At 43.9% G+C, this 60,204-nt stretch overlaps 1 protein-coding gene across 2 annotated transcripts; it reads right to left on the minus strand.

Annotated features, from left to right (window-relative positions):
• Positions 1-6,821: 6,821 nt before the first annotated feature.
• PDYN (prodynorphin) lies at positions 6,822-31,684 on the minus strand. Of its 2 annotated transcripts, none has more exons than XM_089518452.1 (3): positions 31,495-31,684; positions 10,389-10,533; positions 6,822-8,430 (listed from the first exon to the last, which is right to left on the minus strand). In XM_089518452.1, exons 2-3 carry the CDS (start codon positions 10,515-10,517, stop codon positions 7,756-7,758), a joined length of 804 nt encoding a protein of 267 aa, XP_089374578.1. In that variant the 5' UTR covers positions 10,518-10,533; positions 31,495-31,684; the 3' UTR covers positions 6,822-7,755. The 2 variants fall into 2 exon arrangements, with proteins under 2 accessions (XP_089374578.1, XP_089374577.1); XM_089518451.1 differs by lacking the exon at positions 31,495-31,684 and adding an exon at positions 13,364-13,432.
• Positions 31,685-60,204: the final 28,520 nt, after the last annotated feature.

The raw sequence follows: 60,204 nt of genomic DNA on the forward strand, positions 1-60,204 counted from the left end.
CCCAGTTGCTACACCCCTGGCCTCTCCTTGTGTATGAGGAGTTCACATTTTCTATTCAGGTGTCTCTATTGTGATGCTCAATAGGGTATAATTGTTCCCTGTGCAGACTTTTTGCAATCCTATTCTCCTAACAATAATAATCACTAATAACCAGAGTAGCATAGTAGAATCACAGAGTCAAACAGTTGGAAAGAACCAAAGGTGCCACCTAGTCCAACCCTTGCCATGCAGGAATCCACTTCTAAAGTACCTCAAAGAGGTGGCCTTTAATTCCTGTTTTAAAACCTCCACCACTTTCCAAACTGCAGATTTCTTGAATCAGTTGAAACCAGATGAAATTTGGATTAACAAATTCCCACTGATTCAGCATACTTACTCCACTGTGGACTAGCAATTAGATTCTGGTTTTATTTGTTTTGAAAGAGGAGGGCAATTGGTATATCCACACTGCACAATTATAGCAGTTTGATAGCTCTTTAACTGCCAATGTTCCTAGGGTTTGTAATTTGGTAGAATTTTCTACTCCGCTCCCATGAACTACAGCATCAATGCCTTCTGGCAGAGAAATTGAAATATTTCATTGTTGTGTGCCATAAGTTATTTCTGACGTATGGTGACCCTAAAGCAACCCTATCTTGGGGTTTTCTTGGCAAGGTTTGTTCAGAGGAGGGTTTCCTTTCCCTTCCTCTGAGGCTGAGAGAGTGTGGCCTGCCCAAGGTCACCCAGTGGGCTTCCATGGCCAAATGGGGGTTTGAACCCTGTTCTCTAGAGTCCTAGTCCAACACTCAAACCTCTACACCATGCTGTCTCTGCTTCACACTACAAGTCCCAGAATTCCATAGGATGTATCTATGGCAATTAAAGTAGACTCAAAATGCTATAAATGCGTAGTGTAGACAAACGCTAGACTCTGTTTTAAAGGGGACCACTGCCCTGTGCACCTTCTTCTGATGAGTTTCTTATTCATTTACCTAATGTGAGCGTTAAGGAAGGAATGCTTGCAAATGTGCACTATCTTCCCCCTTCTGTTTGTTTTAATTGCCATGTCCAGTAGCCATGGCTTCATGTGGGACAACAAAGTACAAATGCAAAAGAGGTTCAACAAACATTTGATAAAGAAAGCATTGTACAAAACCTGGGCTAAATAAACACAAATATACCAAAACACCTCTTTGGCTATCACCTTTCGAGACACTTTCTCTTAAAGCTTTAAGGAAGCAAGGAGAATCGCTATAGAGACCTTTAAATTCAAAAGAAGAACCATACCAGAGCAAACAAGAACTAGTAACAGAAGGGTTCAATATTCAATGCTTTCCTTCTTTGCAAATTTTAGTAAAATTTAAGACTGATAAAATTAAGGGAGGATATGATTTTAAAAAGAATAAATTTGAATATCTACTAAATGGAGAAAAACACGATTGGTAATCTGCATAAGATGCTGAATTATCATTTAGAAGATGAATTAATTAAAGACTACATGATAAAATGGGCTAAAGATATAGTATAGTATATAGACCGCAACAGATGGGAGAATTTATGGGGAAACAATAGTGTTTATACAAGGTGTTGTGACTTAAAAGAAAATGTTAGGGAAATGGATATACACATGGTATCTCTCACCAGATAAACTTGATAAGATTTAATAACTCATGCTGGAAATGTGGCAAAGAGGTTGGAAGTTGCAACCATATGTGGTGGAGATGTAGTAGAGTAGAAAAGTTTTGGCTTATAAGAAAAGCAAGAATTATCTTATACAAGAAAATTACTTTGATCCCAGAACTTCTTCTAATTGGCCTGTTTAATTTTGAAAGGAATATTGAGAAGGAACAAGAACTATCATTCTCTTCCGCTCATAAAAGTGTGGGAGAGGGTGGTAAAAATGTCCCTTTTGTTGAATGGATTTTTTCAGCTTGACAAAAGGGGCACTTTTATGACACTTGTATGACATTTTCCCACGCTTTTACAACTGGAAGAGAAGAAAATGCTTCAAGGTCATGCAAAGACAGAAAGAGAAATGTGCTTCTCTCATTTTGCCTGCCGAGTTTGTTTTTAAAGCAATATAGCTCTTAGTCTTCTCTCTCAGAGAGATCTGGTGCCACAACTGACTACAAATCCAAGGACTCCATAGGAAGGAGCAATAGCACTTAAAGCGGTGTCACATGGCATTATTTCTGCACTGCAGATGCAGTCTGAGAAAAGCAACTCACTTGCCCTAAGTCCTTATTGTACCATTGCTTGCTTGCTGGAAGGGGAAATGGACCTCCTTTGCTCAGCCTGGCTGCTGGTTCTTTAGGTGACCTAAGAGTCCTGGGCCCATGAGATGTCACTAGTTATGCATATGTACTTGAAGCTGCATCTGCACTACAGAATTAATGTACTTTGACACCATTTTAATGGCTCAGTGCTATGGAATTTTTGGACTGATAGTTTGGTGAGATGTTTAGCCTCTCTGTCAGAAATCTTTGGAACTGCAACAAACTAACAATCCCAGGATTCCATAGGATGGAGCCATCGCAGCTAAAGTAACATCAAACTGCATCAGTTCTGCAGTGTGGCAGCAGCCTAAGTAACTGATGCAGGACACTGGGATTTGTGTTTTGATATGGTAGTTTGTGTTTTTTAAACAAATCTTTTTATCATTACATTTTAATTTGTGTACATTGTTTAATTCATGCTGTCAGCCACCTTGGGTCCCATTCAGGAGAAAGGCAGGATATCAATTAAATGAATAAATAAACTGAGTGGCTCAGCTTTCTGGGGATCCCTGTGGCTTTTTTTTCTAAGTATGCTCCCTGAGAGTAAGCAACACTGAACTACAGTGGGACTCACTTCCACAGACACATGTGTATATGCTCATTTTGGTATAGTTTCTGCTTTTTTATCCACTGCACAGCAGGAGGAAAAGCGCCCTGGTAAAGCTATCTCCAACCCATTTTATTATGACATATGTTTTTGTGGACTGGTTGATTTGTTCAGATCCATCTTCTATTGCCCTGTGTTACCAAGCACAACTACATATGATCATTGTGGGGATCAGGGGATTGTAAACAAAGAAGGGAAAGGGAAATGAAATGCAAAAATGTGATACTTCTGTTAAGTGCAGGTTAAATGCTCGCAATGACCATTCAGAGCGGTAGCGCAACCATCTTGGAATTGATAAGCTGATATAACACCTATCATCATTAAAACTGCAATACTAGGAATGCTCGGTGTCATGAGTGGTTTTCACTCATTTTTAGATCATAGAAGCTTTGACAGAGGAGTGAGAATTGTACAGCTTTCCATATATTGTTGGACTACAATATCCAGCATTCCTCACCCTTGGTTATACTGGCTAGGGATGCTGGTAGCTGCAGTCAAACAACATAGAATCCTAGAGTTGGAAGAGACCCCAAGGGCCATCTAGCCCAACCCTATTCTTCCATGCAGGAAATCTCAATCAAAGCATCCCCGACAGATTGGCATCCAGCCTCTGCTTAAGGACCTCCAAGGAGGGAGACTCCACTACACTCCGAGGAAGGAGTGTGTTCCACTGTCGAACAGCCCTTACTGTCAGGAAGTTCCTCCTAATGTTGAGGTGGAATCTCTTTTCCTATAGTTTGCATCCATTGCTCCGGGTCCTAGTCTCTGGAGCAGCAGAAAACAAGCTTGCTCCCTCCTCAATATGACATCCCTTCAAATATTTAAACAGGGCTATCATATCACCTCTTAACCTTCTCTTCTCCAGGCTAAACATCCCCAGCTCCCTAAGTCGTTCCTCATAGGACATGATTTCCAAACCCTTCACCATTTTTGTCGCCCTCCTTTGGACACACTCCAGTTTCTCAACATCCTTTTTGAATTGTGGTGCCCAGAACTGGACACAATATTCCAGGTGGGGCCTGACCAGAGCAGAATAGAGTGGCACTATTACTTCCCTTGATCTAGACACTATACTTTTATTGATTCAGCCTAGAATCGCATTGGCCTTTTTAGCTGCTGCATCATGCTGATGACTCATGTTCAATTTGTGGTCTACTTGAACTCCAAGATCCCTTTCACATGTAGTCTCATTCAGCATCTTAGTGTCATTCTCACTCCTTCTTTAATATAATTGTCTGTTGCAGTTTGTACTTTCTGCATTTTATTTCTATCCAGCCTCATTGCTTACTCTGCCATCCTATTTCTCTCTCTTCTCCACCTATCTCTCTATCTGTTGCACACAGAAGTGTGTGTGTGTGTGTGTGTGTAGCAGCAGCAGTGGTAGTGGTAGTAGCATTGACATGTGTCAATTATTATTAAGGATGCCCTTATCTGAGAGTCAGAAAGTTTAACCTTCTACAAATTGCAAGTGCCCCTTATTATAATGGATGTTCCCTATCAGAGGCTCAGGAAATTTTTCCTGTTGTTGTGTGCCTTCAAGTCATTTTTGACGTATGGCTACCCTAATGTGAACCTATCTTGTGGTTTACTTTGCAAGAGTTCTTTGGAGAAGCCTTGCCATTGTCTTCCCTTGAGGCTGAGAGTGTGTGACTTGTCCAAGGTCACCCAGGAGGTTTCATGGCTGAGCTGGGAATCGAACCCTGGTCTCCAGAGTCATAGTCCAACTATGTAAAATAGTCCAACTATATAAATGTTTCCTTTATATAAGCTGCAAATTCCTTATTTTGGGGTGTGGACACGTCATAAAAACAAAAATGTGCGCATCCTGTAATTTATGACTGTAGATGATTACTTAACTTTACGGAGAACAACATGGCTAGAAAATCAGGACTCACTGAATACAGTCAATAAAACCAATAAAGTTGGCCCTCCATATCCACATATTTTTTTATCCACGGATTCAAGCATCCATGGATTGAAAATATTCAAAAAATATATAAATTCCAAAAAGCAAAGCTTGATTTTGCCATTTTATATAAGGGACACAATTTTACTCTGCCATTGTATTTGGGACTTGAGCAGCAACAGATTTTGATATCCACAAGGGGGCCTGGAACTAAAGCCCAGCGGATACCAATTTCAACTGACATTTAGGCAGAAGACAAACTTCCTGCATGCAATGAATTCTGATCGTTCCTTATTGCTATTTTGAAAGTCGGCCAACACTAGTGTGTAGCAATGTTGGATAACATCTCAAGCATCTGATAAACTGGGCTGTAATCTATAAATGCTTGTGCCATAATAAAAGTGTTAGTCTTTAAGGTATTACAAAATTTTGGCTGCCCTCTGGTTAAGGGTAGACAAGGCAGCCTAAATGACTTTTTAAGAGTGCTGAATATTGCTTTGCACCGGCTTTGGGCCCAAACTAGGGGTTTGCTAGGGCTGAGCATTTACACGCTCAGTGATCCTACTATAGGGTTGCCATAACTCCGGACCTCCAAAACGGGAAAAATGTAGGACAAAATTTTCAAATGTAGGACACAGAAAACTGTGTCCTACATTTGAAAATTTTCTCCTACATTTTCCCACGGAGGGGAGCGGAGGCCAAGCGGCGAGGGAAAGCCTCCACTTAAGGAGGCTGTCCCTCCCCGCCTGGGCCCCGGGCCTCGCCGAGATCGGAGGCCGTGGAGGAAGGGCCAGGCCTCGGGCGATCGCCGAGGCCTCCCTCCCTTCCCCAGCCTCCGCAGAGGCCGCGGAGGAAGGGCCAGGCCCCGGGCGATCGCCGAGGCCTCGCTCCCTGCCCCGGCCTCCGCAGAGGCCGCGGAGGAAGGGCCAGGCCCCGGGCGATCGCCGAGGCCTCGCTCCCTTCCCCGGACTCCGCAGAGGCCGCGGAGGAAGGCACGAGGCTGCCGGTGATCGCCGGGGCCTCCCTTCCTTCCTGGCCTCCGCAGAGGCCAGGAAGGAGGGAGGAGGCTGCAGGGAGGCGGGGAGGTTGGCGCGGCTGCATGCAGGAGGCGCCACCTCCCTGCAGCCTCCTCCATCCCAGGCCTCGCTGCCCTTTTCTTCCTCCGCGCGGCCATGCGCGGTGGAGGAGGAGGAGGGCAGCGAGGCCCCCCGGGTTGCTCCGCAACCCCGCTGCAACCGGGCTTTACCCGGTTTTTGGATGGCACCCGTGCCGGGAGCGGGCAGGTGCCGCCAAAACCAGGAAAAACCCGGTTGCAGCCGGGTTATGGCAACCCTATCCTACTGTGCACCCTGGCCATCATCATGGTGTGTCCTGTCCATGAAGGGCACACCATGATGAAATCCATGTGGTGCAGCATCCAAAGAGCACTGTGACACGCAGATGTCATCATGGTGCACAAGTGTGCCAATGGTGCCCTGCGCATGGCCTAAAAAGAACCCACTGGGGAGTGGGTTCTTTTTAGGCCTCCCAGAGGCCACGGCATTTTGTTGCTGCGGTCTCCACCTGGGGCAGAAAGGGGCAGCATCCCAATCTGTCCAGCCCCTTACTTTCATGTTATGTGCACCCATATCTCTTTTTGTTCCATTCTCATCCCTGGCCACTAAGTCTTTCTCTCATGCATGAAGCCTTCTGTGATCCAACATGTCTTTCACATCTGCACTGCAGAAATAATGTAGTTTGACATCACTTTAACTGCCATGTCTCAATACTATGGAATCCTGGGATCTGTAGTTTGTTGTGGCCTCAGGGGTCGCTCACAAAACTTCAAATTGCAGAATTCCATAGCGGTAAAAATTGTGTCAAACCAATTTATTTCTGTAGTATAGACCATCTCTCAGTGGAGTACAACAGCCCCCCTGATTCTGGTGTTCATCTTTATAAAAACACAAGACTTGAAACATCAGTTTGTCAAACAGAACCTTTCTAACTGTGCACTTTAAAAGACATCTTCATATGTACTACTTTAAAAAAACAGAACAGAATGTGTCAAGAAGTGAATGTAGAGTGAATATACACTCCAAAGGAAATTAATTCATCTGTTTTTTCCCCTTCAAGACCCTTCCTCAAAAAACGTCAACTCATTATTGTTTTATTCCATGGTGGACTTGGAATGTGAAGAGCAATTTTTCTATTGCTCTTTGGTCAGATTTGATTCCTGCAGCTTAAAAAGTAGTTTAACCAGCTGCCCTTCTCTATAGCAGTTACTAAAAGGAAGGACATTCCTACTGAATTCAGTGGGATTTACTCCTGAGTAAATGTGCTTACAACTGTGCACTGCTACTATATGCTCTGTTTTTATTTTACTTTAATTTTATTGGCTAATTAAATATCTCAGCTCATCCTTTACTATAGACTAAGGAAGAAGGCTAAAAGCAACACTGAAATTCTTTCTGAGACAGGAGACAGACATTGTCTCTGTTTAGTTATAGGTCTGTATCTATAGGGCAAATCCAGAAAGGTCAGACCCAGTTCTTAAATCCAGAGCATGAATAATGTATTTATTATTGGACACACACACTCCTCCCTATTCCTGGGAGCTCTTGTCCAACGAAAGTACTGTAATATTTCCAAGATGTGCCTAAACCAAGAATGTGAGATGTTGCTGGACTGCAATACCCATGAGCCCTACCTAGCATAGCCAGTGGTGAGGAATGCTGGGAGTTGCAGTTCAACAAAATCGGGAGGAATGCAAGATTCTCATTGAAGCCCCAAGCCTTCAAGTTCCATCTTTCCATCTCAAAACCCATAAAAAGCCTCCCCATCAAGCTGGTCCCTTCACCATCCAATTGACAGACAGTCCCTGCACTGCTTAGCTGAGCACTGGGGGTGAGGGGATGAGTGGTTGGGGGTGGGATGGATGATCCACACAGTCCCTACTTGGAAGTATTGTGGCTGGAGAAGAACGTAGTTTCTGCAGTGAATACCATCTATAGATCAGAGACCTCCCCTGAATAGGCATTGGGTTCCTCCTCTGACCGTGTGGTCACCTTGAACTGGCGTCTCAGGAATCCACCATAGCGCTTCTGATTGTCCCATTTGAGCTTTGGGCGGATCCTGCGCATGAAGCCCCCGTAACGTTTGTGCAGGTCCTCCAGCTCTTGCCCATCATCATCGGCTGCAATGGTGGTGGACACCATTTCAGAGCTTCTCTTGGGGTATTTACGGAGAAATCCCCCGTAACGTTTCATCTCATCCTTGAGAGACCCTGTATGCGACTCTTCTCCATTGTAGCTCAAGTCTCCAGTCTCTAGCACCGTGGAGTAATCTTCGACCCCTGGTTCAGAGGCTGCCCTCTCCCCTATCTTCCGGAAGAACCCGCCGTACTTCTTAGTGACACCCCCTTTGGTGATGCCGTTCTCGCGGAGCAAGGAAAAGATCCTGTTCTTATCCAGCTTCTTCATAAAGCCACCATAACGTTTGACCAGCCCAATATAGGGCTCCCAAGAATAAGGATGGCCTTCTTCCTCTTCCTCCACCTGGGATGGTCCCTTGGCCTCCTCCTCCTCCTCCATCAGGAAAGGGGTGATGGTGGATATGCTTTCTTTGCACTTCTCCCATTCTGCCCTGGATGGCAAAGAGCCTTGGCACTCCAGGGAACAGATCTGTAAGACACCAACAAAAGGTTATTCCTAATTCTCCAAGAAGACCAGAAAGGGCTTTCTATCAAGTGCGCTTGACATTTCCATTATAAAATAAGGGGTTGTTCTGAATACTATCAATAGTCCCCAGTACATCCACTGAATCAAGGAAATTTACGTAAGGCTTGACTCATGACTCAACAATTAATTCAGTGGGTCTACTGAAGTTTGGACAGCCATTAGGATTTAGGCCATTACTGTTACTTTCTCCTGTGCCTTAGGGCTGTAGATAGCAGCAGGGATATTTCTGCTTACTCCTCAGTGAAGCCTGGTGTTCCCAAATTATTTGAAGTCTGCTCACAAAGGAAAAAAACATCCCAGCTTTTCAATTACCATCCTCTGTGATATGGGATTGAATGAAATGTTGACTGGCAAGTGGCTCCATAACTACAATGCCTGGTATTGCAGTATAGCAGTTACAGATTTATAACCTAGGAGCTTATCGCACACACATTTAACCCGACTGCACCCTAACAGGATGCAGCCAGAAGGTGGGATGCAGGTGGGAATTTTCATGTGTAATTCACCGCCAATTCCACCAGCTGAGTATAGCTCGGCTGCATCCTGGCTCCCAGATGCACTTCGGCAGCTGCTTTTCCAAGTTGGAAAACTCCTGGCTTTGAAAAGCAGCCTTCGAAGCGTGCCTAGGAGCTGGGCTGTACTTGGCTGGTGGAATCAGCAGCGAATTAGGTGCAATAATTCCTGCCTGCATCTCCCATCCTGACTGCATCACATTAGGTTTCAGTCAGGTTAAAAGTGCATGTGATAAGCTTCTTAGTTACATATCTGTAACTGGTCTATTTTCAGTAAGTCTATGTAATCTTATTGGAAACCTATGTAAATGTTGTCCCAATCCATTTTAAGAGTTAGCAGCTGGATGGGATGGTCCATTCAGATTCCAAATAACATGCAAGAAGGACAATACTTCCAGCTTTGCTCCTGGCAGCAAATGAGTATATGACAATCAGAAACAAGACCACTGTCACAAGTCCTTGTCAAAGCCTCACTTGCTGGTTGGAGGGGTTGAAAATGTCGTTCTCTTTGCACTTCAGTCATAAGTTGAACTAATAATAATAATAATAATAATAATAATAATAATAATTTGTATCCCATTTTTCTCTAATCTGCTTTGCTCAAGATTACCATGGATTCTTAAAATGGGGTCGAGTGGGGTTAAGACAGGAGATTTTAGTTAGTTCATCTCCAGTAAGCAGCTGATCTAGGGTATCAATACATGTTGTAAGACCAATTTGTTGCTGTGCGCTTTCAAGTCATTTTGGATTTATATTTTTTCAGATTTTTCACTCTAAGATGAACCTATCACTGGGTTTTCTTGGCAAGATTTTTTCAGAGGAGGTTTGCCATTGCCTTCCTCTGAAGCTGAGAGTGAGTGACTACCCAAGGTCACCCACTAGGTTTGCACAGCTGAACCCAATATATAACATGCAACTACCGTAATTCACTTTTATAATCATGGCACGATCACAATGACCAAAAGTGCCCCAGGTCCTCTAGCTCTTTGCATCTCATATAAAACCTTTCCTACTAGGCAGCAGCTGCTGTTGCTGTTTACCAGCAAGTAACTCAAATAAAGAAGAAATCATTGATCTGAGCTGCTAGGCAGTAGAAAACAGGAACAGCAACGAACCCTTGTTTCTCTTCCCTCACAGCTAAGACCGGTTGCTTCTTTATCCTTTGAGTCCCTTCTGCCTTCCCTCGCCAGCCCAACTAAACATTAAGAGGAAGGCACAGAACTATGCAGGCAACCCATTATTTTCTCCATATGTTCACATCCATATGTACAAGAAAGATAGGTTTGATGAGGGTTCTAATAAATTTGGCTTAGTGAACAGGGCCATAAACGAACTTTATCCGCTCAACTGGGAAGGGATAATTCACCCGTAACCAGTGCTGTAACTTACCAAGGGGCTGATGGGCTTCTCTGCATCCTGTCCATGCAGAGCGCATGCGGAGCACTGGGTTGCACAGTCTGCAGAAGCAGAAGGAGCCAGATTGAGGCAAACAGCCAGTCCCAAAAGCTGCCACACCATCCTTCCAAGCAGGTACCTAAAAGGACAGGAAGAGAGGTGAGCAAGAGACAGGTGATTGCTCATCAGTTATGGCAGGGAAACAGCTGTAACCATAACCATCACCTTCCCAAAATATTCAAAGTAGCTCTGAGCCAATGCCCAAATCTTCCTTGGATAGTGAAAATTCTAGTGAAAATAGAAGGAATATTTGAAACCAGGAAAACCCAATCATCCATTCCTATATTTATATCCAGTCTTTCTCACAGGCTAGGACTCAAGGCAGTTTACAAACACACATACGCACACGCAGTTAAAAATAGAGTTGGCCCTTCTTATCCGCAGATTTTTTATCCACACATAAAACATCCATGGCTTGAAAATATTTTAAAAAGTATAAATTCCAAATAGCAAACCTTGATTTTGCCATTTTATATAAGGGACACTACTTTGTTATGCCATTTTATTTAGTGGGACTTGAGCATCCACGGATTTTATTATCCATGGGGGGTCCTGAAATCAAACCCCAACAGATAACAAAGGCCCATTGTATACGAAACCTTTCAGCATAGAACCACCTTCCTCAACCTAGTGCCATCCACTGTATTATAACTGCCACCCTCCCTGTCCAGCATGATCATTTGTCATGCTGAATGGAGATGTTGGAAGCCTAAGGAGATTATCACACAAGGCTTTAAATCTACTATTAAAACTAGAGAATAGTACCCTTGCACAACATCATGATTGCTTAGTCACTGCGTTGTTGTTAGATTTTCCCTTTTCACTGACACGGGACACCCATCAATAAGCTCCCAAATCCATTACTTCAGTATTTGTTCTCAGGAGCAATTATAAGTTCCTTTCATGGCAGTTCTGGAACTGAGCAGCCATGTGGTTTCCATGTTACCTCCTCTCCCCCTTCCCTCCCCCCTCACTATTCCATTATTCTACTATTCCAGAGCAGGTTCGGGGTTTTTTAATTATTATTTTCTTCCTGGCCCCCGGCAACCAAAGAAGAAAGAAGCGTCTTTACTCGTGAGGAGAACACATACACATAATTTCTTTGTTGGGCAGAGGGGTGCAGCTGGCTTGCAACTGCCGGCCCTCCACATTTGTGGCTTTGATTTTCACACATTTGATTATTCATAGATTTGAGTAATATGTTCTTTCTAGGAATCTCTAGGTCCTCCAGTGCAACTTTGCCAGTTGACCATAGATGTGCTCTAGAGGACTTAGAGGTTATTAGAGAAAACACTTCTCTAAGCATTTGTAGGTCCTCCAGCATGATTCTATGATCAACTTCAGGCAGATGTTGACCACAGACTTGCCCTGGAGGACCTGGAGATTAATAGAGAGGGGTTCTCTCAGATAAAAACATACTGTATATACATATGTAAAAACTAGAAATTTAGGTAAAAAAATTGACCCCAAAAAACCTGAGATGACTTATCCACAGGTCAATGTAAGTACTTTATTAACTCTTATTTAAAAGAAGGTAACAGTCCCTGGTGAAAAACAGGAGTATAATCTGTCCTGGAAGCACTGACCCCTCTACTCTCTCATTCATCCAGCCTTAAGAGTAAGCACAAAGAGTTATGTCTGCTGGAAATTTGTCTTTGACATTGAGGTTTATCACACTGAGATTTTTAGAGCTTTTGCAGCTCAGTTCCGACGTGAGTGCGGGTCCAGCGATGCAAATTCACGTCATAATGTGAATGTGTTTTCAGAGGTGATTCCTTTCTATGGGAGCCCCTTCCATGGAACTTCCGCAGTGAATCCAAAGTGACTCCTCATTTTGATGAATTCCAGAAAAAAGGGAATTCATAGAATTCGCATTCAAGCTCACTTCGATTTCACTTTGAATTGGTCTGGTGTGGAAGATCACTCCGATGTCACCCCCCTTGGCCCCCTGCATCCTGCTCCTTCATCCCCCTCCTCCTCCTTCATGCCATCTCCTCCTCTCTGCCACCCTGCCACCCATCCCATCATACCCTGCCTCCTCCTAGACCGCGATCTGCTCCCCTCCTTCAACCTGCCACCCATCCCATCATCCCCTGTATTCTAGACCCCGATCTGCTCCCCTCCTTCAGCCTGCCACCCATCCCATCATCCCCTGTATTCTAGACCGCGATCTGCTCCCCTCCTTCAACCTGCCACCCATCCTATCATCCCCTGTATTCTAGACCACGATCTTCTCCCCTCCTTTAGCCTGCCACCCATCCCATCATCCCCTGCCTCCTCCTAGACCCCAATCTTCTCCCCTCCTTCACCTTGCCGCCTATCCCATCATCCCCTGCCTCCTCCTAGACCCCGATCTGCTCACCTCCTTCAGCCTGCCACCCATCCCATCATCTCCTGTATTCTAGACCATGATCTGCTCCCCTCCTTCAACCTGCCACCCATCCCATCATCCCCTGTATTCTAGACCCCGATCTGCTCCCCTCCTTCAGCCTGCCACCCATCCCATCATCCCCTGTATTCTAGACCGCGATCTGCTCCCCTCCTTCAACCTGCCACCCATCCCATCATCCCCTGTATTCTAGACCATGATCTGCTCCCCTCGTTTAGCCTGCCACCCATCCCATCATCCCCTGCCTCCTCCTAGACCCCAATCTTCTCCCCTCCTTCACCTTGCTGCCTATCCCATCATCCCCTGCCTCCTCCTAGATCCCGATCTGCTCCCCTCCTTCAACCTGCCACCATCCCATCATCCCCTGCCTCCTCCTTCACCTCGATGAAAGATGACAGCTAAGGAGGGGGCAGGGAAGGAGGACAGTATCCAGAGCCCCACTGAGCATGCGCAAGGGTGCCGATTAAAATCGTTGACCCCTCAAATTATGTTCCGGTGCGGTAATACATTGTGCACTCACTCCACTTTGCTTGAATCCGCATCACGTGACTTGCTTGGAATCAAACTGACTCCTCTTCCCCCTCGATTCGGAAGGGCAGCGGAAAGGCAACCAGGTGTGGTATAACATCACGTTTTAATGTGAATTTGCATTGTTAGACAGGAGTGACTCCGGATCTGGTGTGAAAAAACATGGCATTTCACATTGCTAGAACAGGAGTGACTGTGGATCTGAGCTGCAAACCACCCATGTGTGATAAGGGCCATTGTTTTGCTTTGCTTCATCCTTTAGATCCTTTGCTATATGCCCCTACATTTTACCCTCGACTTATCCAAGGGTCATAGCAAAATCCATAGTTTTGGCCCCAAAGCTTGCCCTTGACTTATACAGTACATGAAGTCAACTTATAGTCAAGTATATACAGTAGTGGTTTTTTATTTGCAGTTTTTCCACTTTCACAGGGGTCTTGTGCCCCTAACCCCAGTGAATGTGGAGGGCCAGATGTATTTTAACAGTATAGATGCACCCTCTGTTTGGGCATTCTGGCTTCTAGGGAGAATTCAGGCTTGCTTTGCTTAAGCAAAGCAAGTTATCTGCCATTTTTGCGATCAGTGCTATCCATACAACTCTCCTCCAGCACCACATTATTAAATGAATTAATTCTTTTCTTGTCAGCTTTGTTCACTGTACAGCTTTCAGAACTGTACATAGAAACTGGAAATATGATGACATGGACATAGCAAGCAGCTAGTTTCAGTGACAAAATGGGCAAGGCAAAGCTGCTTCACCCTTTCCTTCTCTCACACAAAAAAACTTTCTCCACATTTCTTTTCTCATCCCAAGGATGATGATGATAATAATAATAATAATAATAATAATAATAATTTTTATTTTTTTACCCCGCCTTTCCATAAAAATGATCAAGGCGGCTTACAAGGAATTAAAACATTACAGTACAGGATAAAAACAATTACAATATGAAAATTAAAAACATTGCTACAAGGAATGGGAACAGGAATCAATATAAAACACATATGTCAAGGGCAGGAGATGGAAGAAATCGATTTACAATGGTCCGGGGTCAAAAGGAAAAACAAGGGGCAGAGAAAAGAAAAATTAAACTAAGGTGGGAATGCCAACCGGAATAAATGTGTTTTTAAGTTTTTCTTAAAAGAATCTAACGATGCGGCGGAGCGGAGCTCTACAGGAAGCTTATTCCAAAGAGAGAGGGCGACGATGGCAAAAGCCCTCTGTGAGGTCCTCACAAAATGTGACCTAGGGACCTCCAACAGATTTGTCCCAGATGTTCTGAGTGTGCGGGGCGGATTATATGGGGAGAGGCGGTCCTCCAAGTTCCCTGGGCCCAAGCCATTTAGGGCTTTATAGGTCAAAACCAACACCTTGTATTGAGCTCGGAAGCGAATAGGCAGCCAGTGAAGGTATTTTAAGATGGGTGTTATATGGTCCGACCTGGAGCTACCAGCGACCAGTCTAGCTGCCATGTTCTGCACCATTTGCAGCTTCCGGGTTTGGTACAAGGGTTGCCCCATGTAGAGCGCATTGCAGAAGTCCAGTCGAGAGGTTACCAAAGCATGTACAACAGTTTCAAGGTCCCTACGGTCCAGGTAGGGACGCAACTAGCGTATCAGCCGAAGCTGATGACAAGCACTCCTGACCGTCGCATCCACCTGAGATGTCAGCTGGAGCGACGAATCAAGGAGCACTCCCAAGCTGCGTACAACAAAACCCCGAAACAAAGGGAGACGGGAGGAGGCGTCATTTCCTTAAAAAACACAAACTAACCCAACTACCCCAACTACAAAACCCCTGCTCAAGCCATAAAACAATTTGGCGAGCTAATAATTCCTGTTTCTCCTATAAGAAGTCCGCCAATACTTCGCCCAAAAAAAAAAAGGATAAAAGATTTGGATAGTTCATAGCACTCCTCCTACAGGTGGAGACACCTCTTCTAAACTAATCTCACCCAGAAACTACTGTGATAGGGTTGCCATGAGTAGAAAATGAGTTGAAGGCACACAACAACAACAACAACAACAACAACAACAGATGGAGAACAGCTTTAGGGAGGAATATTTCTGAGCACAAAAAATGTATGGAAGGAAAGGAGTTAAGCAGCCTACAGACACATATTTTCTTCCTGCTGATCCTTCTCACTAAAAAAAAAGGCCCTGAGATTGTGCATTTCTTATGTGGAGCCTGCTTTAACCCTGCCTGATTTAAAACACATTCCGATATTGCTTGAGGCAAGGCTGGCCTAATGGTCCATTAAACATAGATCTCTCCTTTGCCATCAACTGCCGCACTATAGTGAAGTGAGAGCCAACGATGACTGACAGACGGTCCACATTTCCATACCCTTTTAGTTTAGCGTAAATAGGCACTAGCATAGGCTGTGTTGAATCCCACTACTGCAAACCCTGTGCCACAGCTTTACACCAGTGGCATGCCTGGGGTTGGCATCATCCTGTGCAGCGGGGCAGTGAGATGGACAGATGGCCGCAGCCTCCAGAGGACTGTTTGGGGTTTGGCGTGGTTGCAGCTGCAGCTGCACTGGACCCCAAACGGAAGGCACTGCTCCTCCATCAGGCTCAATGGGCACAATGAGTGAGCATAAAGCAGTGGCATCATGACGGAAGTGAGGGGTGTGTGGACCACACTGAGTGACACCCCAGAGGGGGTGGTACATCCAGGGGGTGGTACACCTGGTGGGACTGGTGTGGCTGCAGGGCGAGTGAGAAAGATGGTTGTGTCCCTTTTGGTCGCTTCCCAGCAGCCATGCTCAACAGCATCAGGAGGGCCATTTGGGATCCAGCATGGGCACAACCACCTTTCTCACTCACCCTGTAGCCACACCAATCCCAACGGGTGTGCCACCCCACCAGATGTACACCCCTCTCTGAGGTGTTATCCACTGTAGTCCACCCAGCCCACACTCCCATAATGATGCCACTGCTTTATGTTTACCCATTGTGCCACAGTTTTTTCTCCCCACTGGCCAAGTCAAAAGAAAGAAAAGGTGTGTGCGTCTTTGCAGAACTAGGCACTGCTCTTCTGTGATCTCTGAGAAACCATGGTGGTTGTTGCTAGATTCTGGAACTCCCTTCCTAAGGAGGCTAGGATGGGTCCCTCATGGCTGTTCTTCTCTTAGTAGGTGGACGTTTATTAAACCAATAGGTTTTTGAGAACTGAAGGCTTTGGAGGAAAGAGCTTTTAAAAGAGTCTTGTATCATTTACATTTTTATTTATTTATTTATTTATTTATTTATTTATTTATTTATTTATTTATTTTGTGGTCCCAGAAGAGACCATAGGCAGCTCATAATGAAAAACGTTTCAACAAGTAATTGCAATATTTTTTTAAAAGCAAATAAAATAATCTAAAAACAATATACAACTACATTAAAATATAGAAAAATTAAACACATATGTAACTAACATACACCTGCTGAGCTTTTGGCCATCAGCACAGTAAGCGCCCATCATTCATTAAGCTTCACATGAACAAGTCCTTTTTCTTTTCTCTCTCCTGATTCTAGTGCCAATCTATTTCTTTAGGTAACCTTGAATATTCCCATTATGAGAGACAAAAGGGGAAGGGGAGGGAAAGATATTCTCTCCACATCATGCATAATTTTACAAAGCTCTCTCATGTTCTGGTGTTAAGCTATCTTTTCTTTAAAAAACCCTAAAAAGCCCCAGATGTTTCTTGCAGTGAAGTGTACTATTTTCAGACTTCCAATTAAAAACAATATCTGGGAGCTCTATGGTTAGACCTCCCTCCAACCCCCCCCCCCACATATTCCCCCCCTTCCCCCAACTGTAAGGCCAAACATTGTGTTGCACATCTGCAAACTATGTGGTTCTCCCATGTCCACTGGAACCCATCCCTTTGTGCTTCAGTGATATATTTTTCGTTCTATAAAGGCTGCAACTAAGGCCGGGAGCAGACAGATGGGAAAAGCTGGCTTACCCTTGGAGTATCCTGATATGCTGGGAGAATGCATTGACTACAACCCCTGCCACCCCACACCATTACTTTTTTCTGTCAAGCCACAAACACATGCTTACAAGCACATGGACTCTCTACCACACTGAGTTCCTTCTGGGAGAAAGGTGGCATACAAATAAAATAAATTAATAAATATCAGCAGCCACCAGTCACTTCCCTCATTTTGCCAGACCATTGGATACCCTGCACAACCAGCTGCGCAATCAGCTGCTAGATTGCATGGTCAATCAACTGCCAGTACAGTGCATCAGTGTGCCTGGTGACACATTGACGCAGCACAACTATAGTGGCCCCCACACATATCCCCTTTCTCCCTCTTTCCTCTATTTATTGGTGGGATTTATATCCTGCCTTTTCCCCCAAAATGAGATTTAAGGCAGCTTAGAATCCCATATTGGATCCCATTATGGTCAGCAATGGTGCCAGCAGCTTACCCGGTCCAGTATACCTGCTCCTAACTACTCCCACTGCCTGCCTGGCACCTCTCCCCATCTCCACAGGTCACAGTCTGCACACCGATGCGATAGTTTGTTCTTTCCAGCTTGACCTTTTGCACCAGAGTTAAACCCTGGAGCATTACTTCATTCTGCTTTCCTCCCATTGTGGCTATACATGATGTCTAAACAGGTTAATTTTGAAGCAAGACAAGCAGACAAACCTGTAGAGAACTGATCTTGCTTTTAGCATATTGATCAGCAGCAATTATAAGGAAACACAGTAACCTGACTTGATTGAAAGCCAAGTGAAAACTGAAGTCAAAGGCTTTCATGGCCGGCATCCATGGTTTTTTGTGGGTTTTTTTGGGCTATGTGGCCATGTTCTAGAAAATTTTCTTCCTGACGTTTCGCCAGCATCTGTGGCTGGCATCTTCAGAGAATGCTTTGCCTGGAAAGTATATATAGACTCAATTTTCCCAGGCAAAGCATTCTCTGAAGATGCCAGCCACAGATGCTGGCGAAACGTCAGAAGAAAATTTTCTAGAACATGGCCACATATCTCGAAAAACCCAGAAAAAACCAAGTGAAAACTGTTTGATGAAGCAGTTAAAAAACCCAATGCGATTCTAGGCTGCATCAATAGGAATGTAGTGCCTAGACTGAGGGACATAATAGTATCACTCTATTCTGCTTTGGTCAGGCTTCACCTGACAGCATCCAGTTTGGGGCACCACAGTTCAAAAAAAAATGTTGACAAGCTGGAGCGTGTCTAGTGGAGGACGACCAAAATGGTGAAAGGTCTGGAAACCATGAAGCTCTATGAGGAGCAGGTTAGGGAGCTGAGTGTGTTTAGCCTGGAGAAGAGAAGGTTAAGAGGTGATATGATAGTCAGGTTTAAATATTTTAAGGGATGTTGTATTAAGGATGGAGTAAGCTTGTTTTCTGCTGCTCCAGAGACTTTGGGGATTATCACACTGCTGAAAAACGCATCTTACCACTGCCGAATTGAAGCTTGATTCGGACTCTGTCCTGGTGTTATCACATGGCTTTTCTCCCCAGAACCGCCATCTAGGTATGGACCAGCTCCATTGTGGGTCCTTGAACTTGTTTCAGCAGCCGTTTTTCAAAGTTGGGAGCTTTCCGAATTTGAAAAATAGCCGCCGAAGTGAGTTCAGGCACCCGCATTGGAGCTGGGCTGTACCCAGATGACAGTTTTGGGGAGAAAAGCCATCTGATAACACCGGTGTACAGCCCGTATGAAGCTTCAATTCATCAGTAGTAAGATGAGTTTTTCAGCAGTGTGATAATCTCCTGAGACGATGGATTCAAACTACAGGAAAAGAGATTCCGCCTCAATATTAGGAAGGCTTCCTGAAGGCAAGGTGTTCAACCGTGGAATAGGCTGCCTTGGAGAGTGGTGGGATCTCCTCTTTGGAGGTTTTTAAACAGAGGCTGGATGGCCATCTGTGGGAGGTGCTCTGATTGTGTCTTCCTGCATGGCAGAATAGGGTTGGACTGAATAACAACCCTTGGGGTTTCTTCCAACTCTAGGATTTTATGATTCTAAAGAGGTTGTGTGCCGAGAACTTCCACAGAGCTTAGCAAGATGCCTTTTGGACAAAGTCTTCATGCCATCTGCCTCTCTGGCTGGTGCCTGCAGCTTTCTTTGCTTTGTTCTCTTCCCTGGATTTGAGTGAAAGGGCTGGAGCAGCCCAGTAGCAGAATACCTGCAACAGACTGGCAGCCAGTGGAGCTGTTGCAACAAGGAAGTTGTATGCTCCCTGTAGCCACTTCCAGTTAACAACCTGGCTGTAGCTCTTTGGGCCAACTGAAGTTTCTGAGCATTTTTCAAAGGCAGCTCCATGTAGAGCACATTACAGTAATCCAACCAGGATGTAACCAAGGCATGTACAACCATGGGCAGATCTGACTCCTCCAAGAAAGGGCACAGTTGGTTTACTAACTTTACAGTGTAAAAGCATCACCAACATGAGGTTCTCTCCTTAGGGTACTTGGTCTACAGCTGTGGATCTCACTCTTGCCTTCAAAACACAGCAGGCAAGCCCAAGAGGAGTCTGTTTTATGAATCCCTGGGGATCACTTGTGGTTCGCTTTCCCCCTCTCCTGCTAGAGCTGACTCTCTTCATCATGTCCTCTAATTGGAGCTGATGGAGAAATATGCTAATGTTCCCATATTCATTTGTGCTAAATTAAGCTGTAATTTGAATGATATGCATTATCATATGTCGAATTATCAACGTTAGCAGAACATAAATTCTGCTGAGCGGCTGGCTGCAGCTCCACAGGCGTGATTCACTATCTGATAACAATACGTTGCAATCATTCGGCACCTTTCATCAGCTGATCGCAAATTGCCTTAAGAGCATTAATTAATGAAGCCTCCCTAACATAACTGAAAGATCTGAGCACATCTTTAGGGGAAAGGGAACTGGAGGAGATATTTACTGAGGTTAAAAAAAACAGAAAAAGAAGAAGGAGAAAGGCTTAGGAAGACAAAGGAAAAGAAAAGGGATAGGTCCTGAAATGTGGGATTTTACGGGACTGCCCAGGAGACAATCTGCTGGTCAGCTCAGCCACACAACACAGCACTCTATGTGATATAAAAGGCCGACATTGCAATAAACTGCACAAGCCAAGCAATTCCTGAAATCCTGTTGGTGCCTTACACATGCTTCAATTCTCCTATGGAAGTGGCAGGATATTTTGGTCTGATGCAGAACCACCGTATTCAGTTTAAGGCTGCAGAATGTTAGCACACCCTAAATACTCCCTGTTGCATTTGGGATCTTCATTTTCATATTTTTACATTTGGAGCCAGCATGTTCGTAAGAGATCATGATGACCTTTGGATGTTAGTTAGCTGCCCTTGAGACGGCCTCGACCCATGGTGACCCTATGGATGAGACATGCCCAAAACACCCTGCCCTCAACCTCTCTGCTCTCTGTGCCCTCTATAATAGGGTTTATCCACCTAGCATGTCATCTTCCTCTTTCCCTGCTGCCCCCCACCTTTCCTAGAATCATTATCTTTTCTAATTCTTCATTTTTCCTCATGATGTTGCCAAAATATGAACACCTCAATCTGGTTATCTTGACTTCCAGAGAGAGTTCAGGCTTGATCTGTTCTAGAACCCATTCATTTGTTTTCTTGGTATTCTTAGTACTTTTCTCTAGCACCAAATTGTAATTTCCCTTCTCTGGACATATTCCATCTTGTCAATGTCTTTCTTGAAGTATTTGAGGCCCACATCTGTGGAGGTTCAGTTACATTTTTATTTCTTTTGCATTGACGTATACGTTTGCATGTGTCTTTGGTTGTGCATTCAGGAACAGGCAAAACCACCTCTGAGGATTCTTTGCCTCCTTGATTCCACACACACAATATTTAGTTGTTTATTTGTTAATTAATTAAAATAAATCTATCCCAGCCATTAATGTGAGATCTTAGGTGACAATATCATGAAACAACAATATTATTAAACCATAATAATAATTAAAATTATTATTAAAACAGCAGGAAAGAAAAGAAAAAGAATGGGAGCCAGCATGGTGCAGTGGTTTAAGCACTGGACTCCAAATCTGGAGACCAGGGTTCAAACCTGCTGAGTGATCTTGGGCAAGTCATACTTTCTCAGCCTCAGGAAAGCAAAATCAAAACCCCTCTGAACAAATCTTGCCAAGGAAACCCCATGATAGCTCTACATTAGGATCACCCTAACTTTGAAACTACCTGAAGGAACACAACAACAGTTATTAAAACAATATAAACAATTCCAGATAGAAAAGGGGGGAAAATAACAGAATAAAGGCCTTTTAAACAAATTGCCGAAGTTAAAACAACAAAAAAGAGAAAAATAGTTTTAAAAAATTCAAAGTCATAGCCGTGCTACTCTTGAAAATAAGTATGCAAAGTAATCTTGTAACACCTATGAGACTAAATGAGAGAGACAAGCTGCTCATGAACCTTCATAGATTTCGGTCTACTTAACGTTGGTGTTTACCAGAGGATTTTTTGAGGAGGAAGCCCACAGTCCTGTTTCAGTGATTACTAAAGACTTCGCAGTATGGACACTGAGGGAACCACTGCAGTCACCTGCAACTCTTGTGGGATGTTTGTCTTCTTGCCTATAGTAGTGGAGAACTTCACATACACCAAGTGCAAGTTGGTAGCACTCTTGCAGGAGAAAGTACAGCAGCTGGAGTCAATAGTAGCTATACTTCAGTGCATTAGGGAGCAAGAGGATTTCCTGGACACAGCAGAACTAACAATCCAGGATGAGTACCATGCAGAGGAAGTTGCTGGAGTGGAGGAGGTCACTTCACCTACACAGGAGGCAGACAGCTGGAGAAATGTCACACAAAGAAGTAGGCCAAGAAGGGATTGTTCGAGGAGCTTGCAGCTAGAGAATCGATTTGAAGCTCTTTCCCTTATCAAGGAGGATGAAGAAGAGCTGCATGGACAGACTTCAGGGACAGAGCAGGCAAGCCTGAGAGTCCCACCCAAGGGAACAGCCACTGCTAAACCTCGTAGGAGGCATGTGATCGTAGTGGGGGACTCCTTGCTGAGGGGTACAGAAGCAGTGATTTGTAGGCCTGACAAGATGTCTCGAGAGGTGTTTTGTCTTCCAGGGGCAAAGATCCGTGATGTGACAGAGAGGCTGACAAGACTGGTCAAGCCTACTGACCAATACCCCTTCCTTTTGGTCCACGTGGGAACCAATGATACTGCAAGACACAGCCTGCAGAACATCAAAAGTGATTACGAGGCACTTGGTAGGAAGCTGAAAGAAATGGATGACAAGTTGTCATCTCGTCTCTTCTGCCAGTTGAAGGGCATGGTCCAGGAAGGGAGAGGAAAATAGCAGATGTGAACAACTGGCTCCGTAGATGATGCCGCCGAGAACGATTTGTATTCTTTGATCATGGGCTGCAGTTCCATGAGGAGGGACTTCTTGCAACGGACGGGTTGCATCTCACGCCAGTTGGAAGAAATGTTTTTGCCAACAGTCTCAAGAACTTGATCAGGAGGGCTGGATCAGGGAAGTTCCTCCTTCTGTTGAGGTGGAATCTCTTTTCCTGCAGTTTTCATCCATTGCTCCGGATCCTAGTCTCTGGAGCAGCAGAAAACAAGCTTGCTCCCTCCTCAGTATGGCATCCCTTCAAATATTTAAACAGGGCTATCATATCACCTCTTAACCTTCTTTTCTCCAGGCTAAACATCCCCAGCTCCCTAAGGCGTTCCTCATAGGGCATGGTTTCCAGACCCTTCACCATTTTAGTCGCCCTCCTTTGGACACACTCCAGTTTCTCAATGTCATTTTTGAATTGTGGTGCCCCACAGTATTCCAGGTGGGGCCTGACCAGAGCAGAATATAGTGGCACTATTACTTCTCTTGATCTAGACACTATACTTCTATTGATGCAGCCTAAAATTGCATTGGCGTTGTTAGGTGCCGCATCACACTGTTGACTCATGTTCAACTTGTGGTCTACTTGGACTCCTAGATCCCTTTCACATGTTGTCTCCTTAAGCCAGGTGTCCCCCATCCTATATCTGTGCATTTCATTTTTTAGAAATCTGAACCAGTTTGTCAGGTTCACCCATTCAGTGGTGGTAGACAAGACAGTTAACCACTGTTTGCTCTCATCAATGAAATTATGTCCTTGTCAGCAGGAGGGGAAGTTGGAGGGAAATTCCAGTTTGTCCTTTAGAATAAGACTTGACCCTTTTCCAAGATGGACAGCAGTCCAGGCCACCAGCCCTACCCTGTCCAGTATGAATTCTTGACAATGCCTGCAAACTTTGATAACAGATTACTTTCCTGCCTTATGCATCAAAGTCTAATATTTATAAATATTGAGCATAATGTGTTACATGTCACTGTAAAAAAACAATAACACTTGGTAAAGTAGGAGGCAGTAGGGAAAGAGGGATACAAATGGATAGATTCGATCAAAGAAGCCACAGCTGATCTGCATTTGCAAAATCTGTGCAAGAATGTTGGTGAAGGTTGCTTTGGAAGTCTCTCATTCATAGGACTGCCATAAGTCAAAGCTAATTTTACAGCAATTAACAAAAACAAATCCATTTCAGGGATGCAAACCGCATGACTCTGGATTTCATTGGACTGCAGGTCCCATCAACCTTTACCATTGGCTAGAAATTATGGGAGCTGCACCCAGAGAACATCAAGAGGATTGCACATTCACTATATCTGATCTAAAGCATTCTGATCTGAAGGGACAAATTTGTGGGTGCGCTCTTAACAATTCCATGCTCAATATACACGTCTTTTCCAGAGCAGAAAAATAAAGTGTTTTCTCACCCTTGGGTCATGTTTCATAACAGAAGGTTTCATGGATTTGCAAGCCCATAAATAAATGGGATCTGAGAGGTTCCTATATCATCCTGTGTCATTCCTCTGAATCAGCTTTGGTTCTATTGATTCCTCCTGGAGTGATTTAAACCCTCTTATTAACGCAGTAAGGGCAGTGAATTAAATTTGTCATTTCCTCCTGCTGCCAGTTTGCAGACGTTCGGCGGAGTCTTGAAGACAGCACCAAGGACCAATCCAGATATAAAAATAATGCCGTTACTCATGCAATCAAAGGCATAACATGCTTAGAAAAAAGCAACTTTATTTTTAAAGGGAACATATTGAAAAGAAAACCATTTCGCATATTTAGCCACTGACTTGGAGACAGAAATAAAATTGGTAAAGGACAAGAATGAGAGAATCCAACTTTGAAATGGACTGGTTTAAACTCAGCATAAGTTTTCATGGACTTTATTACACTGCAGATCCATTACATGGGATATGGGAGCGCAATTAAGGTTACTGAAGCATAACTGGGAGATACTAAGTGGACTACGACTCTGGAAACCAGGGCTCAAATTCCTACATAGCCATGGAAACTCATTTGAGCAGGTCACACTCTCTCTGCCTCAGGGGAAGGCAATGACAAACCTCCTCTGAACAAATCTTGCTAAGAAAACCTCATGATAGGTTTGCCTTAGGGTCACCATAAGTTGGAAATGACCTGGAGGCACACAAAAACAACAACAGCAGCAGCAGCAGCACATTCTCTGGTAGAAACAACACATGATAAGTTTGCCTTAGGGTCACCAGATGTTGGAAATGACTTGAAGGCACACAACAACAACAGCAACAACAACAACCATCACCACCACTACCACAACAACACGCTTTCTCCGGTAGGGCAAAAAACAGGCACTGTGTTAGCATTCAGCACCTTGGACAGCTGCTTCAAAACACAGAAGCTGCTGCCACACTGTTCTTGCAGTTTGACACCACATTAACTGTCATGGCTCTATCGGATGTAGATTGTTGTGGCATCAGAGCTCTCTGACAGAGAAAGCTGAGTATCTCACAAAACTATAAATCCAGGAATTGTATAGCCTTGAGCCATGGCTGCTGAAGTGGTGTCAAACTGCACTAATTCTGCAGTGTAGATGCCTCCAGAGAGGCTCCACTAACATGGCAACCACTGGCTGCTGGTGGTTGCTGTTTAATGAGCCACTATTGGGAACAGGCATTCAAATGGTTTACTCTTCCCTTTATTTATTTATTTACTTGCTTACTTATTTCACATCCCACCTTTCTCCCAACATGGGACCCAAAGCGGCTCACAGAATATTGATCCTCTCCTCTGGGGTATTAGTTACTCTCCTAATTTGGTATCATCTGCAAATCAATCCAGTTCTCTTTTTTTAAGAGAAAATATTTGTCATCATTATGCAAATAGGAAGGTGAATGCCTATTGTACACAACTGTACCATCCCATAATGTATTGGGGGGGGGGGGGGAGCTGCAATGGTTGAGGGAATTCCTGCAAGGCATGAAGTTGCTTTGCCATCATTCATTGCTTTTCTTTTCTTTTCTTTTTTTATTGCTGTTAAAAGGGTCGGGAGATCACTTGTTCAAATAATAATACTCTGTTTCGGCTGAGGGGGAAATACAATTTGTCCACAACAGAAGCACTGCTTTCTGGAAAGGAATCAAGGTTCCCCATGATAACTGAGTAATAACTGCCACATATATCAGGAATATTACAATCGCTCCAGAATTCTTAGTGAAGAATTTGGCACTTTGTTCTCAATAAAGAACCTGCAGCAAACCAATTCTAAGAGTGGAAATGACAGCAATCCAAGTGTTCTTTAGTACTGAGGTTGGATATGCAATCTGATTTTTCTTTTTCAAAAAAGGAGGGAAGTCTTTATGTAGAATGGCGATATATCTGTGCTTTGTTAGAAACACAGAGAAACTGATATAAACCTTTACTTGAGAGGAGGGGAAAGGCAGTATATTCCAGAAATGGAAAGGTGCTTTTAAAAAAGACATTGCATGGCAGGGTCAGATGGCACTTCTCTCCCTTCCATCTCTATGATTCTATGCTTCTCAAAACCAATTTTTTTTCCAATTAGTCATTGGATATGAGAATTAATTAAGTGGCATCAGAATATATAAAAAGTAACTCACTACATTATTCATGACATTGCTTTCTTATTGCTATTTTTTTTTACCAAAAAGAGAAAACTAGCCTAAGATAAAACTTGGTATAGCATTTAAAATGTGTTAAAGTATTTCAAATGCCCCTAACTTTTGAAAATACCTAGGAAACACCATTGTTACAATGATAACGTTGGTCCCACACATTGTATTGGTTTTAAAATTGGTTTCACCATTGGTTTGTGTGTGTGTGTGTGTGCGCGCGCACACATGCATGTGTGTACACCTTCAACTTGCCTGTTGTTTTATGTTGATCCCGTGGATTTCACAGAGTTTTCTTAAAACTTTATCAGATATGGGAAATTGGAAGTATAATCCAATGGCAATCCGAACGCAATCATGGGGTTTAATGTTATTGTGTGATAGACTACCACACGCAATTTTGGGCAATGGGAGGTCAGTCTGAACGCAATCATGAGGTTTCACATTATTGCGTGAGAGTTGATCACATGCATTTTCGGGCAATGGCAAGCTATTTTCGAGCAATGGGAAGTCAGTTTGAATGCAATTCGAATTCACGTAAATTCGCTGAACTAGTGAATTCACATGAATGCGTTCTGGCCCCACTTTCTTTTATTCGAAATTAAGAGAAATTCCTCCCGTGTGATAAACTCCTTAAGTAAGGATTCCTCAGAGGTGGTTATGCCAGTTCCTTTCTCTGAAATGTAGCCTACAGAACCCGGTATTCATTATCTGTCTCCCATCCAAGTACTAAGAAGCTTGATCCATCCTCAATATGCATCCCTTCAAATATTTAAACAGGACTATTATGTCACCCTTAAACCTTCTCTTTCCCAGGCTAAATATCCCCAGCTTCCTAGATTGCTCCTTAGAGGGCTTTTGGTTTCCTGACTTTTCACCATTTTGGCCACCATCCTCTGGTGGTGCCAAGAACCAAACACAGTATTCCAGCTGAGATCTGACCAAAGCAGAATACAGTGGCACTTATTACTTCCCTTGATCTAGACACTATACTTCTACTAATGCAGCCTAGAATCGCATTGGCCTTGTTAGCTGCTGCATCACATTGCTGTCTCATATACAGCCTTTAGAAAAGAGAGCAGTCAGAGCTGGTGGGTTCCATCTCACTGGAGTAGAGAATCTACTCTGGATTTCAGTCTGAACTTTAAAGGACCTTTAGTGGGTTCGAGGGGTTAGAACCAGGACTTGGAAGACTTCCTTTTCTAGACTAGAACTCCCTGAAGCTGTCAGGGGGATTCTGGGGGTATTGGTCCAAAAAAGGAGACTTTCCTAGCCCTGGTCCATGTGTTTGAGCATCCCATTTGTAACAATGACCAGCACAATGCTTTAGGGAAGTTCATAAGCAAAGCAGGGGGTTTGCAGCAATCTCCACCTTTATTTCATCCCCAAACTTGCCATTCAAAGATAGACTGCTCCTGAACATGGAGACTCTATTTAGTTAACTTGGATAACAGTTGCTGATAGATTTTCCCTCTGCTTTGAATTTTGTTAAATGAATTTCTGGACAGATCAAATTGGAGCAAAGGGATCTTCCCATTCCCCCCCAAAAAAATCAAGTTAAAAGGCTCCATGGTAGTTCTTCATCCCAAATGCCTTCTTGGTAAAGTCATTAGTGAGGAAAATAATTATTCCCTCTCCTTAACTAGACACACAAACAGCACTGAATGTGTAAAGAGATGATGGGTAGTCATGGAGGGGCTGAATCCAGAAATAAATCTGCTATATCACCTCTTGAACCAGTAGATTATAGCTTTGTTCCTCAACATTTCAAAGAGATTTTAAAGACCTCTGATGAAAGATGCTTTACACAGAGGCAGCATTAGATGCTGGGGAATTATTTCATGTCAACCAGGTGTAGGACAATGTCTCTCTGTGCATTTTGCCCTGAGCAGGTTATCGATTATTATAATTTCAGTGTTGCAAATGTACCATGAAAAACTGCAATCATCCCCAAACAGGGATTGCATCTTCCCCATCCCATCGCAAATCAAATTCCCCTAAAGAGAGAAAAGTATTCTCTGAGTTGTAATTGCATATCTGCCTGGTACTGCCTTCCAGCAATCCCTTCTGTCCTGGATTAGTTAAAAGATGCCCTCAAATGATTCTAAAGCTGCAAAAAGAAAAGATCTAATAGAAAACAAGTAACTTTCTCCTTGTCTTTTGTTTCTAGCCTGCCACCCGCATTTTTTGCAATGAACCCACACTAAATGACAATCTGTCGGCAAAATCTCTTGCACATGCCTTGCTGAAATAAACTACACAAGTTCCTTGCAGTGAAACATGGGCAGAAGATCTTCCCTATGGGTGATGCTGAAGGCACCCTTTCTAAACTGGCTTCATTCTTCTTCATCTCAACACTTCTAATAATCCACTCCAAGTCCAGCATAGTATATTACTTCTATGGCTTTGGAAACAATACTCTTAACAGGATTACAGGACAAGCAAGCTCTAGGCAAAGTGAGAGAGCAATCCTACACAGTTCTGCTCAGACATAAAACCCACAGTTTAGTGGTTTGAGTGCTGGACTATGACAGGAGATCAAGGTTCAATTCCCCGCTTGAGCATAAAAACCCACTGGATGACATCACATTTAAGTCACATTCTCTCAGCCTCAGAGGGTGGCAATGGCAACCCCCCTCTCAAGAAACTTACCAAGAAAATCCTGTGTTAGGTTCGCCTAAGGGTTGCCATACGTCAAAAATGACTTGGAGGCACACAACAACTACCAGACCCACTGAGATCATGGGTTTGCTTCCTAGCAAGAAAGTGAATTGCTAAAGTTCCAGAGATTTCATAAGGATGTATTTGAAATCAGTGGCATTATACAGTGCTTCATTTTGACTGGATCATGGCCTTGTTGCTATGTACCTTCAGGTCGACTTGTCCAAGGTCACTGAGTGGTTTTCCATGGCTGATGGGGATTCAAACCCTGGTCTCCCTTGGCCAACACTCAAACCATTTCACCACTCTGCTTCTCTATCCTAGGCTTTTCTTGGTAAGATTTATCAGAAAAGGTTTGCTATTGCCTCTCTCTAAAGCTCAGAGAGTTTGTTTTGCCCAAGAGTTTGACTTGCCCCCAGTGGGTTTGCATGGCTGAGCAGGGATTTGATAGAGACACTGTGGTGTAGTGGTTTGAATGTTGGACTACAACTCTGGAGACCAGGGTTCGAATCCCAGCTCAGCCATTGAAACCCTGAGCTTGAAAAAGTCACTTTCTCTCAGCCTCAGAAGATAGCAATGGTAAACCCACTCTGAAGAAACTTGCCAAGAAAACCTCATGATAGGGTTGCCTTAGGGTTGGAAATGACTTGAAGGCATACAACAACAACAAACTCCCAGAGTCCTAGTCCAACATTCAAAGCACTGCACCATGCCAGCTCTTCATATGGCAATTGATATGATTTTTGAAGTGTTGTCTAAGGCTCAGAGAGTCTGACTTGTCCAAGGTCTCCCAGTGGATTTCCATTCCCTTCCCCTGAGGATGAGAGAATGTGACTTGCCCAGTGGGTTTCCATGGCTGAGTAGGGATTTGAACCCTGATTTCCCGAGTTCTTGTCCAATACTACACCACACTGAATCTGATCCAATAAATGGCCCTTTGCCTCATGGTTCCGACTTTCTTTTGTTCATATCATTTGCCTTCAAGTGGACTTATGGTGACCCTGTCCTACTGGTTTCTTGGCAAGATTTATTCATAGAGGGTTTACCTTGCTTTGTTGCAAGGATGACATATCTAAAGATGCTCAATGGGTTTCTGTGGCTGAATGGGAATTCAAACCCTGATCTCCCGGAGTCCTAGCCCAGCACTAAAACCACCCCATCCCACTGTCTCCCTTCACCTCTACAGTGAATACAAAATAAACACACATTCATACAGAGAGAAACACACACATATGTATCTTACCCATATATCCTTTCACACAACACATAATTGTTCAATCAAATTTGTCCCCAATTTAAAAGGAACAATTGGAGTAGAGAGAAACAGAAGTGTTTTTGATACCAGGTAAAGTCATGCCCAATTTTTAAAAAACTTTGTTCTGAATATAGATTTAAGTCCTTGGCAGGATTTTCTTTGCTAGCTTATACATTCTCCCTGAATGGAAACATATGCCAGCATGGAAGTGTTGTAAATATACCACCCAGAGGCATTTTAAAGTACAAAACCCATTGCTAGGAAATAAGTGGGAAAGGGGCGTGAAATGATCTATATGCTTTTTCTTTCCTTTCCTTTATTTATCATTTTTGTTTCATTTTCTCAGTTTCTACTTTGAGCGTCTTTGGGGACCCCAGCATCCAGACAGCCTTCTTTTTCTTGCTTTATGAAGAGGGGGGAAAGTACAAAATTCCCAGTGTGAAACCCAAAAAATGGTGGTAGTTGATAATCACAAAAAACAAGGTGACAAAGGTGCAAAACAATGGCATATTTTAAAAAGAGGAATATTGCAAGATAAATGAACTATGTGGTTCTTTTTTTTAAAAAAAAAAGGAGAGGCCCTTTGGTTTGAGCATTGGACTAAGACTCTGGGGACCAGGGTTCGAATCCTGGCTCTGCCATGGAAACCCACTGGGTGAGTGAGGGCAAGTCACACTCTCTCAGCCTCAGAGGGTGGTGATGGCAAACCTGAGCTGAATAAATCTCTCCAAGAAAACTCCATGATAGGTTAATTGCCTTTGGATCACCGTAAGTCAGAAACGACTAGAAGGCACATAACAATAATCATTATTATCACTCCAAATGCATCTGAAGCATAAGGTCTAAAACACACTGCAGAAATAATCCAATTTGAGACCACTTTAACTGCCCTGGCTCAATGCTAGAAAATTCTGGGAACTGTAGTTTTCTGAGACATTGAGCTTTCTCTGTCAGGGAGCTCTGGTGCCACAACAGAGTACAGTTCCCAGGATTCCCTAGCACTGAGCCAGAGCAGGTAAAGTGGCCTCAAACTGGATTATTTCTGCAGTGTGTTTTGGACTTTAAGTTGACGAAAGCTCATGCTGCCAGTTTCTTTCTTTCAGTGAGTCTCAAAGGTGCTACAAGATCACTCTGCGTACTGATTCTATAGACTAACACAGCTATATCTTTGAATTATTATTACTATGACAGAAGATCACTATTATATATTACTGTTTTTAAATGTACTGGCTTACCTGCCCAAAGAACTGCCAAACTCTGCAAAATGTCCCAGCTCTGATTCACAGTTGTGTGGCTACAGGTGGATCTTTTTCTCTCCCTCTTCTGAGCTGCCTCTGCAAAGAAGTTCCTCTTCTTGTATTCTCTTTCTCTCCAGGCTGCTTTCTCCTGGGGTCACTGGGAGAAGGGACCCCCTTTTGCTTGGCAGATCAGGTCCTCTGCTTTTGCAACCAGTGCCTTGGTTGCCCCTCTTTTTATAGACACAGGATGCCTCCTCCTGTCACCAAGCCTCAGAAAAGCCATGCGCTCAGGAGCCAATGGGAGAAAGAGGGAAGCACTGAATAATGATGAGCATCATCCCATTAGCTTTATCACATCTCTCTATTGGGGGAGAAGGACCCCAGACAACCTTCCTTTCTTTGCTTTATGGAGAAAGAAAGAACAAGAGGAGCAGAGAGAGAGCTGGAGGGGGAGAGAACATGCCAGGTACAAACTTCCTTCCTCCAAACCTAAGCGATCTCTCACAGAGAAAGAGATCACAGTCATCTGTCTGCTGGCACTGAAATGCAGCAAATGCCCTCCAAGGCACCAGATCCCTTCTGATCTGAGATGCTATGCAGGGTCAGCCCTGGTCAGCACTTGGAGGGGAGATCGACAACACATCACAGGTGCTGGAGGCTAGATTTCAGAGAAAGGCAAAGCCACCTCGGAGCACAGCTTTTGCCTAAGAAAATCCTATGGAATTCATGGGGGTTGCCAGAATTTTCCCAGTGACCTAAAGGCACATACTCACATTTCACCAAAATACACTAAAGGCACCAGTGCCTGTCTCATCTTGGAAGCTAAGCAGGGTCAACCCTGGTTTGTACTTGGAGGGGAGACCGCCAACAAAAAACAGGTTGAGGAAGAAACTGACAAAACCACCTCTGAGTATCCCTTGCCTATGAAAACCCTGTGAAATTCATGGAGTCACCATAACTCAAGAGGTGACTCCAAGGCACATGCACACTCTTAGTGGATTTAGGCTTAAATCCCCTAAAGACACCAGCGCCTGTCTGATCTTGGAAGCTAAGCAGGATCAGCCCTGCTTAGTACTTGGATGGGAGGCCAACAACAAATACCAGGTGCTGTAGGCTAGATTTCAAAGGAAGGAACTGGCAAAACCATCTCCAAGTATCCCTCAGCTAAGAAAACCCTATGAAATTCATGGGGTCACCATAATTGGATAGGTAACTTAAAGGCATACACACACATAAATAATAATAATAATAATATTTTTATTTCTATCCCGCTTTTTGCCAGGCAATCAAAGCGGTGAACAACAGGTTAAAATACATCCATATATACATAATACCCCCCCTTAAAACAAGATTAAACAATGTAAGATTAAAAACTACATATTCAAACCGACTAAGCTAAATAAAAATCATCACAGGCAGAGTTCACTGGATGGGAAGTCTTATTTGTGGCTGAGCATTTTATTCCAGGAAGGCTTGAAGGAAGAGACCCGTCTTAATGGCCTTTTTAAAGCTCTCTAGATTGGTGATTTGACGGATCTCGTCCGGCAGGCCATTCCATGTAACTTACGGTTACATCTTTTTTGTACAAATCTCAGTTTGCAGGCAGTCCGATATGTTGAGAGTCAGATGACATCAAAATTCTGAGCCCTCATTTCCATAAACATGCTTAAATACCCTAAAGGGTACCAGATCTCCTCTGATCTTGGGAACTAAGCAGAGTCAGCCTTGGTTAGTACTTGAGTGGGAGACCCCCAGTGAATGTCAAGTGTGGTAGTTGTGTGCCTTCTTTTCTGACTTATGGTGACCCTATGATGAACCTCTCATGAGGTTATCTTGGCAAGGTTTCTTCAGAGGAGGTTTGCCATTGCCTTCCCCTGAGGCTGAGAGATTGTGATTTGCCCAAAGTCAGACAGAGGGTTTCATGGCCGAGCTGGGAATTGAACCGTGATCTCCAGAGTCATAGTCCAACACTCAAACCACTATGCCACTTTGGCTTTCTCTATTTCACTGACTCTGTTTCAAAGGAAGGAACTGGCAAAATCACCTCTGAGTATCCCTTGCTTAAGAAAACTCTATGAAATTCATGGGGTTGCCAGAATTTGCACAGTGACCTAAAGGCGCATACACATACATGCCTAAATACGCTAAAGGCACCAGATCCCATCTGATCTTAGAAACTAAGCAAGGTCTGCCCTGTTTAGTACTTGGATGGGAAACCACCAGTGAAGACCAGGTGTTGTGGGCTATATTTCAGAGAGAGGCAAAGCCCTATTAAATTCTTGGGGGTCAACATAAGTCAACAGGTGACTTGAAGGTACATTTACATACACAAGGTCCCCTTCTCTTCATGTTTCTTAATTATACCCAAAGGAAACTGAGGACTTTCATGCCATTGGAGCAATGAATTGCTCCAGGTTTTTAGCTTAATCTTAAAGGAGCTCTCCAAGGTGCTGATCTTTGTTCAGTCCAAGCAGATTCAGCATCATTTTTAAATAGTTCTTTGCTGCATCTACACTGAAGAAATAATACTGTTTGACACTGTTTCAACTGCCATAGCTCAATGCTATGGAATTCTGGGGTTTGCAGTTTTGTGAGCTATTTAGGTTTCTCTGTCAGCCAGTTCTGGAGCCACAGCAAACTACCCATCCCAAGATTCCATAAAATGGAGCCATGACAGTTAAAGCGGTGTAAAACTACATTAATTCTGCAGTGGGCCAGCAGACTAAGTTTTAGTCAAAAACTCAAAGCGGATTCACTGTCCCAGCAATGTGGAAGCCGCCGGCCACCACTAGATGCACCCCTACAGAGTTTAAATGTGTATCTTGCACAAACAAAACAAAGATGGATTGAGAAATGTGTTCACCACACAATCCCATTTGTCAGGGTTTACAGGCTGGGTCCTTTCCCTGTCAAAGTTTCACCAGATGAGAAGCCCGGGTTTGTTGCAATTCAATGTGCAGAGAGCCAGTGTGGTGTAGTGGTTTCAGCGTTGTACTAGGACTCCAGGAGACCTGGGTTCAAAACTCCACTCAGCTATGGAAACTCACTGAGTGATCTTGGGCAAGTCTTACGCTCTCATCCTGAGAGCACAGCAATAGAAAACATCCTCTGAAAAAATCTTGCCAAAAAAACCCTATGATAGGATTACCTAGGGTTTCCTTATGACAAAAATGTCTTGAAGGCTGAAGAGTTCCAGAATGTGAAAAAGGAAAGCACATTGGAAATATGGGGTGCTCAATAAGAAATGCAGCAAGAAGTGGATTAGGTGAGCATAGGAAGTTGCTTTTTACCAATCAGATGAATGGCCCATTTAAGTCAATACCATCTACTCTGACTGGCAATAGTTCTCTGAGCTTCAGGGCATATAATAATACTCATTCCTTGCCATTTGATTCTTCCAAGTGGGTGTGCCAGGGATCTTCTGTCTGTAAAGGATGTACCTTGATACCAAGCTATGCCCATTTCCCAGGTTTCTGAAGATGCATGAGTCTACTTCAAGCATTTCCCATAGCAAGCACTAGGTTTCTGCAATGCAGTGCAATGTGTGACTTAGCTGTTAGGCCAGGTTTACACCATTCTCACATGGAAAGGCAGGGTAGGCAACCCTTTTGAGCCGGGGGCCGGGTTGCTGTCCCTCAGACAACTGGGGGGGCGAAGCCAAAAAATAAATAATTAAATAATTTTTAAAAATTTAAATAAATAAATAAACCGGGACAAATGTAGGACAAAATTTTCAAATGGAGGGCACTTTTTAAATAAAAAATGGAGGACACGGGAAAAAATTTGCTGATTTTGTAAAAAATGTTAAGATAAATGCATGTTTCTGAGGCTTCTATAGACAATTGCCCCACCATGCCCCTCGTGCGAGATGCCAAAGGCCCCGGTGGCAATCGGCGGCAGGACCGGGCTGGGGCCGGTCCCAAGGCCTCGCCGGGCCACATCCGGCCCATGGGCCGCAGGATGCCTACCCCTGGGGTGGAGGTACTTTCTATAAATTGTTGTTGTTACTGCTGCTGATGTTGTATGTCTTCGAGTCATCTTCAACTTCTGGACTGCATTTGCAGAAGGCTAAATATCTCACTGAACTACAAATCCCAGAATTCCACAGCATTGAACCATGACAGTTAAAGCAGTGGCCACATTATTTCTGTCATGCAATGCAGCCATGGAAATCCTATGAACGAGAGACTTGCACGGTTATCAGTGGTCCTGCTTAGGTCTTGCAAACTCAGCACCATGGCTTCTTTTATTAATTTAGTCTCAGTTTATTCATCTTCACTTCTAAGAAAGTTGAGACTTGATTTGCTCTAAGACCCATTTGTTTTATTTTTAAGCAATCCACAATATTTGTAGCACTCTTCTCCAGCACCACAATTCAAATGAGCTGATTTTCTTCCTGACAGCTTTTTCCCCCAATGTCCTGTTTTCACAACAGTACATATAATTGGACTATAAATCATTACACATGAAAATTTTACAGGGCACTTTATTTGGCTGGTTTGCCTTGAGGTGGCCTGAACATTTTTTAAACAAGAGCTCCAAACTGGTTTAGTAATTTGGTAAATAAAGGTAAAGTGTTGGGTCCTAATTCAGGCTTGAGCAATTTGACTGCCTGAAACGCTTTATCTCTTTCCTCTTCAGCCCTCCAAAAAGCAACACAGAGAGCGGGGGGGACTACTGAATGGAGTAGACTACAGTGCAAGAAGAAGGGGAGATATCTGAGAACTCAGCTAAGGTCTGCTTTGTGAGCAAAGACTCTCCATTCATGGAATGAAGATCCTGGATCCAGTTGCAGATAAACAAATAAAAACCCACACTGCATACAGTATTGAAAAATCATATGTATGATGTCAGAGTTGAACAACTTGTATTCATATGTGCTTTCCACACATGCATTTTAGCATCAGTATAGCAGCCCCTAGATGGCCTGAATACCCTACAGGTACCAGATCCTGTCTATCTTGGAAGCTAAGCAGGATGAGCCCTGGTTAGTACTTGGATGGGTGACTGCTAACTAATACCAGGTTCTGTGGGCTATATTTGAGAGGAAGGAACTGGCAAAATCACCTCTGAGTATCTCTTGCCTAAGAAAACCCTATGAAATCCAGGAGGTCACCATAACTCAACAGGCAACTTGAAGACACACACACGCACACATGCACAGAGCCTCTTGGCAGTGATCATGTCCTCATGCAACTGAAAAAAAGGTATGGTTATGTTTTGTTTTTCCACCCATGCAAGCTAATTTAAGACTTCTTGTTGCTGAGACAAAGTCTCCCTTTTCTTGTGCCAGTTTTTCCATACTACGTTCTGCTAAAGGGTGGAGCTCCACAAGCATAAAGGCTTTGGTTGAATCTGTGGTACCTTCTATTCAAAAGACTTCAGGTGGCATAAAGGTCTCTGCCTCGGATCCTAAACAGCTGGATGGCTAGATGGACCGGTGGTGTGACTCTGGTGACTGAACAACAATACACAAGAAAAGGGTCTTGGGCAACTTGTATGCAAAAGATATCATAAGAAGAGCAGGTTTAGACTCAGGTTTAGATTCAAGAGAAGGAGGAGTAAAGAGTGGCAGAAGCAACATCAGCACTCTAAGATATGCGGATGACACCATACTACTAGCAGAAAACATAATAGACTTGGAACAATTACTAAAGAAGATCAATTACTAAGGAGGAGGCAAGTGCAAAGGCAGGCTTAATGTTGAACATAAAGAAAACAAAAATAATGACCACAGAGAATATATACAAATGTAACCTAGACAATGAGGAAATAGAAATAGTAAAAGAGGTCTCATACTTGGGATCAAACATTGATCAGAACAGAGGCTGCAACCAACAAGCCAGAAGAAGACATAGAAAAGATCCTAAAGAGCAAAGATATACAACTAAGCACAAAAGTTAGAATCACACAAGCCATTGTATTCCCTATAACGGATGTGAGAGCTGGACAGTGAAGAAAGCGGATAGGAAGAAAATTAATTCATTTGAGATGTGGTGCTAGAGAAGAGTGCTAAGGATTCGGTAGACAGCCAAAAAGACAAACAAATGGGTCCTTGGTCATTTCGAGCCTGAATACTCCCTGGAAGCCAAGAAAACGAAACTGAGGTTGCCGTGCTTTGGCCACATCATGAGAAGGCATAACTCATTAGAAAAGACAATAATGTTAGGGAAGGTAGAGGGCAATAGAAAGAGAGGAAGACTGCACACCAGATAGATAGACTCAGTCAAGGAAGTCACAGGCCTGAATGTGTAGGACCTGAGCAGAGCAGTGGAAGACAGAGGGGCTTGGAGAGGTCTCATCCACAAGGTGGTCATGAGTTGGGGCCAAATCAAGGACAGTTAACACACACACACACTGGCCACTACAGTCTGACTCCAGCATTCATGATTTAGGCAGGAGGATGGCAGAGATCTTAGACTGTACTCAGGAAGTATATCGTTGAGCTGCGGGTGAGAAAATGTACAAATTGGTAGGACTGGGAATGTGGTTAAGTAACTATTTTTGGACTTCTTATTATTAAGGTTTATTTATAAAGCCCTGTAAATTTATACAGTCAATTAAGCAGAAACTAAAAATAAGAATGAAGACCTGCCAGAGGCATAGATTCTAAGAGCAAATAATTATAAGGTAATACATATATTAAAATCTAAAGAGTAAAATATAAAACAAAACAGAATTAAAATAGCTCAGGAGTTTATCACACTAAGGAGATCCCGTGGGAAAACGGGATTTAAATGAGAGTTAAATTAAATTTGAATTTATTTATTGGAACATCATAACACTAGGTTAATGATAACTTCCGATAAGGCATTTACTGCTGTGGTTCCAAAATTATGTAATAGCCTACCAGAAGAGATCTGTCTTATCACTACCTTAGAGGCCTTTAAGAAGGCACTCAAAACGGATCTCTTCCTGCGGGGTTACCCATCAGACTCCATATAAAAGGTTATGACGATTGCTCCACTCCTGACTATGATTGTTGGCCATTGATGAACTGATGACTTGTTATTTTAGAGAACTAATAGGAATGTTGGTTAATTCAGTATTAGTGTTTTATTGATCATATTTTGTATTATTATATCATTTTTACTGATGTAATCCCACCTCGATCCTTGGGAGAGGCAGGAAATATAAATAAAGGTTATTATTATTATTATTATTATTATTATTAAACAGAACCCGCAAATTCAGGAAGCTGCTAAAGTGAAATGATGTGAAGTTAAACCGAGGTTAAAGCAGAGAAAAACACCACCTTTTTGCTTTTGGAATTTCCTGAAAGTAAAAAGCCATTTTTCTCTGGTTTAACTTCAGTTTAACTTCACATTCTTTCATGTTAACAGCGACGTTGTGTGATAACCTTCAGGCATTTCCAGGTTTTCTCTAATTTAACTCTCATTTAAATCCTGTTTTCCCATGGGATCTCACTAGCGTGATAAACTCCTTAGACTATTAATCACATTGGGTCTTGGAATGTTTCTCTAAACAGAGTTGTCTTCAGAACAGCCTTAAAGCTGGTTAAGGAAGTGATGGTCTCTACTCCGGCAGGAAGAAGATTTCAAGAATACGGGATGGCAAGTGAGTAGGAGCGGACCTGAGCAGAGGAGGTGGAAATACTTGGTTGAGACAGCAGTCCTTGATTACTAGACCATAAGGCGAGAGTAGGAAGGTAAGGGAAAACTAGCACCAACAAATAGGGAGATAACAGTCTTCCTTGGGTTTGAGAAGTGAGGTCAGTGCTGGATTGAAAACAACAGTTTATTTTGAAAAGATGCAGCATTAGGCAGAGTCTTGGCAACCCAAGAGTCTGGCCAACAAGCAGCCAGTCAAGCAAAGCTTGTATATATAGCAATATTAAAATTCTACACAGCAACCGCTAATAGCCAATTGGACGGCAACAGCCATTATCCAAATTAGACAACCATAAGCATGTGCTTATTCCAATCTACATACGTCCAGCTTGTTCTCTTCTGCTCAAACTGGTATTGCTATCGGCAGGATGCACCAGGATCTCTGACACCATGTCATTGCCTGCCTCTAAAATGCCCTGCCAATTGTTAACTTTTCCTGTACAGTTTCTGGAATACTCCATAACTATTCAGTTTATATTATTTTTGGGATGGGGAAATTCTCACAGCATGGCTCTACCTAGCTGAGGGCCAGCATAGCGTAATGGTTTGAGTGTCCATTTGACCAGGGTTCCAATCTCTGCTCAGCCATGGAGTGACCCTGGGCTAGTCATTGTCTCTCAGTCTTAAAAGAACACAATGGCAAGCCTCCTTTGAAGAAATCGTGTCCAAAAACCCCCAAGCCAATGTGAGATTAATAATCATAATAATAACGTTCATAGTTTGAATGTTGGACAAAGATGCTAGGAATTCAAGATTTGAATCCTCATTTGACCATAGAAACCCACCAGGTGACTGAGCAAGTCACACACTCATGGATTTCCCTTGGAGTTTTCTTCTGCGGGAACAGGAATTTCATGATGGCTCAGAGTCCAGCACTTGGTAATTTCACACTTTTCATTGTCATGGTCCTATCAATGATCTGGGGGCGGGGGGGGGGGGGACCCTGAAATTAAATCTATGATTTCAGCATCTCTTCCTACACTGGATCCCACTGCTATGGAACCGATTTCACAAACGCTGCAATACCTGTTGCAAAATGATGTGTGGTATGTCTGAGCAAGCAGTGATGGTCTGAGCACGTAGCCATGGATAGATTGATCAAAATCAGAATATGCGTAATTCCTTCACCGATGTGTGCAATTGTGGGTGATAAACCTTGTGTTTACAAGCATACAGAAATCCAAGAGTAACTCTCTCCAGGAGTGATATTCCTTCGTCTAGAGAGATTTGCAAAGATTGTCTAGCCATTTCCAATGTCCCTTCCCATTCTCCTCTCCTGGAAAATCCACTCTAATCCTGAATTCTGCCCTGGGGTAGTTTTTGCATTATGAATATGCCTGCTTGGGCACCACCCAATTGGTCTTGCCTGACTGAGGTCAGAAAACCCCTTCTTGCCTCACTTGACTCCTCATTTTGCTGGTCATGCCACAATCTCCAGGTAGCTTGCTGAGCCACCTCCACTTCACATTTTCTCCCCAATTGATTTTGGAATCAGTACAATGAAGTATTATCCTCTGTACCCCCTTAATTCGCTATCTGCTACCACCTTCTGCATCATTCCTTCTTGGATATGTGCATCAGAGAGTGACTTTGCATGAATGGTGACTTCCTTCCAATTAATAAATAAAACAAATTTGAACCTTACACTCTAGAATTCTCTTTTTCAGAACCGTTATACACTGGCTAGATCCCTGCTTTAAGCTGCTCAATCCCTTTTGCTGCTTTTAGTTGATCTTGTAAAATTTCCCCATTGAATATAATTGTGGGTACCCTCTCAGGATCCTGGCATTTGGGTAATAGTACGACCCTCATATCTGCAGGGGATGTGTTCCCAAACTTACTATGGATAGCAAAAAAATTGCTTATAATGGCAAGGCCTACATTCCTACAATTCTGCTCTCTTTTTCACTGGCAGCTGAAGACATTCTTATTTAGGCAGGATTCTGGCATGTGAATTTTACTCAGGAGGTGCGCATGGAACTGATGTGCTGAATGCTGCAAATTTTTTTACCTTTCTAAAAATGGTTTTAACTATGCTGTGTTTTTGTTATGTTTTAATATTGGTATTATTTAATTATTTTTTAACTTTTTAAATTAATGTTTTAGTTCCATGCATGTTAAAATTATTGTAAGCCACCTGGCTTTGTAAGGCAGCTTGCTTTGATTGTGTCTTCCTGCATGGCAGAATGGAGTTGAACCGTGTGGCCCTTGGAGATATCTTCCAACTCTAGGATTCTGTGACTAAAGAGAAAAAGCTTCCTCTCTGGAGGAGATGGTTCCTTGTTTCATATGTGTGCCCCATCCTGCAATTGTTAAAAGGCAGAGAAGCAGGTCTGTGCTTTAAATGTGGCAGTCCTCTCAGCAATGTGAAAGGAAGGTGAAGGACTGGTACTCTTCCTCTTGGCATATCTGTTCTCTATTTTACACAGCGTGTGTGGGTGAGTGAGACATTGAAAGAGAGGCATTTACGGTTCCTTTACCTTGACCTTCTCAAAAGCAACATGTGGAGTAACATTAATGCACAGCTTCTTCCCACCTACATATGATTAAAACTCAGATCTTCCATTGCACACGGTCCTGGGTGAGCTTGCAGGTTTCCTTCCTCACTCGCCCACCCTGTTGCCCACACACCCTACGCAGCATCCTTCAACCCTCTCCTTCATCTTTCCCTGTCTTCAGCCTATTCATAACTCACCTTGGCAGGAAAACACTGAAACAAGACTTATAATTTCTTCAGAGGCCCTAAAGAAGAGGTAGGCACAGTGAAACGAGCCAGTACATACGCTCCGACTTTTCCCAGGTGAAAACCAGGACATATGTGCCCAAGCAACAGCAGAGTGGACCAAGATGCCAGAAATTATTAATGAGGAAGAACACATGAGCTAGGCAATGCTGCAACAGCTTTCTTTTGCCTAAGCTGACAAGGAAGAGAAGGTTTTGACCCCTCCTCTCCTCTCCTCTCCTCTCCTCTCCTCTCCTCTCCTCTCCTCTCCCCCACTTCTGGATTTATTGTTGTATGCATTCAAGTTGTTTCCAGCATCTGGTGCGCCTAAAGCAAACTTATCAGGGTTTTTTCTTGGCAGATTTCTTTAGAGGTTGCCCTTGCTTTCCTCTGAGGCTGAGAGCATGTGACTCACCAAAGGTCACCCGGTGGATTTCTAAGCAGGGATTCAAACCCTGAGCTCCCAGGGTCCTAGTCCAACACTCAAACTGCTACACCACACTGGCTGTCCCCTAGTGGGTTAAATGGAGCGCAAAATACTTTGGCACTTTGAACTTGGTTTGCAGCAACTGAAGTAAGATGAGGACAAAGGGAGAAAGTGGAAGGAGGAGAGAGAAACTGGGACATTTTAGAAGCAGCTGAAAAAGTGGGATGGCAAAGGAGTAATTGGGAGTGTCTCTGCCAACTCAGGACAGATAGAAGGTATGCTGTAGTACCAGGACTTTAGTTGTGGAACTGTCTCCCAAGGAAAAATCATTGTAGCTCCCCCCTTTTGAGTGTCCAATAGGTAATCCAGATTGCACCCTTTTGTATGGCCTTTGGTCTCTAAAACCAGGATTAACTTTTCTGCTATTTTATTATTCTCAATTCAAGACCATTCCAGATCCTGAAATATCTGGGCCAAAACATGAAACCTAAAGATGATTTCTTGTGATATCGCAGAAGGTATGCTATGGAAGTATTACCCCATCAAGGGTTCTTCTTGGCATATTTCTTCAGAGGGGGTTTGTCATTGCCATCTTCTCAGACTGACAGAGTCTGACTTGCCCAAGGGTTTCATACATAGCAGAGCAGCTCCCTCGCTGAGATCTATTGAAAGTGGTTTCCATGGCTGAGTTGGGGCCATTGATTTTTAATTTTATATCTTTGGCTGCATCCACACTGCAGAAATAATCCGGTTTGACTCCACTTTAACTGTCATGGCTCAGTGCTAAGGAATTCTGGTAATTGTAGTTTGTTGTGCACCATGGGAAAGTAAAAAAAAAACACAAATAACAAAAACTTTTTAAAAAACCTGAGAGAACACCATTATAGGAATCTGTAGGTCCTACAGTACAAATCTATGATCACAGTCTGGCGGAAGTTGACCATAGATTTGCACTGAAGGACCCACAAATGTCTAAAGAAGTGTCTTTAGTGTTCCACATTCTATTATCAACTTCTGGTAGAGTTGCACTGGAGGACCTAGAGATTCCTAGATAGAACATATACCTCAAGTCCACAAATAATCAAATCTGCAATAGCCAAAGCTGCAAATGTGGAGGGCCAACTGTATTTAACCAACAAGTAGCTGATCGAGGATCTCGGACTTCATTATTTTTTCCAGGCTCTCATCCTGACCTATGCAATCCTTAGCCTGGGTCGATACACTTAGGCTGGGAGCTCAGCTGCATGCAACTGAGATTAAAACTGATCCTTGCTATTATATACATGTATCCAATACCTCAAGACACTGTTTTCGTACATGATGCTAACACAACTCTCTTCCACATGTTGTTTCATCATAACCTCCTGTCTTACGCAGTGCAAAGCCAGAGATTTTGTTGTTAAAGGATTCTGAAACTAGCAACGGTGGGGGAAAATATTCAAAAAGCAAGATTACATACACACACACACACACCAAACAGCATGTTTAATTAATATTCATCCTAATGGAAGACTGTCTGTGATTCACACTGACATTTTGCTGGGACAATGACAATTAAACACCGGAGTAAAAGATGAGGAATGTACAGTAATGGCAAAGTTAAGTTCTTTAACTTGATCATAGTTAAAAGCTCAGGAGGGGGGCTGAGAATTAACATCTACACTGGGCTATTGAGAAAGAAAGTGGGAGTTAATTTAACATCATGTCACAGAATAACTCTTTTGTCATTTTTCCCCTCCAATCCATCCATCTTTGTGTTGCCAGTGCCAAATGGCAACCCCCCCAAACTGTTCTGACATGGTTCACAACTCCTAGGAAATGTCTATGTATTTTCTTGAGTCCTTTGTGATGGCAGAGTGGCCTTGAAAAGAGTCTTTCGGAGATTTCATTGATCTGAGCCCTTTGTCAACATCCTTTTTGAATTGTGGTGCCCAAAACTGGACACAGTATTCCAGGTGGGGCCTGACCAAAGCAGAATAGAGAGGCACTATTCCTTCCCTTGATCTAGGTACTATACTTCTATTGATGCAGCCTAAAATCTGAAGATGCCAGCCACAGATGCTGATGAAACGTCAGGAAGAAACTCTTCTAGAATATGGCCATCTAGCCCTAAAAACCCACAAAAAAACAGCCTAAAATCGCATTGGCCTTTTTAGCTGACTCATGTTCAACTTGTGGTCTATTTGGACTCCCAGATCCATTTCACATGTAGTTTCCTTATGCCAGGTGTCCCCCATCCTATATCTGTGCATTTCATTTTTCCGCCCTAAGTGCAATACCTTACATTTCTCCATGTTGAAATTAATTTTGTTAGCTTTGGTCCAGCTTTCTAGTCTATTCAGGTCATTTTGAATGTTGATCCTGTCCTCTGGGGTATTAGCTATTCCTCCTAATTTGGTGTTGTCTGCAAATTTGATAAGCATGCCTTCTATTCCTTCATTCAAGTCACTGATAAAGATGTTGAACAGCACTGGGCCCAGGACAGAACCCTGTGGGACCCCACTGGTCACTTCTCTCCGGGATGAAGAAGAAGAGCCATTGCTCACTTTGACTTTGCAGGAGCTAAGCGAAACAGTAGAGGACAGGGAGTCTTGGAGATGTCTCATCCATAGGGTCACCATGGGTCGAGACTGACACAAGGGTGGTTAACAACAACAAAAAAGATCCTTCCAAGGAGCAGAGGAAGGTTGCTGCTTTCCTGTCTTACATATGAACTTCCTAGAGGCATTTGTCCAGCAGAATGCTAGGTAAAGAATGCCAGAGTACAGATTTCTCCATGAACTCCTTGGGAAAAGCCTTTCCCCCACCCAGACCCTCTCAGATGGGACACCATAACACTCTGAATATACCTAATCTCATCTCATTGGAAACTAAACCAGGGATCTCTAGCTACAGCTGGAAATTAATCCTGCCTTGAATACCGGAGAACCATTGCTGATTGTAAGACTTGACAATAATTGTTTAGATGAACCAACAGTCTGACTCAGTATGAGGCAGCTTCTGATCTTGGACTGCAGTTCCCATCAAAGCAAACCAGTGTGGCTGTTAGAGTACAGATCACATCTGGAGGACATCAGGTTGCAAGAAGCCATTATAGATTATTGCAACCTGGAAAGATGTCTTCCTCTATATTGTGCTATGCAATCTTGCTGAATGAATGCATTACCAATATTTACTCAGCCATTCACAGGCATTGTTTCAGCACTATGAACAGCAGTACACTCCTGATAAGAAGAAAGAAGATGCTTCACAAAATGTCTCCTAGTTTGGATGTCAAAGTTTGGTCCTCCAGGTGCTTTATATTTCACCTCTCAGAAGCCCAAACTATCTTGGCCTGTTCTGGGAGCTGAAATCCAAAACATTTGGAAGACCAAATAATGAGAACTATTGTCCTTGGTTACACATTCTTCCACAACCCCACTACTGCAGACTCTAGGATATGGAAAGAAAGAGAGACAGAGGGGGAGAAGGAGAAGGAAGAGAAAAAGAAGATGAAGGGGGGAGGAGGAGGAGAGGGGGGAAAGGGGGAGGAACAGTAGACAAAGGTGTCCTTCAGACCTTTTTTTAATGTGATGATGTGAATCATCTCACTCCTGCATTCTGGGTTTGTTCTTCACACTATGGAACTATACCAATACACATCTCTGGAAGTTCAGTTGCTCACACACGCAAGCATTTGAATAAAGATGAGTCAACAATCCAAATGCATTCAGAACATGTTCAAGGGATACAGCATTTTATTCCTGGCCTATTTGGGTCTGTTTGCATCAGTTATTTGCACTATCAACAAATGCATGCAGATTTTTAAAAGATAAACTCAGGGAAAAACTCAGTATCGAATATTCCAGTTTAAGTGGGTTTTGGGGCAGCCTTCCCTCCCCAGAATCTAATAGAGTGCATTTAGGATGTGTGTGAACAACAGAGATTCAACCTGGATTCATCCTGGATTATTTTCACTGTGTGACTAACCCCAAAGAAGGAAGGAGGGGAACAGAGAAAGGGAGAAAGAGAAGAAGAGGAAGGGGAATAATAAGAAGGAAGAGGAAGAGAGGGAGCAGGAAAAGAAAAGGAAGGAGGGAGGTGAGAGGGATGAGAAAAAGAAGAGTATGAAAACAGGAGAAGAGAGGAGAGGAGAGGGGAGGGGAGGAGAGGAGAGGAGAGGAGAGGAGGGGGAGGGGGAGAGGAGGGAAGGAAGGAAGGGAAAGAAGGAGAAGGGGAACAGGGAGAGGGAGAAGAAAGAGCAGAGAAAGAAAGAAGAAAAAGAAGAGAGAGGAGGAAAAGGTGGCAGAGGCGGGAGAAAAAGGAGGAAAAGAAGGGGATAAGGAGGACAGGTAAGAGATAAGAGGCAAAGGGGGGAGGAGATAAGGAGGGAGAAGAAGGAGGTGGAAATAGAGGAGGAAAAGAATAGGAAGGAGAAAGAGAAAGAGGGGGAGGAAAAGGCAAGAGGAAAAGAAGAGGAAGAAGATAAAGAAGGAGCTGGAAAGGGAGATGGAGTAGGGGGACAAAAAGAAAGCAAGAGAGAATAAGAGGAAGATGAAAGAGGCAGCATGAGAAGAAGAAGAGGGAAGAGGAGGACAAAAGGAAGAAGGAGAGAGAGGAGAGAGAGGGACAGAGGAAGAAGGAGCAAAAGAAAGGGGAAGAGAGAGATGGAGACAGAGGAAGAGGAGGAGGAAAAATAGCATGCCTTTCTTTTTAAAAAAATGAGCTGCCCATGGGGACCATAAACTAGCTATTCTGGAATCTGTCTCCTTCACAACCTGAAGGAGACAAGTTCCAGCATAGCCAATTTATGGTCCCCATGAGCAGCTTATTATTTAAAAAAGAAAGGTATGATATTTTCCCTCTTCCTCCTCCTCCTCTGTCTCCATTTCCCAGAATGATACTGAAGAGCTTCCAGGAACCTATGATAGACAGAGTATATCCTCAGGCACACTGTGGGTCCTGAGCCAGAAGATCAAAACTGGGCCTGATCATTTGCGCCAGCTACCGAAGAAATGCTCTAATCATTATGTGCATTTACATATAGCACAATTTAAGCCTCTTATTCTCCCAGCCCTCATTACAACATGCCTGTAAGGGAGGGCGGCAGGAGAGAGTTGGCCAAGAAATATCAATTTGCCTAGGAGCATCGCTTGAGTAAACCGTGGGTAGAAGGGAGTAGGGATGTGAAGGCCCAAGGGAGCTTTCAATGCAGACTTCAGGGCTGCCAGCTTATGTGGTTTCCTACAGGCCTTCATGCAAGTATAAATGCAAACAGCAGTGTACATTGCTCTGTCACACTTATTTATTATTATTATTATTATTATTATTATTATTATTATTATTATTTCTGTTTATTTATATCCCGCCTTCCTCCCAGTACAGGGGCTTGATTTGATTTTACTTTTGTGAATTTTTTATTGAGGCCTGCTTCCGAATCCTATCTAACATGGCCACACTGTGATTTATGTGTATCTGAAAAAAGGTTTAGATTTTCTCTTCTCCCTCCTCAGCCCTTCATACATTCACTAATTGTAACTCCTCAACTACATCAAAACATTATTTAGCCAATTTCCCCTGATTTTTCTTAAGTATTTCTTGATAATCTATCGAATTGAACCAAAAGCATCTGAGTAAGTAGACTGAAGTCAACGAAAGCTCCTGTTGCCAACTTCTTTCTTTCGGTTAGTCTCAAAGGTGCTACAAGATCTCTCTACATACTGATGACTAACATGGCTATATCTTTGAATTCTTAGTCTCCAAGATGCTACAAAATCTCTCTACATACTGATTCTAGAGACTAACATGGCTACATCTTTGAATTCTATCTGAGGTTCCACCGCCCCATTAAAGTCCCCTAAAATACACCAAGATTCATAATTAAATTCCAAAATCTTTTCTTTTAGTACTCTTTAAAAAGCTAGGTTTTTCCTTCACAGGGGCATAGATACCAACTATTATCATTTGCAAATTATTAATAGTAACTTCCACACTATGAGAACAATAAAAATGAATGGGTTTGTAAAGAAGAAATGCTGTTGATACTTAATGCACCTCGGTGCTAAGTAATGTGCAAGTATGCGTTAGAAAAACAAAATAGATCTCTGGTGGGTAAACTCATAACTGCCACAAAACACTTGCAGCAAAAAACCTAAATTGGAAAAATCAGCAGAAACCTTTAAGGGAGGAAAGGACAAAGAAGGATGGGATTATAAATAATTTAAATGGCAGCTTTTAAATGAGTGGGAAAGAGGGTTGGTGCCATTATTAGCCACTTATGAGACAGTTGGCAACCTCTTATGGACTGCTGGAACAGAAATAAATCACCAGAATCAGTCGAAAAGCAGACACCGTATAAATGCTTTACAGCACCCCAGTGGAAGTCTGCATTGCTTATCTGGTGACATTTACATTTTTGTGCATTTCAAGGTTTGTGTTAAAGATCATCTACTGTTAGGAATTATGGCTTGTTCTGTTACTCCCCCCCCCCCCCCACTTCTCTTTTCCTCTCACTTTGCAAACTCTTTCCTCTTCACTGTTTCTTATTTGTGCTGTCAATGTCACTGGACTTTATCACACATGAGGAATTTCTCTAAATTTCGAATGAAAAGAAAGTGGAGCCAGAACGCATTCACATGAATTCTCTAGTTCAGCGAATGTACGTGAATGCGAATTGCAGGAGGAGCCCTGGTGGCACAGTGGTTAAATGCCTGTATTGCAGCCACTCACTCAAAACCACAAGGTTGCGAGTTCAAGACCAGCAAAAAGGCTCAAGCTCAACTCAGGCTTGCATCCTTACGAGGAGGTCACTAAAATGAGGACCCAGATTGTTGGAGGCAAATTAGCTTACAGTTGTAAACCACTTAGACACTGCTTAGGCGGTATGAAGCGGTATATAAATGAAGCTTGTTTGTTTGCATTCGGACTGACCTCCCATTGCCCGAAATTGCATGTGGTAGTCTATCACACAATAACATTAAACCCCATGATTGTGTTCGGATTGCCATTGGATTATACTTCCTATTTCCCTTCTCTGATAATGTCTATTGTTTGTAAGAAGAGGGGAAGGAGGAATAGAGAGGAGGAGGGAGGAGAAGGAAAAAGAAGAGGAAAAGGTAGGAAAGTAGGAGGAGAGAGAGGAGGGGAAGAGGAAGAAAAGGAAGGAAGGAAGGAAGGAAGGAAGGAAGGAAGGGGAGAGGAGAGAAAGAGAGGAGAGAGAAGAGAGGAGGAAAAAGAAGAAGAAAGAGGAGGAAACTACAAAGAGTAGGGGAGGAAGAGGAGAGAAGGAGGGAGAAGACGGAAAAAGAAGAGGAAAGAGGAGGAAAGTAGCAAGAGGGAGAGGAGGGAGCAGGATGAAGAAGAGGAAGGAGGAGGAAAGAAAGAGGGAGGAGAAGGAAAAAGAAGAGGAAAACAGAGGCAAGTAGGAAGAGGATGGGAGGAAGAAAAAGAAGAAGGAATAGGAGAGAAAGAGGGAGATGAAAGAAAAAGAAGAGGAAAGACAAAGAACGTAGCAAGAGGGAGTGGAGGGAGGGAGAGATAGAAGAGGGAGGAGGAGGAAAGAAAGAGGGAGGAAAAGGAAAAAGAGGAGGAAGAGGAAGGAAGAGATAAAGATGAAAGGTGGAAGGTGAAAAGAGAGAGAAGAGAGGAGGAACAGTAAGATGAGACAGGATGAGAAAGAAGGAAAGAAGGGGAGGAGGAGGAAATGATGAAAAAAGAAGAGAAGGGGAGGAAAAGGAAGAGGGGGGAGAAGAAGCAGGATGATGATGAAGAAGGGAAGGTCAGGAGGAAGAGAAAAGGAGGAGGAAGGAGGTGATGGAGGAGGAGAGGAGGTGGAGGAGTGGGAGGAAAAGGGGAGGGAAGGAGAGGAGAAAGGAGGAGGGGAGGAAGAGGAGGAGGAGAAGGGGTGAGGAAGAGAAAGGAGAGTCAAGAGCATCAGGAGGAGGAGAGGAAGAGAAGGAATGAGGAGAAAAGAAAGAGGAAGGGGAGAGAGAAGAGGAGGAAGAGGGAGGGAGGGAGAAGAAGGGGAGTTGGAGGAGGAGGAAGAAGACAGAGGAGAAGGGGAGGCAAAGGTCAGAGAAGGAGAAGAAGGAAGAGAAATAGTAGGAGGGAAAGAAGGATGAAGAATGAGGATGAGGAAGAGGAAAAAGGAGATAGAAGAGGAGAGGGGGGCAAGAAGAGGGAGGGAGGAGAAGGAGGAGGAAGATTGTTATTTTATAGTTAGAATCATATAGAGGGATGAGACCCCAAGGGCCATCCAGTCCAATCCCCTTCCATGAAGGGGACCAACTTGTTGGTATACCTTCATCAAGAAACAGCAGACACTGTGTTTGAGAAAAGGGCTGAGGTCTACTCAGCAGCTGCCCCCACTCCATACTGGAGTAGCTTTCTAAAACTTTTGAAAAGCTTTAGAACAGGGGTCGGCAACCCCTGGCCCGTGGGCCGACTCAGGCCCTGCGAGGCCTTGGGACCGTCCCCAGCCTGGTCCTGCCGCCGATTGCCGCCGGTGCGGGGCCTTTGGCCTCTCGTACGAGCAGCCTTTGGCCCCGTGCCGGCGGCAATCGGCGGCAGGACCTCTCGCGCGGGGCCTTTGGGGGGCAAGCGGCGGGCAAGGGGGCAAAGGGGAGCAAGCGGGGGCAAGGGGGAGCAAGCGGGGGCAAGCGGCGGGCAAGGGGGACCAAGCGGGGGCAAGGGGGAGCAAGCGGGGGCAAGGGGGGCAAGCGGCGGGCAAGGGGGAGCAAGCGGGGCAAGGGGGAGCAAGCGGGGGCAAGGGGGAGCAAACGGGGGCAAGGGGGAGCAAGCGGGGGCAAGGGGGGCAAGCGGCGGGCAAGGGGGAGCAAGCGAGGCAAGGGGGAGCAAGCGGGGGCAAGGGGGAGCAAACGGGGCAAGGGGGAGCAAGCGGGGCAAGGGGGAGCAAGCGGGGCAAGGGGGACCAAGCGGGGGCAAGGGGGAGCAAGCGGGGGCAAGGGGGGCAAGCGGCGGGCAAGGGGGAGCAAGCGGGGCAAGGGGGAGCAAGCGGGGGCAAGGGGGAGCAAACGGGGGCAAGCGGCGGGCAAGGAGGGCAAGGGGGCAAGCAGCAGGCAAGCGGCGGGCAAGGGGGAGCAAGGGGGAGCAAGCAGGGGCAAGCGGCGGGCAAGGAGGAGCAAGGGGGGGCAAGGGGGCAAGCGGCGGGCAAGGGGGAGCAAGTGGGGGCAAGGGGGAGCAAGCGGGGGCAAGCTACAGAGACAAAATACATTCTGGTTACAACTAAAATCTGTCAACAAATATGGAAAAGAAAACAATGGCTCACAAACTGGCAACATTTAGTATACATTCCAGTTCTCAAGCAAAAGGATTACAGTAATCACAGGACCCATTGCATTTGCATTGATTTCCCATGCAAGCGAGGTGATGCTCAGAACTTTACAACAAAGACACCTGTCATTATGGAACAAGAATTGCCAGATGTCCAAGCTGGGTGCAGGAAAGGAAGAGGCACTAGGGATCATATAGTAAACATCCACTGGATAATGGAACATGGTAAGGAATTTCCAAAAGTAATCAGCTTGTGCATTATAGTCTACAGCAAAGCATTTGATTGTACAGAGCATGAAAAACTTTGGATCTCTCTGAAAGAAATGGGTGTGCCACAACATTTTATTGTCCTGATATGTAAACTGTACTGAGGCAAAAGAGGCTAATGGCGCATTACAGACAGCCCGTTTGGGGCGGCCTGTAACCAGCCCTTTCCCCGCCGGATCGGGGCCTCAGCTGCCACAAAGGCAGCCTCTGAGGCCCTGATCCGCCGCTTTCCAGGCTGCGGAGAAGCAGCAAAAGGCCGCTTCCCCGTGGCCTGGAAAGGGGTGTCCTTGGGGCTTCAAGCCCCAAGGACACCCGGTGGCGGCAGGGAGGAGGAGAAAGGGACTGCTTGGCCCCTTTCTGCTCTGCGTCGCTGGCGCAGCCATGTCAAGGCTGCGGCCAGCGACGCAAATAATAATAATAATAATAATAATAATAAAATTTTATTTCTATACCGCTATTCCAGCGATCACAGTGGTGTACATCAAAGAGTAAGACAATTAAAACATCAGCATGACAATAATACAAAGTTAACAATTAAGAACAGTAAAAACCAACAACACCCTATACAAGTGGCTGTGTAGAATGGAATACACAAAAACATTGCCAAGGGGAAGAGAATGACCACAAGGCTCACAGGGGGAAAGCCTGGCGGAACAAAAAAGTCTTCAAGTTCTTCTTGAAAGCATCGAGGGAGGTGGAAGTACGGAGCTCATTGGGGAAGGAGTTCCTGAGCTGAAGGGCTGAAATTGAGAAAGCCCTCTGAGCTGATACATATCGAGCATCTGGAACTCTTAAAAGATGTCTTTCACCCAACCTGAGAGTGCGGGGCAGATTGTATGGGGAGAGGCGGTCCTCCAAAGGTGGAAGGAGCTGAGAAACTGAGCTCCTTCCGGGGCTGTGGAAAGGGCGCCCCAGGCATCACTTCCGTGCCGCCCCGTTTGGAGGCAGTGCGGTCGTGATGTAGCCATGGCGGCGCCTATGTGTATAGGGTGCCGCCATTTTGTACGTGCTCCGCATGTGCTAGGGTTAGGGGCGTCAGGAAGTGACGCTCCTTCCTAACCCTAGTACGCGCAGAGCGCGTACTTTATGCCCGTCTGTAACGGGCCAATGTTAGAACAGAATATGAAGAAACAAAATGGTTTCCAGTTGGGGCAGGAGTCAGGCAAAGCTGTGTTCTATCACTGTATCTGTTTAACTTGTATGCCAAAAATATCACACGTAAAGGAAGATTAGACTCAGAAGACGGAGGCATGAAAATTGGAGGAAGGAACATCAACAATCTAAAATATGCAGATCACACCATGCTATTAGCAGAAAATAGCAATGATTTGAACAGATTATTAAAGAAGGTTGAGGCAGAAAGCACAAAGGCAGGTTTACAGCTGAACATTAAGAAAACAATAATGACAACAATCTACATAATTTTAAGGTGAATGATGAAGATATTGATATAGTTCAAGATTTTCCATATCTGGGTGCAACCATCAATCAGAGCCAAGATTACAGTCAAGAAACCAGAAGAAAATTTGGACTTGGAAGGGCAGCTATGAAGAAAGAGATAAGATCCTAAAGTGTAAAGATGTATCACTGAATACTATTACAAGTTAGGATGGTCCATGCCATAGTACTTCCCATTTCCATGTATGGTTGTGAAAGCTGGACAGTGAAGAAAGTGGATAGGAAGAAAATCAACTCATTTGAGCTGTGGTACTAGAGAAGAGTGCTGAGGATACCATGGACTGCCAAAAAGATAAATGGATGAATCCTAGAGAAAATCAAGCCTGAACTCTCCCTAGAAGCAAAGATCACTAAACTGAGGTTGTCGTCCTTTGGCCATATTATGAGAAGAAAGGATTCCCTATGAGAAAAGACAATAATGCTTGGTAAACTGCAGGGCAATAGGAAAAAAGGAAGGCCACATACCAGATAGATAGATTCAACCATGGAAGCTATGGCCAGTGGCATCCCTAGGGCTGGTGTCACTCGGAGTGGTAACTCATGTTGTCTCACACATACACACACATTGACCTCCTCCATAAAGAATCCTTAGCAATGCTTTTTTGCAGTAATGTTACTCATAAATCATAATTCCCATATACCACTGAATCTAATGCTAATAGTTGTGACATAAACAACCAGAAAAATTTAAATTATACCTTCAAATTACAATATCATATTCACAACCTAAATTTATTTACATAAAGATTTGGTAAAAAGGTGATGTTTTTAAATAAAATAAAATTTTAAAAGAATTTTAAAAATTAAAAAAAAATTTTAAAAAAATTATTTAAAATTTTGAAATTTGAATTTCAAAAAATTCTGGGGCCTCTCCTTTCTCCTCCCACTGAGCTTCACCCCATCGCCACCATCTTGTAACACATTTTAAAGGGAAGTAGATGAATGCCATAGCCCACTTCTGCCAAAAAGTAGGTGTTTGAGGAGCAGTGGTGTCACCCCCCCCCCCCTTAGGGTGTCACCTGGTGTGGTCCACACGCCCACACACCCCTAGTGATGCCACTGGCTATGGCCATGAGTCTGTAAGACTTGAGCTTGGCGGGTGATGTCAAGATGCTTTGGAGATCTGTCATTCAGAGGGTCGTCATACTTCAAAGGTGACTTGAAGCCAGTTGGTAACAACAATGAAAAAGGTATAGGCATACAGAAAAAAACCTTATTATCTACAGTTGCATCTCCCCTGAAGAGTTCATACAGTTTGATACTGCTTTAACCGCCATGGCTCAATGCTATGGAATTGCATTGCTCCAGAGAACAGGACCCAGAGCAATGGATGCAAGCTACAGGAAAAGAGATTCCAGCCCAACTTTAGGAAGAACTTTCTGACAGTAAGGGCTGTTCGACAGTGGAACAAACTCCCTTAAAGAGTGGTGAAGTCTCCTTCTTTGGAGGTTTTTAAACAGAGGCTGGATGGTCATCTTTTAAGGATGCTTTGATTGTGAGTTCCTGCATGGCAGAATGGGACTGGATTGGATGGCCTTGCGGTCTCTTCCAACTCTATGATTCTAATTCTGGGATTAGTAGTTTGTGGGCTATTTAGTGTTCTTTGTCAGCGAGCTCTGGTGCCACAATAAACTAGAAATCTCTAGATTCCATAGGATGGAGTCTTGACAATTAAAGTGGTGTCAAACTGCAGTAATTCTTGTGTGGTGTTGTTGTTAACTGTCCCGAACTCAGCCCCAACTCATGGAGACCTTGTGGATGAGACATCTCTAAGCCTCCCTATCCTCCAGTGCTCTGCTTAAATCTTGTAGATTCATGCCCATGACTTCCCCTAGTTTTTCCATCTGGCGTGCGGCCTTCCTCCCTTTCTGCTGCCTTCTGCCATTCTTATCGTTGTTGTCTTTTTCAGTAAGCCATGCCTTCTCATGATGTGGCCAAAGTATGTCAGCTTCAGTTTGATAGCTTGGCTTCCAGGGAGATTTCTGGCTTGATTTGCTCTAGGACTCATTTGTTTGTCTTTTTGGCTGTCCACGTTCTTCTCAGCATTCTTCTGCAGCACCACATTTCAGATGAATCAATTTTCTTATTATCTGGCCACAGCCTAAATCCCAGGATGACCAGACATCCTCTTTTTCCAGGACATGTCCAACATTTCAACCTTTAGTCTCTGTGGAATTTCAAAATGTCCTCCATTTTGAGCATGACTAAGGCCTGTTACAGATAGGCCAAAATAAAGCTGCTTCGAGTCACTTTGGAGGTATGGTAAGGACTGCAGTGCAGCTTTGGTGCGGTTTTTGGACTCTTAGGACGCATGCATCATTGAAATACCATACCTCCAAAGTGACTCGAAGCAGCTTTATTTTGGCCTGTCTGTAACAGGCCTAAGAAGCATTGATTTATATTTAGATTATTGTTTTTAGTGCTTATTTTGTAATGCCCTACATTTTTTAATGTTAAGTCAAAGCCATTCTCTGGAGATGCCAGCCACAGATGGTGGCGAAACGTCAGAAATAAACTCTTCCAGAACAGGGACGTAGCTAAGGGGGGTGTTTCAGGGGTCCGGACCCCCCCCCCTTCAACAGGAGGAGAGAAAAGGGCACTTGTTGGAGCATGCGGCATACACGCTCGCAGCCCCAAATAAATGCCAGGGCCCACTTGCTCTTGCTCTCCTCTAGGCTTCAAGAGGAGCAGAAGTGGCGCTCTCCCTGGCGTTTGTTTGGGGCTGTGCGCGTGCACGCGCGTTTTCCAACAAGCGCCTTTTTCTCTCCTCCTGGTCCTGGCAAAGCCAGGAGGAGCGCAAATGCCGCCCCTAAACTTTTTGCGGGGCCTGAGGGGGAGGAGCCAAAAAGCCCTGGAGGAGAGGGAGGGAGGGACAAGAGGCTGCATCAGGCTGCATCCACACTAAAGAAATAACCAGGTTTGGCAGCGATTTAACTCTTTTGTGGCTCATGGCTATGGAATTCTGGGAGTTAGAGTATGTTCTGGGGTCCAGATATCAAGGCTTGGCTCCTTTCTGGCTCATGGCTATGGAATTCTGGGAGTTAGAGTATGTTCTGGGGTCCAGATATCGAGGCTTGGCTCCTTTCTGGCTCATGGCTATGGAATTCTGGGAGTTAGAGTATGTTCTGGGGTCCAGATATCGAGGCTTGACTCTATTCTGGCTCATGGCTATGGAATTCTGGGAATTAGAGTATGTTCTGGGGTCCAGATATTGAGGCATGGCTCTTTTCTGGCCTCCTTTTATAGGACACATCCTACATTTCAGACTTCTGCCCAGAAGGAATTTCAAAAGTCCTCATTTTTTTGTAAGATGACCAGATGTCCTCCTTTTCTAGGACGTGTCCTATGTTTCAACCTTCTGGCCTGGATGAATGTCTTCCATTTTTGGTGGGATGACACACATCCTCCTTTATCCAGGATACGGCACACATTTCAGACCTGCCTAGGAGCAATGTCAAAACATCCTCCATTTTATCAGGGTGACCAGACATCATCCTTTATCCAGGACACGTCCTACATTTCCACCCAGGAAGAATTTCAAAACATCCTGGTTTGTTCAGAGTTTGCCTTTGCCAGCCTTTCCTTGAGGCTGAGAGTGTGTGACTTACATGCCTAGTGGGTTTTCTTGGTTTGTTCAGAGAGTCTGCCTTTGGTGACTTGGGTTTGTGCAAGTGTGCGCCTTCAAGAGGTTTTCTTGGGAGGTTTGTTCAGAGAAGGTTTGACTTTGCCATCCTCTGAGGCTGAGAGAATGTGACTTGCCCAATGGTTTTTGGGGATTTGCCTTCACCTTCCCTTAAGGCTGAGACAGTGTGACAAGTGCTGTGATGTCCCTTGTGCGCCACACCATTTGGACATGATGCATGAGCCACGTCATGGACACATACCCCATGTAAGATATTTAGCCTTCTCTGTTGGAGAGAATCAGATTTTCATCGAATCCTGGTCTCCAGAGTCATAGAATCCTAGAGTTGGAAGAGACTGCAAGGGCCACCCAGTCCAACCCCTTTACTCTGCCATGCAGGAACTCTCAATCAAAACATCCCCATTGACAGATGGCCATCCAGCCTCTGCTTAAAAACCTCCAAAGAAGGAGACTCCGCTGCACTCCGAGGAAGGAGTGTGTTCCACTGTTGAACAGCCCTTACTCTCAGGACGTTCCTCCTAAGTCTAAAAGACAAAGCTATATCCCAACCTCTTATCCAGGAAGAATGTCAAAATGTTCTCCATTTTGAGCATGACTGAGAAACATGAATTTATATTGTTTTTTATTAATGTTTTTGGCTTTTAGTTGGGTGTGTTCTCCATTTTTGAACATCCTACAATTTGTCCTACATTTTATCGTGCATCATGTCCTACATTTTTCCTACATTTTGTGTCTTGAGGGGCTCTTAGCCTCTCAAAATGGTGGCACTTAGTCTGGACCCCCCCCTTCCCCAAATCCTGGCTACGTCCCTGTCCAGAACATGACCATAGCCAGAAAAACCTACATTTTTTTGCTTGAATGCCCTACATTTTGCCTTGCTCTCCTTTGCGATTAGGACATCTGGTCACCGTGCTTAAATCCCCATTGTCCTAATAGCAAATGGGAGAAGTGGGGCAGAAGTGTAAAGAATATGCATTACTGAGAAGTGTTTTCCAACAGCAGCATCTTAGGTTCCTTAACATTTTTCCTGTATTGAAACTCAAAATTATGTGCAAAGATGGCTCAGAGACTTCAGTTCTTAACTCCACATGTCAAGCATTAAGAGTGCTGGGATCAGATCAGCAAGGTCCTGAACAGAAGGGGTTTTGGTTAAAAGGCAGGGGGGCAGGTCTTTGCATTGTAGTGTAGAGGCTGGAACAGCAGGGGGAGCCACTTGTATGCTGAGAGCCCTTATCCCTTCCATCAGAATTCCTTACATAAAGGCAGATAAAACGAAGCATCACACTCTTGAGTGATACCTGGGTCTTTTGCCCAGAAGTAACACACCTCCTTCCGAGTGTCAGTAATGGTTTGCCTTTGCAAGATTGTTCCTAAATCCCCCATACAATGACCCTAATCTCAGAGGCAGGGAATTTGGGGAGTGGGGAGCAAAAAGACAAGCTGGTAAATGGCAGCTCCTGCATTAATCTGTTGATCTGGTAATTGCAGGGAGCTTGCAAAGAGTTTAATAGCAGAGGAGGAGAAATCCATTTTGCAGGCCAAGTGGCTTACCCTTCAGGGAGCTAATAGAGTAAAAACTGAACTTTCCACTCAATGCACTTATGGCCACTTATGGTATTTTAGGGGGGTTCAGTAGAATTCGCAAAGAAGCAAAGGGCTTTGCAAAAGTCCGGGCTGAGATTCTGTTTATGAGCTGAGTGGTGTGAAAGGGGGCTGGTGTAGCTATGCTGACAGTACTGGCTCACACTGTTGTACAATGGTAGTTCCGATTCCCCACTCACTGCTAAGGCCAATATCCCTAGGGTACATCTGACCCTGTACAAATAATGCAGTATGAAACCACTTTAACTGCTCTGACTCCATCCTATAGAATCCTGGGATGTGTAGTTTTGTGCCACACAAAACTACAAACTCCAGGATTTTGTACAATGGAGCCATGGCAGTTAAAGTGGTGTCACACTGCATTATTTCTACAGTGCAGACACACCTCAATAGACACTTCCAATAGATACTGCCTTTTTGTTGGACAACAATACTTTTTACATTTTTGTGTATTTTTTAATTTTTAATTAATGTATTTATTGTTTTATTATTGTTGTTGTTTTTGTATTTGGCAAAGTTCATCTTTCAGTGCAAAAACCCTCAAGAGCTTACAATAATCAATGAAAGCAATTAACACTGGTTTTTAAAATGCAATCATAAAACTCATTAATAAAATAACCCTTATGTTCCCCAAAGCAGCTTAAAATATCTTGATTACCAGCAGAAGCCCTAGTGGGCAGGACAGAATTTTTCTTGACAGGTGCCAAACCACTAAGGAATTTCTGCATTTTGGACCCACTACAGAGAAGGCCACCACAAAGAAGTCCCCACACCAGACCTCCTTCCATTGAAGAAGCCCTATGACAAAGGTCTCCATTCCTAAGAGAGGTTTCAGAGGTCTAAATTTGTTCCCCAGCAGGAATTAGCATTCACTTCATCCATGTGCGCAATGTTCATCTCTTATTATGATTCACATCATCCTTGGGGACTGCGACAGCTTTATGATGCTTTTTCTCTAAGTCGTTGTGCCATGGAGTTGTGACGCCAATGCTGCCTCCGTGGTGCTGGAGTCAAAGCGCCAGTGTTGCTAAGGAAGAGAAGCTGGGAGCAGCTAGGTGAGAAGTGACCTGTTCTTATGTTACTGCCATTGCATGAAGTGTCAGGCAGAGGCAGAGGCAGAGGCAGAGGCAGAGGCAGAGGCAGAGGCAGAAGAATCCTACTGCATCCCCAACTCACAGTGACCCTGTGGATGAGATGTCTCCAAGACTCCCTAATTTCCACTGCTCTGCAGATTCATATCTATGGCCTCCTTAATAGTCCATCCATCTAACATGCAGTCTTTATTTCTGTATCCCTCCATAGTCTGGAAATCATGCCCTATGAGGAGAGACTTGAGGAGCTGGATAAGTTTAGCCTGGAGAAGAGATGGTTAAGAGATGATATGATTGCCCTGTTTAAATATTTGAAGGGATTTCATATTGAGGATGGAGCAAATTTATTTTCTGCTGCTCCAGAGAATAGGACCAAGAGCAATGGATTCAAACTGCAGGAAAATGGTTGTAACCTAGAAATTTGGGGAATATTAAACTAGCTCAGTTATGGCTGGGTTACTCAGCCTTGGGGTCTGTCTCAATGTTTACGGAGGTCAGAGGCACAGGATTCTTAATAAATTATAGTTTATTAAGGGGATTGAACACAGAGAGAGAATTCACACACTCTCATACAAGCGCACAAGAGACTAAGAATA

The sequence above is a fragment of the Sceloporus occidentalis genome, unplaced genomic scaffold (genome assembly GCF_023333645.1).
Source record: "Sceloporus occidentalis isolate IW3139 unplaced genomic scaffold, rSceOcc1.0.p SCAF_3, whole genome shotgun sequence".
In the NCBI taxonomy this organism is placed as follows: Eukaryota; Metazoa; Chordata; class Lepidosauria; order Squamata; family Phrynosomatidae; genus Sceloporus; species Sceloporus occidentalis.

Excerpts from the sequence above, each read along its gene's own strand:
- PDYN (XM_089518452.1), bottom strand. The coding sequence starts at position 10,517 with ATGGTGTGGCAGCTTTTGGGACTGGCTGTTTGCCTCAATCTGGCTCCT. Across the intron at positions 8,431-10,388 it reads AGAAGCCCATCAGCCCCTTG|ATCTGTTCCCTGGAGTGCCA; the intron begins GTAAGTTACAGC and ends GGTGTCTTACAG.